The following is a 72,089-nucleotide window of genomic DNA, read 5'->3' on the forward strand; positions in this document are numbered from 1 at the left end:
TCAGTCTAATAAATCGTAGAAATAAAGCTTGTGTGCTGCTTATACACGTGTAAAGACGCTTCCCTATTTGGCCATTAGGGGGAGACAGTGCACAACATACAGGTGGTCAAACTCTTAGAAAGTCAGTAATGGGAAAGAAAAAAGGTGATTTGTACAGAATTTCACACACACACACACACACAGACACACACAGACACACACACACACAGACACACACACACAACAGACCTTTTTATTTTGTAAAAATGAAAAAAAAAAGAAAAAAAAGTCAATCAAATGAAAAATTAGTGACTGAGCTCATTTAAAGTCAGAGAGAAGAACAGAAGAGAAGAGAAGAGAAGAGAAGAGAAGAGAAGAGAAGAGAAGAGAAGAGGAAAGGAAGGTAGAGGAAAGGAGAGCAGAGAAAAGGAGAGCGCTCTACCCCTCCCACTCTGTATTATAAGTGGTCGGTAGACATGTCAATCACTTGGCCCAGCTCTCTCTCTCTCTCTCTCTCTCTCTCTCTCAGCTGACCTGGATTTGCTGTTGTTCGGCTCAGTAACACACTATACAGACTGCGAGGAAAATAAACAGTGATTTTCATCATTATTTCCGCACGCAGCACTTTATATTGAGGGAAAAACGAATGGAAACAAAGTGCGCTGCGGAATAGTGTGAAGGGGGGGAAGAAAAAAGCAACACGTATCCGGTGGGACTTGGGCTCCTGAGTGGGTGAGAGAGAGTGAGAGAGAGAGAGAGAGAGAGGGGGCGAAGGTGGAGAGAGAGAGAGAGAGAGAGAGAGAGAGGCGCACAGAGTTACTCAGTAGAAGAGATTTGTTCGCTTTGCTGCACGAAGCCTCGCGCTTGTCCGGGGAATTATGAGGAACCTTTGGATGATATTGACCCTCTGCTTGACGGTCTTTCTTTCCGGAGAAAGGGTGAGTTTACCTTCTTCTTTTTGCTGGAAAAAAATAAAATAAACTCTTCCGAAGCAACCTTGCCTTGCCTTGAACTCCACTGTAAAAACCCAGACCTTTTGCAACATTAAGGTCAGTTCGTCTAGAGTTGATTTGAAGAAAGGTGCGAGATATTCATTCATTGCAAACTACACGACCTTTGTGAACCAAACTCGGTGCGAGAGCCTCAGCCTTTTCAACACCGTTTAAAGTTCACGCGACATGAGACGCAACATGTTGCACTGCGCCTTTTCAAGCCGCGTTTAAAGGTGAGAGTGAAAAGCCGGAGGTAATGTTGAATATACTGCTGTAATGCAAAACAAATAGATGTTTCACTTTAAACTGCAGTGTGTGTTTTTACAGCTGTTCACGAGTGAGCGATTTTGATTGGGAAATGACCAACAAACACTGATTAATAATGTCCATTTGTAACTAATAAACCTTCCCCAGACTTCAGTCTAAAATGCTCATCATCTATGGCATGTTATTTCACACAATGTTATAAACGACCTCTCTTTCCTATGCTGGTTGAATGGAAACTGATCAATCTATTGTAAATGGATGGATATATATATATATATATATATATATATATATATATATATATATATATATATATATATATATATATATATATATAATCTAGATAAATAGAAGGTTTTTGTGAAGTAACAAACGATAGCAGGACTTTGTCTGAGAATAAAAATGTAGTGATCAGGGAAAATGAGAAAAAAGTTACTATAACCTGCTTGCATAAGTGTGTACCACCCTTTTATAATAGGGCATATGGCTGTCTTGAGTCTGAAAGCAATCACATTCTATCTCGTGTTTAAAATGCATTCAATTACAGCTGTCATCATTACAATGATACTGATTAACCCCGAATAAAGACCAGCTGTTTCGGTTTCTTGGCTTTTCTTTACATCTTGGTTTCATGGATGGTCTGTGGAGCTTAAAAAAAGCATGCATGGGATCTTACATGTTGAAAGGTAGATATTGAGTGGTGTAAATACATTTCCCAAACATTAGATGTCCCACGAAACACCGTAAAGGCCATAATCGAGAAAATGGAGTACCACAGTGACATCACCAAGAGCAGGTCGTCCCTCCAATATTTTAAAAGAACAAGACAAAAGCTTACCAGGGAGGCTGCCAAGAGGGTTAGAGCAGCATTAAAGGAGCTGCAGGAAGATCTGACACGTACTGATTACTCTCTGCATGTGACAACAATCTCTCATATTCTTCACATGTCTGGGTTATGGGGTAGGACGGCTAGACGGAATCTTCAGGTGTCGGCTATTAAGCTGAAGATGAAAAGGAATTTCATCTTTCAGCTTGACAATGACCTCAAGCAAACATCCAAATTAACAAAGGAATTGCTACACCTAAAGATCAGTGTTGAATGATCTAGCCAGAGCTCAGACCTGAATCCAACTCAGAATCTATTGGGTGAATTTACAATGTGATGAATCTAGAGAGTTTTGGCGAGAAAGAGTGGTGGAAAAAATTGTCAAGCGAAGATGTACCATGCTGATAGACTCTTACCCAAACTGACTGTAATAAAATGGAAAAAAAGTGTAATAAAATCAAAAGGTGCTTCAATAAAGTAAAAGTTTAGGGGTTTACATACAGTAACCAGGTTATTGTATGTTTTTATAATAATGATAATAATAACAATATTTATTTATTTATTTATTTATTTATTTATTTATTTATTTATTTATTTGTTTGTTTGTTTATTTATTTCCCTTAAATATATTTATGATTGTTTTTGACTTCTGTTATGTTATCTTTTATATTTTATAATTTTACATTGAGGGTGGATAAAGTTCTGACATGATTTATCTTTAACTTTCTTCTTTCTTTTCTTTCATCCTTCTTTTCTTTTTTTTCTTTTTCTCAAAACCTGCCACTTTAACAGGGGTGTGTAGGCTTTTTTATATCCATTATACCTGAAAGATAAGCATAAATGCACAGCTCGGTCAAACAGTGTCAAATAAACACAGCTTAAACATTCGAACCCATAGCTAGACATTAAATTAAATTCTTAAATATCCACATTACTGCCTATTCCTATCATTAATTACACTATTATGGAAATTGGTTGCAAAATCTACATCCACGTGTAATTATCTTGTTGAGTGGAAAGAAATTTCAGCATCGTTTAACATCGTCTTTTTTCTTTTAAGGTCATGCACTCATGACATTTGTTGACATGCACTCACTCATCATCCTGTCAGCTAAGATTTTATTTTGAACTTTTAGTTTGTTTAGAGATTGGTGAGAAACTCATTCAGTACACTTCTAGAAACTAGTTTAATTCTGCCGAATCGTTTTTTGTTAAATCAAAGTACTGAAACAACAAAGAGACTTTTCAATAACAGAATAATTTCACACGTCTACATTCTCACATGAGTTAGCAATCATTTCTATTATATAATACACACGACAAAAATAACAGCAGCCAAGCTGTATAAAAACATGCATGAATTGTCCTGACATGCTTTTGGCAATCTATTATAGCATGCTATTTAAGTACAGAGTGTCTTCACATGGCAAGGCATGTTCACAGTGTTCAAAAGTACAGGCCTAAAATAACTTTTAAATTTAAGCAACGTTAAAGAAGACTTTGCCTCAGCGCGGTTAAACTGTAGCCATGTTAGGCAACTTGCGGACACGTTACTAGCTAGATAATGTTTAACATTAAGTCTACGATAACTACGCTTTTAGTCAGCTAGTTCCTGTGGTTCGAAAAAAAAAAAACCTTTCCATTCCTTTCCACTTTTAGCGTTTACTGGATTGACTTTGTTGGGCGCATTCAGACCATTGATGTTGAAGTTCATACACGTTGTTGCTCAATCACAGACAGCTTTGCACTGGTTTGATGGCTTCGAGACGAAATAAGTTAAAAGGATCTGTCGGCTTTAGAAAAGTAACCAGCCCCGATGGCAAGTAGACCAGCTGCACCACAGTAATTGCACCATTCGGATTGAACGCTTAGCCTTTAGACCCTGAAGGCACGACATATGCATACGAGTTACATGGCAGACAATCCATGCACCCTTTAATACTAATTCCACCGTTTGGCTAAGTGATGTTAAATGAAATGAAATTTAAAAGATACACAGTTATTAACCAGCCTTGCAGGCACACGACAGAAGGGTAAGGGGGTAATTGCACAGTAACTCTTTTTGTGGCTGATGTTTTCAGTCCCTACACCAATGCGTCTGATTTTACTCTGTGGATTTAACATTTAACATCCAACATCATTTTATTGTATACGTAAGGAATAAAACACACCCGGGCATACAGTTATAGGAAAAATAAGCAACAGTGGTGTGGGATGATGGCACTTTTATTCCTCTTATGCCACAGTAATTTGCCAGCTATTACAATTGTTTATTAATTAAATCAAAATTTTGTTGTTTGGCGTATGTAGACACATTGAATGTTTCGGAACAGCTGCAAAATTAGCTAGTTCCCATCATCACAGCTATAAACACTCGTTCCTTCACTAGCTTTTTTTTGTGGAGTTAGACATAAAAATGCAGACCGTCAAGTCTGTTAAACCGCAAAGTCTTAAAGACTTTCCCATGTCAGAGTGCCAGCACAATCTGTGCAGGTTTTTTTTATACAGTTTGGCTGCTGTTATTTGTGTGTTTATTATAATAGAATTTATTGATAATGCACACGAGACTGGGTCCTCAATAGCACTGTTGTAGAAAGTATGGCACCAAGAGTTAACAATCAGACGTTTGGTTTCTTGGGAAGTCGTCTGCTTTTGTTTATTGCTCATGTTCATACACAGATAAACTAACTGAAGGTTGGGAGTTAATTCTAGTTGTGTTTTAGTGTCTGGATTACTGTTGGTGAGCTTGGTGTTACCAGAAACTGGCGAGACTACAGGAGAAAAGATGCGTAGCTAGCTTGGTAATAGCTATACGATTTAGGATAGAGGTTAAGACTAGCAGAAAGAAAACAGCACAGCAATTAGAGATCCTTATGCATGCTTATAAAGCCTTATAAATCGGTATAGAACTCAAGATGAGCCTGTACGAGAGAAAGAGTCATGAAGAGAAGAAAAAAAATCTAATGAGCGCCTAACACCTTCTCTGTGCAACATGGTGACATGGTTATGTACAGCTGCCAGTGGAAGTGACTCACTTATCTTTAGTGATGATGTGACTGCTGACAGCAGCGGCATGGATTCTGAGGCGTATGAAAGATTCATAACCGTTCCAACCACATGTCTCAAAATTTACTGGATGGTGCTTCACCTTGCAACAGTTTGAAATGCATTACCCAAGGCAATTTTTTCCCCCCCCATTTCCAGAGGAGTGAACTGAAAGGGCAACACCGCCCATGAAACAAACATAAACCCTGTAATAGTCATATAGGAATGACAAAAAGAAAAAATAGAGAAGATACCCAGTGTCAGGTGATGTCGGGAAGACAAATGTCATATGCTACCATGTGTTTTATCTAATGGTATCTTGATGTGCTCCATTATTTCGGTGTCTTTTGGTGGACTAGACCTGTCTAAAAGCTTTCTCCATGGGCTGTTTGTTTACACAGAAAGTTTGGGCATTATTCAGTTATTTTGTGAAAGGATTTGTCAAAAAAAAAAAAAGCTCAGTTGCTTGCAGGCTATGTAATACTAGTGCTTTTTGCAAATTGTGTGTTGCTCGGTGTCAGCGTGGCAAAACACAGCTTTTAAACTCAGGCACTAAAGACTTAAAAGTTCAGCTTTTATTGCGGATTTCTGGAATTTGCCTGCAATACTGCCATCACCTCGATGTGACACCACACATAATCACTCCAGCTGGACAGAAGAACATGCTTCTGGATTGACCTCAGGCACTTCATAAAGTTTTTAGTATAGAAGTTCAATATTCTGGTTAAAGTTTTGCAGATTACTTTATCATTTTCCTAATTAGATCTTTTTCCTGTGCTGTATGATTGTCCCCACAATCTGGTTTCAGACTCGCTTGATTCTATCGAACTGTATTCCTAGATCATTACAAACACACATGGAGAACACAATTCTTCACATGACTCACCATATATAATGTGTATATATATAATGTATATTTATTCACAGTAAGGTGTCTCACCTCTTTTGTGTTCCACATTGTTCCACTGACACTCATGCTACACATGTGTTTTTAAGAAGCCTTTATTTATCACATATACATTACTGCACAGTGAAATTCTTTCTTGGAGGGTTGGGGTTAAAGCACAGGGTCAGCCACGATACAGCTCCCCTGGAGCAGGGGACCGCCTTTGCTCAAGGACCCAACAATGGCAGCTTGGCTGTGCTGGGGCTTGAATCACCCAGAGCCTTAACTACTTGAGCCACGAACTAATCATGTCTTCATCGGCTAAACCACATACTCGGATTACTTTACTTCCAGAACAAGTGCAGACCCGAGTACACATTTACAGGAATTACTGGAATCACAGAATCTGAACTCACAACACTTACAGGTAGTCTCGGGTTCAGTATCAAGTTTACGCTCAGTGGACCACATGACTGCTTTTACATTAAATGTGAAATTCTCTTAAAATCAACTGTGTTTCAGACTAAATTGGCGGTGTGAATGCATTTTTCAAATCTGGATCTAGTAATTGTGGTTTTTTTAATAAAAGACATGTTGGGAATGATGGTGTGTAAAGATTGATGAAAAGAATAAATTAACATTTAACACATTGATTCCTCGGCACTGTGATTAATATTTGGTGGAATGTCGAGGTGCAGAGGGTAGTATGGCTCCAGGGTTCGAGTCTGAGCTCAGGTTACTGTCTGCCTGACGTTTCATATATTCTCCTCGTGTGTGTGACTTTCCTGTGGGTTCTCTGGTTTCTTCTCATCTTCCACAGTAGATGGTTTGGCTGTTAGACTGATTTCACATCAGAGTGTGTCCTCTCCTCATATCCAGAGTTCCTGGGACCACGACACTGACTGGGATAAAGGGATTACAGAAGACGATTTCTTGCCTTTACCTTTTTGGCTTGCACTAATTTAGAGAAACACTTTTAGACTTTCCTGGCTAATACACCCATTAAACGAAAGTTCACCATTCCTTTACACGGTGAATCGAACCTGTTTCTATGGCATCGTGGCACAACACAGTAATTCATTGTTGTCTGAGAAGAAAGTATTTAATACGCACCGTCAGGTAATACAATACGAGGAGCAGATGTGGGGAAAAAAGAAGACGGTAAAGTAAAGTGTGTTTATAGATTGCCATTTTATGGTCCAGTACATGTTGTTAAAAGTTCAATTATGGATCTCATTAACTTAGTGCTTCTGTATTATCAGCCGTTGTTGTGTTTTTGGCTTAGTTTGCCGGCCTCGTGGTTTTAATGGCTCATTATTTTGCATGAGATCACTAATAATGGCCGTCAGCCATTAGAAAAATCTGAGAACTGCTCCAAGTTAAAGAGCTCTACTGTTTTTGAAATAGGTATTGTCTATTGCCCGGTGGTCCGTTATGTAACGGACGAGTATGGGGTTGTGTTTCCGCCACTTACAGGCTCGAATCTTGTCCAGGTTTGGACTGGCACCAGCCACAGAGTAATTCCATGCTTCACTGGCATGCTGGTTTGTTCTGCGTCCTGCCATTGATTGGAGTCTCAGTCACCGTGCCCTGTAGCCGTGAAAAGCTGCATCAATTTCAGTGAAAGCTGGCGTAGCACATTGATTCTCTATGCTGGCACGGTGTTGACATTGCAATTAAAGTGGCCTGTCTGGAAAGCAGGCAGATCTGTGTTGATTACGGGCGATGCTTTTGTTCAAACCACTTTTTGCCTGCAGACAAAAAAGAAGGCACTAAGCAGTAAATAATAGTCGGCTTTTGTTTTATTATGGATGTTCACTCAAGCCTCAAATAAGCAAAACTGACAATCGATTAAAAACAACATTCTTTGTAAAAATTTATTAAATGCAAAATGTAACGATTCAATCTGAGATTTTTGAATTTCATTCTGATCAAATTCAGTCTTCTTCTTTTCCTTGCACAAGCCATCATGAATACATTAAAACGCCTCTAACAACCTGTTCAGCGTTGCCTTTTTATTCAAAATAGCACAAATTTCCACGATATTTAATGACCACAAAATGAATAAAAGCTGCAGTAATTGCGATTTGAGTTTCATGTTGATGCCGCTTGAGTAACATATGCCGCTAGCTATGAATACACACCTTTTTTTTTTTTTTTTATACATTACCTGATTGTTTCATCCAAGGGCATAAACAAGATGATACAGTGCTACAAAAAAGAAGCAGATTAATAAAAAAAAAATATGTTTGTGTTACTAGCCCATTGCATCTTTAATTGAATTGTTTTGCCTTGAATTTACATTTTGTTGCATCATTAATTAGCTGCTCGTTCAGCCTTGATGTTCTCTTTTGTGGCAAAAGTTTCATTTGGGGCCGTAAAGTGGAAAATGGATCTGTGTTTTAGGTGGTTTTGCACACTGGGCCTGCTTGATGAGATTCGAATCACAATGTGATAGCTCCTGTCTCAGGTTTCAGACTCATGCTACATGTATGTTGTGAAAACCAATGATGTCGTCATTATCAGCTAAAACGCACCCACAGGTTGCTTTATTTCCTAAACGAGTTCACGTTCACGTTCATTGGAATCACGGCAGCCAAACACACACCACCTTGTACAGGTGCCCTCTGTACCATGCTGCGCTTCCTGATCCACACGACAGCTTTGAAAGCCTTGTACAAGGAGATTTGTCAGGAAGTGAGGTCACTCTCGTGCTTTCAGAATGGAGATTTATGCGAGGTCATGACTACCTTGCCGTCGGAGGCAGACCTCTAATAACTGAGCATTATGCCTTTTCCTGAGGCAGCTGAGTGAACTGTTAATTGTTTTGTCTTACTCGCTCATTTCACCGTGTTGCAAATGTGTCACGGTTGAACGGAGCTCATTTTGCAGCTTAGATTAACGAGAGAGATGTGGACCTACTACAGGAAGCATCAGAATAGCAGATGAGATTGATTGTTTTGTTTACAGTGAAACACAAATTTGCTCTGTATGAGTTTTTAGTTTTTTTTTTTTTGTTTTTGTTTTATTGTTTTCTCTCGAGGACAGGTTTGCTGTATTGTGTGCTGTGTATTTGAGATGAAGAGACAAAAGTGAGGTGTTCACACTGATTTCTCACCCTTCAGAAACTCTCGACACTTCAGAAGCCCTTGGCCGTGGGCAAAAGCTTGTGCGCAGTCTAGTGCTCTCCAAAAACTAAATCCTACAAGTGAGAGTTTCTGTTCTGGCCTTTTGATTTGCTGTTGTTTGTACTGAGTGGAGTCATTGTCTGAAAGAAAGAAAAAAAGTGCTTATTTAACATTCCCAATCCTGATTGGTCAATAAATGTTGAAGCATTTTCTCTAACAGCAGCCCTGAAAAAAGTTCGCTCCTTTCTATGCACTGAATTCACACAGTGACTCGGATGTGATACAGAAACGTGTGTAAAGTGTGTGTCTCAGCTGTAGCGTGTTTTGTGTTGTGTGTTATTTTTAACAATGTAAGTGATAACAGGTACTAAGTAGTTGTGCCCAGACTTTGCAGAAACTTTACTTTGCAGTGGAACCTCGGCAATACCAAATTATTTTCGTTAATAATTAAAGGTCAAGGGTTCTCACAGGAAGTTGTGCCACCAAGCTTGGGCTACAAATAGAACAGACCACCAACGCCACCAATCTGTCAACAAAAACATGCGAAAAACCACATAACATTTGAACGCATGCCGAAGGCAATGTTGCTATCGTGGGTTGACTCTTTCAAAGCAGCTTTCCCTGACTGACAATTGTTTGTAAAAGTCCTGGACTCGTTTCGGGTTGGTTTTGTTAGCTTTCCTCTGACACAAACAAGTTTTGAACAGCTCCCATACGTACCAGCAACTTCGGTTTGTTCATATGCTGGAAATGCTTCGTATGCCGATGCAAATGTCTTGCAAAATTTCAATTCTTAAGGCGAAAATTTATAAGGGGGGGACGTTCGTATGATGAGGGTCCACTGTACTTGGTTTTGGACAATTAGTTTCCTTTAATAGCACATCATAGTGTGTTTGAATCCTTCCTTTGCAGGAAGTCATATTTCTGGCAAATGAGAACAGGATTTCTTTATTTGTAACAGATAATGATGCCTTAATTCAGTCCATTAAAACTGAGCATGTTATCTACACATGCATTACAGATTTTTTGTGTGAGAGCTTCTTCTTTTTCTTCTTCTTTTCTTCAAAAAAAGAAAAGGATCATCGCCTGATTAAAAACACAGGTGTGTGACTTCCTTGCGATCCTGGTGCAGGGATTTCTGGGAAACTGCACTTGTGATTATCAGCTAATTTAACTACAAGAAGTAATTAGTAATTAGTGCCAAGCTTCCAAGCTAACGATCATAGGTTACGAGTTCAAACACCGGAGACTTTAAACGACTCCCTTCACTCTGAGCTACTCCGTTGCTTTGAATAAAATGTGTCTGCCAAATGAGCAGATGTAAATGTAATAAGCCTGCACGGGCTATCAGGGATATCACGGGCGTCTTTGTAGAATAAACACCTGTATTTCACTCCTACAGTAATGAAGTTGGTGTGCGTTGAGCGTTGAAGCGACATGCAGCCAGTCAGATGTCACTTCAGTCACATGGCAGTGCAGAAACACAGGCATTTTAAGCTGCTCAATAGTGTCATGTGTCCATGAAAAATGGAACGGTGAAATGGCATGCATGGACTAGGATTCCAGCTCCCAGACATGCAGGTCATGCTGTCATACAAGAGAAGAGAGAAGAAGAGAGGAGAGGAAAAAGGAGGAGAGGAGAGGAGAAAAGAGGTAAAAAGAGAGCAGAGGAGATGAGGTTGTGCTGTCATACAAGAGAAGAGAGGAGAAAAGAGGAGAGGCTCAAGGAGGAGAAAAGAAGTAAAAAGAGAGGAGAGGAGTGGTGAAAAGAAGAGGACAGGAGTAAAGAGGAGAGGAGAAGAGAGGAAATAGACGAAAAGAGCGGAGAAGAGAAAAGAGGAGAGGAGAGGAAAAGAGGAGAGGAGAGGGAATAGATGAAAAGAGAGGAGAAGAGGGGAGAGGAGAAAAGAGGAGACTAGAGGAAAGGAAAGGAGGAAAGAGGAGAGGATAGAAGAGGAGAGGAGAAGAGAGCAGAGGAGAGGGAAAAGAAGAGAAGAGAAGAGAAGAGAAGAGAAGAGGGGAGAGGAGAAGAGGGGAGAGGAGAAGAGAGCAGAGGAGAGGGAAAAGAAGAGAAGAGAAGAGAAGAGAGCAGAGGAGAGGGAAAAAAAGAGAAGAGGGGAGAGGAGAAGAGAGCAGAGGAGAGGGAAAAAAAGAGAAGAGAAGAGAGGAGAGGAAAATAGAGGAGAGGAGAACAGAGGAAATGAGAGAAGAAAAATCAAGAGAGGAGCAGGGAAGAGAGGAGAAAAAAGGAGAGAAGAAAAGAGGAGAAGAGAAATGAGGAGAGGAGAAGCCTGCTTTGTTTGGAGCAGGATAGGATTTGATTAATAAAACCAAAATCATTATATTTATTTGAACCCTTGATACATAGAACAGAACTGTTGCAAAGAGCAAATATCTGCATCCATTTACGAGCATCATTACAGCTGGTGTAGTCTTTTTCCTCTCCTTTATCTCCCATTATAATTGCCTTCACGGTGCGTTCACGCCGAAATCAGTCATCTGAAGCAGTCCCATAGAGCACGGTCTCTTGGCTCACTCTACGTCTTCACGTCGTCCTTAATGGCCTCGGCAGTCCAGGCTCTCAGGACCGTGAAGGGACTCTTGCTCTTGCTCTCGCTCTTGTTTTGCCATCAGCCCACACTTCCAGCCCCGACTGATTCTCTCCCCGCAGTGCTATTATTACTCTGGCTATAGCTGCTCCCATGAACACTGACATTATTCTTTCTCCCACAGATGGAAAGAATGATGAGGTGGTGGTGGGGGAGAGTTGGGGAGGAGAAATTTGTCTAGCTCTATTCTCCTGATGTTAACCTTGTATATATCAGCAGCAGAAACATCTGCAGGACGTATGTGCATTTGTTTTCTAGCGGCTGTTTTTTTCACTGGTTTTTCCCCTGAAAGCTGGAAGCACTTGCTACATACAGATAAAGTTTTGCATACCTCTGGCAATTCACAAACACTTCAAGCAGAAAGTAGAAATAGTCCAGAAACTCTTGTTAGTTATCGTAACTCTTTTAAGGATTTTTTTTTAAATGGCTTGTTAATAGAATTTTCCTTTTTCTGAGTCAAAGCCTTGTGAAGGCCTCAACGTTTTCTTTTGTTACAAATGTGTCTCAAAAATATATGTATTTGTATATAATATAATATATAATCGTTTAGTGGATTTGTCTAGAAAAATTCCGTTCCAACTTGTCACAACTTTTCTTTCGACATATTCTAGTATAAATAAACTATAGAATTTTTCATTTTAATAGCAAAGGTTTTCAATAAAACTTTGAAAGTTGCAACTAGCAGGACTTTCTGAAGACCATAGTCACCTTTTATTGCTGTCTAAACTTAGTTATTAGGTCACGGCTATAGTTTGGCTTTGCGACCATGTTTGTTTCACTAAAACAAGACTCACAACCTCTGAACGAATCCGACGTCTAGTTTTGAGTTCTTAAAGTGGACAATAAACACACACCAGTCAACTCTAAACACTCTGTTTTTGTCATATTGCACTGTCCTTACTCTCCTTATTTCGAGAGGGTAAATAAAATGACAGGTCTATTAAGTGGCCGAGCGGCGCAGCAGAAAACAGTTCGCTTCATCGTCTGGAGACCATGAGTCTGAATCCCGATCACAGTCATCTGATGAAAAGAGCAGAACTGAGCATGCTTTCTGGATGGGAGTGATAGCGTACTCTCTGTCCTGTCAATCACACCAGCACTAACCAGGTGTCTGTGTAATCGTGTAAGCGGAAGTGGAAGGATGGTGCTTTATTGCTTTTTGCACCACAGGCTGCAGTTGTGAAAAAGATGCAGTTGGCTTCATGTGAACGAAAATAAAGTCGCTGGAATGCTGTTTCTGCTACAGTATTTTAAAAACACATGGTTCAATCCCCTCAAACTGCATCCAGACCCAGTGATACACCAGTTAACAACACCTGGGTTCGAGAGTGAGATTGCCAGATCAGATCCTAGACCCTGAACACGTAAAGGAAACATCCTGTACAAGCTCCTCTCATTTCCTTTTGCTTTTAGCTCCGGCATGCCTTAACACAACAAACGGAAATCTCCTTTAGAGGATTATGTTTGTAGAAAACAGTAGTTAAACTCAGGGAGGTGTGGAGAGTGGAAAGTAAAGCCCTTGAAAAACATTCTGATGTCAGAGATCTGATCTCCTCTCATACTGCGAGGGATCCGTGCTGAGGAAACAACAGGACAAGTCCGCGTGTTAACACAGTCAAGATGCGAAACAATTCAACCTACAGGACGGTGACGAATGCCGAGAACGTGCTTCCTGGCTGGAGCTTTTTGTTTATCTGAAATGCCATATGTGGATCAGAGAAATGCATGGTTCAGACCTTTGGAGTTTTGCCACATGGCTCTAAACGCATTAGAGCGATGAAATGACTTAAATCTGGAGCGATTACAGCGTGCGTTTAATTAGACTCTGACACCATTCTGTCTGCGTAACATCCCAAACGCAAGGCGCAGTTTCTTTGCCGGCTTTGTCATGGTCTCGCCAAAGCATTAAGCCGATACCCCGTAATTATAAATGCCCCAGCGATTTATTTAAACACGCAGTACTTTTTAAACGTCATACGCTGGCACAGACATGTCATCACGTGGTCAGCGAACTTTCCCTTTGTGCGCTTTAAATGGCTGCGGAAAGCGCCACGCTACATTTAGCACATCTGCAATCACTCATAATCATGAGCGCTCTTTATTATCTCTCAAACACGCCTTATTGAAATCTCCACTGTGCTTTGCGGAGCAGAAGAATGCACATTAATGTAATTTCCATTCGTTCCAGCCTTATGATCCAGCTCGTAGCAGTTAAAAGCCAGTTCGGACGTGCGTTCCAGTTGTTGTATACTTGCTGCGTTTTATAAGCTTCAGATTTATTTCATCCTTCGAACCTGTGATCATTAGGAAAAGAATAGGAGTTTGTTAGAAATAGTTATTGTTAGTTTGTTAGTTGATTAGAAATAATTCAGCTTAACATCTCACGTGTGTCTTAACATCCTAAATCTTAATGAAGCCGAAATCCTATAGTAAATAAATGTGACTTTAGTTTCTCAAGGAAGCATACAGATAGTGTCTGTAAATGTTTTGTAAAACATAAAGTGGGGCTCTTGTCTAGTTCCTCGAAAAACCAATTTTCTCTTTAGCGGAATTTAGAATACCGAAAAGTCCGTCTCGCCGGCCGCTGTGAAGCATCGATTTCGTGAGCGCTGGTGGCAGACACCATGTCCAATGCATTTAAACTGTGACTACCTAATCAAGCTGCGAGAGGGTACATTTCACATAAAAGAGGGTCGAGACAGCGACGGGAATTGCTCCCAGAAGATTGGACAGCAGGGGGGACTTTGTTGATCTTTAATAACTATGGGTCAAACAGCATCCAAAGCTCGGGTATATTTTTTTTATGTGTTTTTTTTTTTAACGTGCCCAGGCGCATTAATGCGACAGCTCTGAGAGCAGGAGTTAATCGGAGCTAATGCACTGTGTTAACACTCATCTCCGTGCTGTAAACTCCAGCAGGCCTGGGTTTTGCTCCGTTTAAAAGACGGTGGGGGATCGAGAAGCATTAGAGGAGCACAAATGTGTTTTCTTTTATACAGATACAAATGACAGACTCCTTTCAAAGCTGTTCTTTGAGCACCGCGTGCGGTCTGTCATCCAGAGCAGGAATTACGGAGCTCTGAACGGGCTAGTGTCATCCGCAGATGATATTTTTGTTTCCACTCTTTGCTCTCAGATGCAAATTTGACAAGGTTCCATATCCTTTGGAGACAGTAATTACTAGGAGTGTTTATTTATATATATATATATATAATACATATATATTTTCAAGATTTAATGAAATGCCTCGGAGGTTTGAAACCCAGCATAAAGTTTTCTATAATTGTTTAAAAAGCTTGAATATTGTCACGTAATCAGACCATGGAGGTTTTCTGTGTTTGTTTTTTTCCGTGATTCAGTATTATTTCAAGTTGTGCTGTTTTTCCGCATCGTGAGGTTGAGAATTGTGACAAATATTCCCAAGAGTATCTCTAAAGGGTGTAAAAACAGAATACATCATGGTGAGGAAAAACAGACTATTTTGCTTATCTCTAAAAACCAACAACAACAACAAAAAAAAAAACAAACCCTAATTAAAAGGTGAAAATTAGTGCATGGTAGTATCAAGTGGGCAATTTAGCAAATAAAAAAAATCATCTCCAAAATACACGATATGGATAAGGAATAAACACAACGGCACATGCTGTTTAAAGGAGATAAATAATCAACGACAGGGTCATGTGGTGCCATTACTACCATTAGAATCGTGTTTCAGTAACAACTCATCCTGCAGGGGTTTTATTCCTCTTATACCACAGCAATACGTGAACACTAGCGTTTATAATTAAACAGCACCGCTTTGTATTTTTGATCTCTTCTTAGCTACATTTTGTCACGTCCTGTACATACAGCCTTCTGCAAAATGTTAATAAAAAGATTAGTCTTGTCTTTCACACGACAGATGTTTACATATAGTCCACAAGGCACAATAATAACAACAGAATTTACACAAATGAACAGATCCAAAGTTTCTGTCCTGACTCTGAGTCCGAGTGAGTCCGTCCTGTGCAGTTAAACTACCCACCGTTCTTCAGAAAAATCCTCCAGCTCCTGCACATTCTTTGGGTTTTCTGCATCTTCTGAATATTTGATCCTTTTCCCTACAGCAGATATATGATGACGGGGTCCATCTTTTCACACTGAGGACAGCCGAGGGACTAATGCATTGTAAACTATTATAAAAGCTGCAAAAAGCCACTGATTCTCAAGAAAGCAACTCGGTACATTAACAGTAAACTTTTAAACAGGATGATCGGTGTAAATTGTTAATACTTTGTCTTCTGGGAAACGTGTATATCTTTATATAGCTTATATAAAATGCTGTTTCTATGATCCCATTTATTTATTTATTTATTAGCATTTTGCAGATTCTGCACGGCCGTCTGTAAACTTCCAACCTAAACTGTAGTTTTGTCACGTATTTTTATAACAGCTATAATCCATCCTTCCCTTGATCGTTTTCTCTTTCTTTCATGCAACACAAAAACTGCAGCGTTTTACAGAGAAACCACGAAACCTTCTGCCCCCGACTCTTACAGCGCTCTGGAGAGCACTCGTTTCCAATAGAAAAATTCTAAATAAAGATCAGTTCACAGAAAATTCATCAACAATTACGCTGCTTTTAATAGGTTTATGTAGACTTTCCTTTATAAAGGATCCTATTAAAGAAAGAGCACATTAATATGAACTTTTGATTTGCCTTTCAGCTGAAGCTCTGCTGTTAAATTAAATTCTGTCAACTGTTTGACCAATCAGATGGGCAGTGGTGGCTCAAGTGGTTAAGGCTCTAGGTCGTTGACCGGAAGATCAGGGGTTCAAGCCCCAGCACCGCCAAGTTGCCACTGTTGGGCCCTTGAGCAAGGCCCTTAACCCTCTCTGCCCCAGGGGCGCCGTATCATGGCTGACCCTGCGCTCTGACCCCAACCTCCAACGACGGGATATTCGAAGAAAGATTTTCACTGTGCTGTAATGTATATGTGACAAATAAAGGCTGTTTTCATTTCAGATGGCCAAGCATCAGAAAAGCAGTGTAAAGTTGTGTGGTATAAATCACGATCATTCGCCTGGGGTTTGGTGAACAGCATCAACAAGTGTCGCTATATGTGCAGAGATTTATGTCCAGCATTCACGAAAGAATTTCACGAAGAACAAACGAATCATTTGGTGTTGTCATTATATAGATATTAATCAGCATTATATCGTCATATCGCATTGCTCTAGTTGATACGAATGGGTGTTGAGTATTGTCCAGCGTGTCTTGGCTTTACCAAAAAGAATATTCGCATTTAAACAGAGGAGAGTTCCCCTGAAAGCAGATCCTGGAGTTCACCACGTTACGCTTGACAAAGTTTCAGCTAGTTCTCTTTGTTCAAACTAGGCGTTGCTTGCCAGTCGTTGTGCTTCGGCTTGCTGGTGGATTCTCGTCCTAATTAAAGTCGACTGCTTGAAGGTAGATGTCTAAAATGACAGCAAGTGTTTGACTGCCTTCAGGTTCGGTCTGATTTCTTTGAGCTGTTAAGGTGCGACGTTCAAGCGCTTACGATGTACTGCATCTCGGCTCAGTACTGCATTGCAGCTGTTTATTGCTTTGTCTTTGACTCTCGCCGCTCTGCAGTTCACCGCGTCTTATTCTTTACCGTAACGCTTATTCAGGAAGCATGCAGTATTTCTACGGTGAAAGCGCCGCTTATTATTTCAGATGTGAAGGAGGGTGGTGTAATGGTGAGAACTGCCTCACACAAACCACACTCCAATTAAAATGTTATGTAAAAATGTACGCTGTTGAGAGCTCAGTTATATTCATGAGTACTCACTCCTAAGGAACTTTATCGTGGAGGTAGGAGTTGAAATTTGTGTTAGAGGTAAAGTAAAGACATGATGAATCACCTTCAGTGTACAAGGCTTTTCTTTTTTGCAAAATGTTATTTGTAACATGTTATTAATATATACTTACTTTATATTTTTAATGTAATGATATTTTATAGTTTCTCTGTAGTGCCATGATGCTAAACCCAAGCCATATTTAATGACTCCATATAAAAGATCCTTCATGCTTGGATTGTCAGGATTATTTTATACATTCGAAAAATCATCGTCCCAACCATTTGCACTGATTTGTTAATCGCATCATGAACTGTGTTGTAATGAATACAGACACACAGTAAGATCATTTGGGACTGAAAAACACTCAAGCCAAACACAGCTCATTCTCATGACTTGAGCCTGACACACATCAAATGTCTGTATTTGTTTGCTGAACAAAAGAACATGGCTAATCATGACAGGCCATTTGTTTATCATGGAAGACTGGATTTCAGCGATTCCCAGGACAAGTCCGAATGATCCTGTACGACTTCTACACACGCTTAACCTGTTTCTCTCGAGTTTCTCAGGGTCAGGGTTCAATTAAATGACAGTTTCTGGGATGGTGGAAAGGAAACTCGTAACCCTGCAAACTGCGTACATTTGTTCATAATTACAGCAGGGAGGAAAACGAAACACCGTGTTCAGTTAGCGAGACTTTTGAAAACTGTTTTCAACACGAACATTTAATGAATGATCTTTATCTCGCATGTGATGAATGACAAAGCGGGCTGTTTTTACTACTTTAGCGAGAAGGCAGTCCATTCCGCGCAGGTGCTTTCCGTCCCGAGCCTCGGCTTCAGGGGCCTGTTAGGAAGAGGTGCATTCTCCGACATGCTTTTTCATCATGAAATATTTAAACCACAGGCGAGCTTTGGGTACGTGACCTATTTCTGTTTCCTGGAATTATTTACATGACATAAAAAATGAATTTAAGTTATGGCCGCACGCTTTGAATGCACTCCACAGGCGAGTGAAGTGAGTGACCTCCTCTTTGGTGTTACTCGGTCCCCCTGTGTACATGTCCTGATTTTGCCTGGTGAACCCCAGGAAATCCGACTAATCTCCAGCTTGTGCCACAATGCCCCTGCTCATTTCCCAAACTGCTAATCCTCAGCGTAGCCGTGCCTCTGTGTGAAAGGGTTACAGGCCTGCAGGATTCCTGCTGTGTCTGGTGCTGTGTTGCATGAGTTCCTTTCTTGACATTAGCAGTCATTTCACATTTCTAAAAGTACAACCGGTCTTTACGCTCATGGTGAAATCCTCCATTTTCAGCTCTAACCGCAGACTATTCTAAACTCCGAAGCCATGACGACTGAGATATAATGCCTTCCGTTCCTGGAAGAGATATTGCAGGCTAACGCTGTTCAATGGTGTTAGCCTGGTGCTTTTGGTGCACAAACGGAAAATCTTTCAGTAGCGCTGCAGATTGCGGATAAGCCTCACATAATGAGATCACAAATCACCACCTGGTGCTTTCGCCTGCGGCCTGCATACCTCCTTTATACTATTATTTTGCGATTCTCCTACCTGCCCCGGGAACACAAAAGTGTTCCTCCGCTTCTGACAGCAAAGCCGGTTTAGACACCCATCCCCTATGTGTTTTATTTCTCCGGTCCTGGAGGTTAATGGCTACTCTCCTGCCTCTTAAATCAGTTATGTGAAATCTCCATTGTCTTTTTTATCCTCTTATTGTCTTCACTTGCTTTTTATACTTTCTTTCATCTGCTCATCTTACTCCTTTTTTCTAGCCATCACCGTTTTTTTTTTTTTTCCTTTTTTTTCCTTTCCTTCCTGTGCGAACGACCAACCCCCACCAAATACCACAGCCTTCTGACCCCTTAGAGGCCAAATCCTCTTAATGGAAGACACGCATTTAGTTCCATGGCTGTAAGGATTGCACAGTGACTCATGGATATGGAACAGTTTAGTTTAAACTGTTATCTCTAGGCCCAATTACACCTCCAAATGAGGTACAGTCATGATATGCTCTTGTCACTGTAGCATACGTCATATGTTGGTGCAAAGTCTTTAAAAAGTAACTCTAGTTATAGTTGGAGACCTGAGGGTGGTGTCTGTTTCTGTGGTTCTCACACTACCCTGGGGGGTCCTGGGCATGTTTAAGAAACAGCCCGAAGCAGATCTAGGCTCTCTTTTAATTTTCTGAAAAGGCCATTGTGGCATTGTTGTCTGCTGGCCTTTACCCCCTTGCCCGGTTAAGACTCTTTCATGGCCTGCCCCCTCCGACCACAGAGAGGTTAATGAGCTGACACTTAAGAAGAGTTTCCTGTCACAGAGTGGGAAAAAAGGCCAGGCCTGATACTGGACAAAGCATGCCACAGGCACTTGGGCAATAGCAGAAATCTGGATTAAATTAAACTTTGAACTGGCAGCTAATTTATACATCAGCATCCCAAGAGGAGAGGACCTGAAGGGAGAGCATAAAGCCATGGCCTTATTCCGACTGAGACCTCGCCTATCTGTCTACATCAGGGCAGGCTGGAGCAAGCGAATCATTCATTTTTTTGTAAGAACATCGGTCACACCGTGGCTGAGGTTATCTTCCAGTGTACAATGTTGACACGCTGCGTCTGGACGCCGGGTCTGCTGTCAATGCTTTCCCCTGCATGCTGTTGAGGCTATCTAGTCCGAGTTGGTCGTAAACTATTTACTAACACCACTGTCTGTATCGCTGTGACATATAAAAAAAATCCCAGCTGGCACATTGGATTCAGACAAGTTTCCTTTCACGTTATAACTCTTAGGTTTACTTAATTCTGTTTGGAATGTACTCAATTATTGTCTAAGAAATGAACCGATTGTAATCTTTTAACAACTTTGGCTATAAATCCTAAAACCTCCCTCCTGTTTTTTTTTTACTTTTTTTCCCTGAAATTTCCCAGTGCCCAGGGCCTTACGTAGCATTTGCAGTGAAAATACATAACCAGCTGCGTTGCCTGCTGGTCCATGTGCTGTTCAGGGTGATTACATATGCTGTAAGGATGAGCTTCCTGCTGACTTCTTCCTCATGTGCCACCTGTGTTTAGAGAGCACTGGAGGAAATTCCAGACACGCTGCGGTCTGAAAGAGTTCATTCATCCTCATGGGCAGCACGAGCAAAGCTGGGGGTTCCTGGAGCACTTTCGGGAATGTGTCGAAGATAGGATATGTGTGCTCACATTTGCTTTTCTATGGCAGCCTGAGGGATCAATTTGCTTGAAAAAATAAAGGCTGTTGTGTACATTTCTAGCCAGATTTCATAGTTGGCGAGTATTGTTAGCGCTTGTTTGGATGTTGTAAAACATTCACACAGTAATTGGCGCAAACCTCCTGTTAAAAAGCTGCTATTCTTCAGAAAGTTGGCAGGAAATTTCAGCCGCTTTTTTTTTTTTTCTCGATCCAAGAAAGATCTGGCACGAAGACTAGAGACGAGCCTTTCACCAGTATAAACATCGACAGCATGCTGCAGTGAAAGTGTCCGAGTTGTACCTGATCCCAGCCAGCGGGACTGTCCAGCTCCGTCTGGGATCGGCTGTCTGCTTGAGTTACACTATCTCCATTTCCGAGCTCAGCACAGGCATGACAGGCTTTTGCAACATAACCTCGCTAACGGTTTTGTAATACGTACACCTCCGTGCACACATCGCCTGCTCACTGGTCTCCTGAGAAAGTACGTGCTCTCTTCAGCTTATGTTTCCAGTCCAGGCAAATGCGGTGTTGGTGTAAGCCTGAAAGGTATGCAGTAAACCTAGAACACTGCAGTGGAGCTCTGAGGTGGCCAGATGTGTGTTTGGTAAAAACTCTCTTTCCTTCCAAAGTCAGTGAATCTAAAATGGCTGTCTGATCCAGCCTTTTGTTATACTGTGTGATATTTTGCTATCATTTGGAAATGAAATTAATTTCCACTTGTTCTTGTTAACTGTGTTACAGGGTCATTTTTACACTATTAAAGATAATTTATTGCTCATGACACGCAACATTGACGCATAATTTCAATGGCCATGAAGCTGTGTCTGTACCGTATTATTACTTTCATATGCTTAGATAAGGTTTTAGGTTTAATTCTCTCAAATGTAAGCAATAGTTTTGGCACTAAAGTCTTGGCTTTTTGTGCAACAGTCATCCAAGAATAACTTAAATACTTACGTTATATAGAGTTAGGATTGTACGCTCTAAGTCTTGTCAAGTTCATAGTAGCATAACAAAATAATTGCCAGTTCGTGTGTGATTTGTTTGAATATTGTATTAGTTAAAAAGGAATACAGCTCAGATATAAATCGGATCAGAAGTTGATTATTGTCCTCAGGTGTTTCTTTCCTCTTACATTCCGGCAATATGACAACATTAACAATGAAAAATTAATTACCAAATGTTGTATGTTAAATTCTGATGCTTTTATCCAAAGCGACTTACCATTTAGGAAATATAAGCTAAGCCATATTACAAGCAGAGGATAGTATAAGCAGTGCTATATATGTGTATATATATAGCCGTCCGGGTTGAGGTTGGAAGTTCATTCCACCGCTGATGGAAGGACACTTTTGAAAGGTTTTAATATTGTGGTGCTATGAGCCACTCTTCACACAATCCTCACTCCTGTATTCCTGTATCTGGAGACTCCTGAGGTAATGAAAAACTTCATTATGCCGACAATTATATGATCCATACATAAAATTCTGTATGGAGATGCATCAGGTGATAGGAAATGAATGAACAGTTTGAATTGAATTCAACAGTGCTGTTATATACAGTATACCATATATACCGTGTACCATTGTGAAGGGTAGCCGGAAGGTTGTGAGGTCAAATGCCAGCATCTCCAAACGGTCACTTCAAGCGGTCACTGTTTATCAGTTTTTGCTTCATTTTTAGCAGATTTAGAATAATTGCTATTTCATGTCCATGTATAGACCAATATAATAAATTGTTATATGATTACTCTTTTAGGATGGTTATTTTAAGGTATAGCTACAGCCCATGTAGCTCTTTTATCATTAATGTTGCAAAACTCACTTCAGACCTGCAGACAGGTATTATATTACCAACCATTACTCTCTCGTTTATAATTACATGCCATTTATTATCTAAGTCGCCCGCTTAGATAATCATTATGAATACAATGATATATTTATAAAGTTCAGGATATCAGTTTTTCTGTTTATGAGGAGGAAAACCTATTCAGGATGAAACTGATTTCTTTTGGTCATTAATATACATTGAGTCTCCTTCCCTCTTTGACTCGAGCTCTTTCAAATCTCTGGCTTCTGAAAGCAATTTTCTGAAAGCATATCCATGCATTTCTCCAAACGTCCCACTGATTTTTTTATTTTTTTTTTTTGCATCCTGCTTCTGCTTTAACTGGAGTGGACAGACCTGCTGCGCTGCACCAAATCTTTAAGTATTTTTATTCAAATCTTGACTCAGAGGGTGAAGCCCATTTCCCAGCGTATAATGTTTCACAGCACACAAAGAATTCTTGGCTTTTCTGTGTGTATCAAAAGCTGTTTAACTGGGTCGAGAAATCACAGGGTGGCCATAATCCACTTTGGAGCCACAGGGAGCCATGGAGATACGAGAGCAAAGCCCCATCACAGCAGTCCTCTGGGTTCCATTAAAAATATCCTTGAAAGCCCTGTGAGCTAAGTTGTCCCTGTCAATGACTTTAGTAGGGCTGGTGAATGCGTGCGTCTTTATGAAGGATGTAGATTGTGAAGCTTAAGTTAATGAGCCATTGTTATGTGACACACCTATAGGATTATAGACTTGAAACATGAGTAGAATTTCATCATGTGCTCATTTGCAATTACCGCATGGAGATCATCAAACTGCTAATTAAAAAAAAAATGTAGCTAGCTACTCCACAACCCAGGCTTCATCAGATCTTGCAAACAGCTGGCCATGTTGTTTTTTAGTTCGCTATCCAGATGCCGAACTCACCATTGTTTACTTTCGTTTCACTGCTCAGCTTTTCCTATTAAAACTCCCTTGTTAAAAAATCGAAAAGCAAAACTCCTTGAAGTTCCCTTTAGACAAAAGAATATATTTTACTGTATTCACTTTAAGGTTTTTTTCTAGACTCGGAGCTATTTGCCCTGAGAGTTCAGTACTTTTGGTGAAGTGTGAAAGCTGTTTTCAAGGCCTGGAGCTCTGTAATTAAGTCACCTTTGTGTAGTATGAGTGCTTGTACTGAGATCGTCAAAAAAAAAACAACAACCCAAGAACGAACTAACAAAAAAGCTCTTACTGACCTTATACAAAGTCAGTTTCTCATTTTTAGGTTTTCCTGTGCAGTGACACAAAAAAATGTTCTTTACGACTTTACAAGTACCGAAGAAAAATAATAAGGAATATTAATAATAAAAAACCTAGTGCTTAATATTTTGCAATCCTGCCTGCTCAAAAGGGACATTGAATAACAGAATTCGCAACAATTCATGATTCAGACAGAAACCCTGCAAATATGAGCCCCTTCCCTGAGCGAGGCCAGAATCAGTCTTCAGCTAATATAATTTTAGATTATTATTTTAATCATTATAATTACAAGAGTCATCATCAAAACCTGCTCGCTGTGGATTCACTTAAAGATATTCACTCAAGTCTCCTTCAGTGAGCAGATGATAATTTCAACAGAGTAGACTTCATGTTAGAACTAGAATGATTTTCCTGATTACCTAATTGCACGTTTTCTGACCACATAGTACACAGTTACAGAAGGGAAATGATTTATAATCACACTCTCCGGTGTCCCCCAGATGAGGATGAATCCCTTTCCAGTCTTCCTCATATCGTCACCCCTGTCTAGCTCATTAGGGATAAATCTATAAATGTATAATTTCTACCCAGAAATGATATATTTCTGTAAAGCCGCCTTGTGACAATTAATAAAAGCACAGTACAAATAAAATAAAGATGAATTATTCATCAGGCAGGTTGCTTTTTCCCGAAGCAGTTCTTTGAAAACCCTAAGACGAAGATTTCTCTATAGAAAAACGGCGGCTTAGTGGGTGTGAAGTGCTCATCATCTGTCTAGAGCTACATATCAGAGGCGGGACGGTAAGGAGACGGTTAAAGCGAGCTTAAAACCCCTCGTAACCTCACGAGAATGTTGTGGATTTTAATGAATGCCGATGTAATAACGAATTTAAAGTGAATTCAGGGTAAAATACACTGAAACTGATCAGCTGTTTGCTGTACACATCAATGTTTAGAATAAGACAGATAAGACAGTGGTAATTATGATAGAGATAACAATTATTTTTAGACTTTGTTAGTGTTGATGCATTTCAGATAGCGAGGGCAAAGAAGTGCGAGAACACAAACGAAAGCACACGTGAAAACCAACAGCAAGTACAACAGAATGCAAATAGACTAACGCTTCAAACAAAATAATGCACATTAATACACAAATGATACAAATTTACAACCATCCAATTTGATTGTGTGTGTGTGTGACAGAGAGACAGGGAGAGAGAGACAGAGGGTGAGGGATATAGAAGGTGGAAGAGAGAGAGAGACACAGAAGGAGAGAGAGAGAGAGAGAGAGAGAGAGAGAAAGGGAGACAGTGGGTGAGGGATATAGAAGGTAAAAGAGAGAGAGACAGAGGGTGAGGGAAATAGAAGGTAAAAGAGAGAGAGATACAGAGAGAGAGAGAGAGAGAGAGAGAGAGAGAGAGAGAGAGAGGGTAAGGGATATAGAAGGTAAAAGAGAGGGATAAAGAGAGAGAGAGGGTAAGAGATATAGAACGTAAAAGAGAGAGATACAGAGAGAGAGAGAGAGAGGGGGTAAGGGATATAGAAGGTGAGAGAGAGAGAAAGACAGAGACAGAGGGTGAGGGATATACAATGTAAGAGAGAGAGAGAGAGAGAGAGAGAAGGTGAGAGAGAGAGAGAGAGGGTAAGGGATATAGAAGGTGAGAGAGAGACAGAGGGTGAGGGATATACAATGTAAAAGAGAGAGAGAGAGAGAGAGAGGGTGAGGGAAAGAGAAGGTGAGAGAGAGAGAGAAATGAGTGAGAGGTAACTCTGTCTCTATAGACACTGTTCTTGTGTCAGTTGTTTCCTCTATTCTTCTTTAGAAGCTGCTCTTTACATTAAATCGTCAGGGATCAACATGAATAGACATGAAATGTGAGAAAGACCAAAACTTCTCAAGCTGATTAAATAAACTTTCTTTCTGCTCCCTGTTACCATAAATAGTTTACATAGATCTAGTTAAAAAAATGTTCCTATAGCGCATAAAAAGACCCAGGATACACGAGAGAGCGTTACATTTCATAAGTGTATAGAAGAAGAAAAAAAACCCTTTTCAAAATAAAAAAAACCCCAGACATTCCATGCATGCATTAATAACTACTTAAGTACTTGTGCCTACTCGAGTATACACGTTTTTTAACATTCAGTCAGAGAAGCGTGAAATCCATTCTAGCGAGCGCAGACATTGTCAAAAAACATACAGGATTCTGACTCCAAAACCAGCGGAGCACAAAGGAACATCAGAGCAAAATGATATTCATTGTTTAAAGACAGTTAATTACCAAAAAAAAAAAAGAAAAAAGAAAAACCTTCTCCGCTTATCGTATGGGTACGGTGAATTTTAATATAGTTCATAAAAGGTGGTGTTCCTTTTAAAAGAAATTTTGCCACTTTTTATTATTCATGGTTAAAATTCTGCACTGAACCGTCTTTGCCCTTTGGGCTGAATCCACATTAAAATTCCAAAAGTGTAATATCTGTAAGTGCTGTGGATAAAAAACGGTCAGTGATCATTAAAAAAACGCTCAAAGCATAAATCATTTTGAAACAGTGGTCGTGAATCTGCGAAGCGTTCGATAAACCAGCTCCGAAAACCTCTAACTAACCCACAAATGGGTTTCATGTCGTAATTGTTTTTCACGATGAGGTCAGCGTTAAGAACAGATCCTGCTTACGGATTTGAGGAAGTAGCAGGAAGTGCAGGTAGATTGTGAACTAGACTGATACCGTGTGTCCAGATGTTTGTTTCATATCATGATTCCAATTTCCAGGCTTTATTACTGTTATTGATCGATCTGCTGGGATAGATAGATAGTTATTCTAGGGCTTGTTGGACATGTGGGGAATATTGCTGTTTGGACTGGAAACCATGAAATTGAAAGTCTTCCTCTGAGGAAGCAATACTGGAAAGAGGAAGTCATAGAGGCTGTATGTGTTGTCTGATCGGGTGCCAACAGCTGGGGTTAAAAAAAGAAACCCCCTTTTTTCCCCTGTTGCTGCCTTGAAGTAAAGTAGAGCGAAGTTGTTTGATTGGAATTTTCCAGTGGAATGATTTGGGGTTTAAGACACGCATTAGATTACTTTAAGGATTTTTTTGTTTTATCATTTTGTGAATTTAAGGAAGCAGGAGCTGTTCTGTTAAGACCACAGAGGTTTGTGGTTCTCACTTTCAGTTGCTGTGGTGTCAGAGTTCTGTTATCACAAGCCGATTGAAGTAGCTCAGAAGCTATGCTGTGCTACTGTGTTATTACAGTAATGTACCTAATAGTTTAAAGAAGAATTCAGGTTTAATATTTACTGTTAACTACTTGGTTACATAGAGAGTTACGCAGAATAACACTTCCTTCAGCTATTAAATCAACTCTCTAAAGGACGGCCTAATTTCATTAGCGTACATTTGGATAATATGGCTGACTCGTACAGTCGATTGAACAACTTTTGAAACAGTATCAGGCTTAACAGTTTGTGGACACCTGACCATCACTCCTTTTCTCTTATGGGAAGGTTTTCCATTAGATGTTGGAGCGTGACTGTGGGGATTAGTGATCATTCAGCTACAAGAGCATTAGTGAGATCAGACACTGAGTGAGGAGGTCTGGGGTTCAGTCGGTGTTCCAGTTCATTCCGAAGGTGTTCAGTGGGGTTGAGTTAGAGTCAGGGTCACTCGAGCTCTTCCACTCCAACCTTCTAAAACCCATGTCTTCATGGAGCTCTGTGGGTATTGTCATGCTGGAAGAGTGTTTTGAGATCTAGCGAAAGAAAATTGTAAAGCTACAACATATAATGACATTCTATACAATTGCGAGCTAACAGCTTTGTGGCAACAGTTTGGAGAAGAACCATTCATGGGTTTCCAGTGTCCGCAAACTTTTGCCCATAAAGTATAATATATGAATGGAAATTAATGAACATTAGTGGGGTTTTTTTTTTTTTTTTTGCAGTTGTGCTGTGGTTCTGGCATAGTCTCCAGATTAGTTTTCTAGCTTTCTTATGAGTTTTCTTCTTACTCTCAAGTCATGAACACAAGCTTGCATGTAGATTTAGCAGGTTCCCGTAACTCATCACAGGAAGGTTTTGCATGGCTTAAGCCGTGCCGCATGGCAATGGTTTACGTGTGTTTTGAAATATTATCTGCTGGATCGATGTACATTCTGGGCCTCCCTGCTCATAGCACTTTCCCAAATTCTTGGAACCATATGAGGGCCACAGAGACCTCGCGTGAAGTCCTGCCAAAGCATGATCAGAGGCTTTCACTGCACTTATACCTTCAGGCTTCACCTCACTCTATAGTATACCTCAGAACTGGATATGTCCATTGACTCAAAGATTTCAGATGAGAGATAAGAACTCGCTAACCACTTTGCAGAACGGCCGAGGCATTTAAGTAATTGCTTTGATCTGTCTAAAGGTCTAACATGCCTGACTGAGCATGCTCCCGTGCAGATTAGTCCCGTCTTGGTCCAGGAATGACATAATTCCACAAACATTTTCCCCCACCCACATGCTGGACCATATCCAGTCCTCTCTGGTTTGGTCTTGACTTTGATTTGTGTTTGCTTCCTCCAGGACCCCCCTCACCTCTCTGAAAGACTATTAATTAGTTCCTGATTATGATCCCCAGCAGGGCCATAAAATCTCAAGCCTGGAAGACTGTAGAAATCATACCACCCGTTATTCTTTTTTTTTTTTTCTCGTTTGGCTTTACTGCTGGAACCAATTTCTTAAAGTCATTTTCAAAGATTTCCATGAGCATCTTCCATTTCTTGAAAGCTACTGGTGTTTTGTGTCTATCACACAATTATGGCCTGTTTGCGCTGAACATCGCGGAGAACTAAATCACAGGGCAATCGTTAGATGCTGTGTAAAACGGATCTCGCCAGGTGCATTTGCGGTGCCTCTCTGGAGGTAGACTCCTATCCATTACACGGTATCACTCTTCCTTTTCCCATCAGCACAGTGCAGTGACAGGAAAGCTATGGTCAGCTGTTTTCCTCTTCAGAGGTGATAAAGCTGACCTAATAATTTTGCTGCTGACTTACGCAACGGAAGAAGACATACCGGTGACTGAGGGATCGGTTTTGCTTACGGTATAGATCTCTTCCTCTCTGGCTTCGTAGATCAACTCCAAAGTTTGAATATAAGCTCAGCGGCGAGTCGAGCTGTCTCCGCAGAAATCTCTTCTAACTCGGTGAGGTTTTGAAATTATATGCTGGCTGAACAAAATGGTGGCCGGTGGAATGAGAAACTGAAGACGCATCTATTGAAACATTTCCAGCAATTTAAGTTTCCTTTTGCCTTCATGTAAAGAATGTATTTAAGGGATCTCTGGCCAAAATCTAACCATTAATACACAGCTAGTCGAGTAAGCCAATTTTGTTAATAGTCTTGGCCAAGAGCATACTGCTTTCATAGAACAAGGCAGTTCTTACATGGCAGATGGCCAACCACAGACCTTTTCTTTTAGCACCATTCTTCAACTCCTTCAAACCTAATTCTTACATTTTTGAGGATGGGATTGTGTTTTATTTTTTGAGGAGTGAAAAATCTGTATGTTTCTCAGCGTTGCTGCATACAGAAGTGCATAGAGTGATGCATGTGACAGCCTTCTAGATTCAGATCTTGTTGCCAGAAAAGTGTGTAAATGATATCACACTGTTTCTAGTGCAGACTTTTAAGGCTGTCAGAATTGGACATGTGTTTTGAAGCACTACAACCTTTTGTGGTGTATGTTTGCATGGATTTTTTTTATTCCTCTCTGCTATCAAGCCTCTCTGTTTAATGCAGAAGGAGGTGAGAGATTAATGTCTAACATATTTGTATTATAAAATACAGACTGATGGAGGATGAGTCTAAGATTGAGAATTCTGCCAGAATTTCCCTTGAAGGTGAAAGGTGAGTCCTGGCGGAAAAAAAAAAATACACGCCTGTTTCCCCATCTCCTCTCCCCTCCCCTTCCCGTCCCATCTGCTGCCTGCTTGAGTAATAACATGGCTTACAGCTAACCACACACTGCACCGAGGGACCCTTTCTAGTCTTTCAAAGGTTGCTAGGCATGAACGTGCAGTTTGACAGGCTTTTAGTGAAGTAACCTGCAGGCAACAGAAGTAATCTCTCTCTCTCCTCTGCATGCTTCCTGTGTCATTCCCTCCTCTCCCTCTCTTTCTTTTTTCCATTTCCTGTCACATTGTTGTTTCTCCTTTCTCCATAATTCATCCTTTTTGCTTGTGTGTGTGCATCTATGGCAAGAGGTAAGCCTCCAGCTGGCTGGCTGTTTGCTACACACAAGTATAGTAGCAGCCTCTTTATAAGGGGCCACAGAGTCATAAGGTCTCTTGTTACAGAGGACTTGTCAGACTTTTGTCTCGTCCTGACGCTTGTTACACTGACCACCAGACTTTCGCACGGATGGACGTAGGAGGTCACCCGCAAGAAATCACAGATGCTCTCAAGGACAGCTTGAGAGAAACGTCTCACCCCTGATGATGTTTTGCTGGACGAGTGGGTGGGTGCTTGATGTTTGTTAGCCAGGCTGTTTGGGAGTTTAATGGTGTGTGTCTGGGGGAGTAGGCGCACACGTGATGGGGGATGGGAGAGTGGTTTCTGCAAAAAGAGTGCAGCTCTGTAGATCAAAGGAAACCAGCAGATAGGTTTATAAGGCTGCGCTTTGTTGCACGATAGCTTGTCAACTTCAGTACGTTCCATTTCAAAGTGAACCAGCCCAAGCGTCAGGTTTTGTGGTCAGGTCTGCACTGTACGTGTGAACCCTATTCTACAGGTTTCAGATCAGTGGTGCAGAAGTTCTTTGAAGTCACGTCAATGGTCTTGTCCTCAACAGGGCTTGGGAGGGAGTGTATTTTCAGATATTCCTCCTTCTTGCCCTTTTCCCTATTGTGAATCGCGCTCATTGCCTTGCAAACAGGCACATTTATGCGACAAAGACAAAGCTGCCCAAGAACCTTTGTATCAACACGGCACATGCTACAGCATTTGTGTGGGCTTGTGTGTGGCCTACATGATTATCTCTGAGGCTTTGTTGATTTGGATGGAATTCCTTATATGCTTCGTTGTATTGCTTCACATGTATAGTGTTGATTGCTGAGTTGCTTGGAGAAGTTGAAACGAAGCTGCTTTGAACCGTTTGCTCCTTTGATCATTCCGAGCTTGAGTGGCGTCCTTTAAGAAGCCTGCGTTGCTTTTTGGTCTTTGTATTTTGTTATTTCATCCCTGTCTTTTTGTAAATGTCTTCGAATTGTTTGCTCAAATTTAAATACAGACGTTCACGTTAAATAGTGCATGATGTGTGTGCGCGTTTTTAGCCTTGGTGCTCTCAGACGGACATTTCCACCATTATATGAGATGATTTCATTTCATGAACACACAAACGCTCGGAGCAGGAACGTAATCCTAGTCTGCCTTGCACACACAACCTCAGGGATGGCTGGATTTGTGTTCCCTGTAAAACCCCATCAGTATGGAGAGGCTGACTGAACGATCAGAGACTCGGTAAGGTTGGCAGTGACCCGAGGTTGTCATGGTGTCTGAGAAGCTATCCCACAACACACAAAGACACACCACTGATTCTTCTTTGAGCACCCCTGCATATAAACAAGTCGTGGCCTCCTCCCATAAAGCGCACATCTCTGAAGATCAAAACACATGTCCACTTTTCATAAAGTCGTGTTCAGATTCGTGTGAGCTCCTGCATTTAAAGTTATTGGCTTCGGCGTTATTCTGCAGTTGTTGTTGTGCAGGTTTATTGTCTTGTATTGTCAAAGTTCCAGCCAGTTCCTGAAATTTCAATAGGACACTTGTAACACTGGAAGACAAACAAGTCATTCCTCCCAGAGTGGTTGCCAGGGGATAAGGGGGTGGGTGGTGGGAGGGGAGTTTGTGGGGTGGGGGCGGTGGGGGGCATGACTCCTCTAATTTGAGAGCGAACATGTGGCGCTGCTGCTGCCTGTGCCATAAACCAGTGACGCGTCCCACCAGGAAGCCTCTCCAGCACAGGTGCAATCTGCACTGCAGCATGTAGTGGAGAGAACAAAGCCTTCTTATCGGCAAGCAGACTTTCACAGATAAGCAGAGAGCTCGGAGCAGTACGTGCTATGACTGAAATAGCACTTTTCAAGCTCGCGTAGCGATTAGGGAACGGACCCAGTGTCACAGATTGAATGTCAAATCAAACTGTAGGTTTTGCATATCGGTTTACTTTAATGCCTTCGGAAGCACCTTTCAGTCCACGAGTATTCAAGTAAAATTTGTAAAATTCCAGGTACATAATATTTCGTTTGTACAAATAATCCGCTAACGTGACTGAAGCGTGACAGCAGTGACCTTGTAATGCTTATCCGATGCAATGATTACTTTTTGATTACATATAATACAGTTTACTTATCCAATGCAAATAATACAGTTTAAAGTGGTTCGTTGTGCCATTTCACTTTACCACTTATGATTAGTGGCAGTACATGAGAATATGACACAGGGAGAATCGACAAATAGCTTTTCTTTTAAAAACAAGACAACGTTTGGTTCAGAGAAGGTAAATAAAATGAAAAGACTATGACCGTCTGTCTAGCGTCTGGTCTGATGAGCTGCTTTTTTAACACATAAACACACGTGATTGAATAATTCGCAAATACAAAGGATCTGCTACATTAGCAGTGCTGGTCTCAGATACTTTGCTGGATCCTAGTTCTACCAGTTTTATCTACCTAAATACTAAGACTAAATCCCAATCCCATGACAAGTTGTGTTAATTGTTATTGTTGTGGCACCATCTTTGTTTAGTGAAAGCTGGTCACTCCATGGCTGCAGTCCAATTAGCCTAGCTACCACATCAGGAACTGCTGAGCATGTCTTGTAATCATGTTGCATCGCTAAAGCTAAAATCCTTTGGTCCCGTTCTGAGACCAGATCTAAATTTCATGTTGCATCTGCTCAAACAAACTGAAGTAAGGAAGCAACCAGACCGTTTGAAATCCTTGAGCATCTGTTTAGGGAGCACTCCAGCAGGATTAATCCTCAAGCTGTGAGACTGGGTATTGTGTTTCTGGACAAATATTCATTAAACTATCTGTACTTATTTGAATTCTTTTCTTCCCGTAGATATTAGTCACGGCTGCACAGTCTCCACCCTCCACAGATGATCTTTACCTGGAGGAAACGGGGTCTGGAGGATACCCCGAAGATGACGATGACTTCAGCTCTGGATCAGGATCAGGTAAGACCTTATAGTTCAAGAGAACGACACATTCTTCAGCTTCAGCACTTGCTGTTGTCCTAGAATCCATTACGAGTCCTTAACTCTCATCTCTCAGGTTTTTGGACTGTGTGATTGATTTGGTGCTGCTTTCAGGTGCTGGTGTAGAAAAGGAGAAGGTGGTTACAGACAACGTACTATTCATAGCACCCAAAGCAAAGCCTACGCAGGACACCACCAAAGACTTCACACCCAGAGTGGAGACTTTCACAGCCCGGGAATGGGACCATACAAGAGAGCTGCCCAGACACCCTGTCAGGACAGAGGTTCGTTTTTATTTTTGATGAGTAAACATTCAATTTCAGCAAATTTTTTGTCAGCTACAAACCCTGATTTCACCGTGTGTTCTTACTGACATGCCCCTAATTTGGAGGAAGGAAGGAGGGAAGGAAAGAAAAGGGAAGGGGAGGAAAGAAAGGAAGAAAAGGAAGGGTAGGAAGGAAGTAGGGAAGGGAAGAAAAGGAAATGAAATGAAAGAGAGGAAGGGAAGGAAGCAAGGAACAAAGAAAGAAAAAGAAGGGAAAGGAAGGAAGGGAGGAAGGAAAGAAAGGGAAGGAAAGGAAATAAGGGAGAGGAAGGGAAGGAAGCAAGGAAAAAAAGTAAAAGGAAGGATGGAAGGAAGGAAAGGAGGAAAGAAAATGAAGGAGAGGAAGGGAAGGAAGCAAGGAAAAAGGGAAGGAAAAGAAAGGAAAGAAAAGGAAGGAGGAAAGAAGGAAGGAAGGAAGGAAGGGAAAGTAAGGAAAAAAGGAAGAAAGGAAGGAAGGAAGGAAAAGAGGGAAATGAAAGGAATGAAGGAAAGGAGGATAAGGAAGCAAGGAAGGAAGGAAGGAAAGAAAGGAATGAAGGGAAGGAAGGAATAAAAGAAAGAAAGGAAAGAAAGGTCAGAGACTGAGATGATCTAGCTTAATAGTCATGAGTCATTAGATTTTAGGAGAATATTGTGAATGAAAAGAAAGGAAGAAAGAAATAGATAGATCACAGAACAACACCCCTAAACATATTCAAAATAAATAAATGAATAAAACGGCATCACACAAATAAAGTTGTAAGTCTTCTTACCATAATGTGTTTTTACTAAGATACTAAAAACACGTAGCTGCTATCATCATATCTGGTAACTTGGCTTTGGGCTTCCGGTGACAACATGCTGCTGTTATGATGTCATGGTACTGATCAATCTTAGATGGATGTTTCCTCTGGAAAAAAAATCACAGAGGAATTATACAAATGAAATTATGGGTTAATCAGCTTATATATACTTTGCTTTCCATTCATTACATAACACTTACAATAAGGCAAAACATTATGCCTTACTAATATATATAAGACAATAAAATAAGTACACAGTCTAATTAAATTTAGCAATATTAATTAGGAATTAATTAATACAGTCTGTATTACAATGGAATGGAATAAATGGAAATGTGTTGTTATTGTGAGTATACACAAAGACTATAGAAATATACACCCTATATAATATAAATAATATACACCCAATAAAAATAGATTTTTTGTCTGATTTTTCTCTCATGACCTGAATCTCAATCCTGAATCCTGAAATATAGTAAACTCCAAATATTTGAACTCCCACCCTGGCTACAGGCTAAAATATGCATTTATAAGGACCTTCACTGCAAAGAAAAGCATGAAAGATAGTATTTTTTTGTAGTGTTTCTAGCTAAAAACCCTGACTGTGCCATGCATAGCGCGTGACAAATGGAAATGGGGAAACGGACTCCATGCAGTCGTCTCAATCTCGCTGAACTGTGCGCCATATAAAAGGTCACATTAACATGGGAGTGTATTGCAGCAGCATGCGTAGGTGCTTCAGCTGCACATCACACCTTTTGGAGGTATTAAATTATTACAGGATAATACCCTGGAATTGTAATCAATTGAAAAAAAAAAAAAACATCAGCCTGCTGGGCCGAATTAAACCAACCAGCAGGCTGCATGTGAATTATTCATTAGAAAAATCATTAGAAGAAGTATGCATGCACTGAAGCTTTATTGAACGATTCATAAATGCCCGTTGAATTAGAACGGGAATGCTGTAAGCCTTTTTTGTGATTTATTCTTTATTTATAATTGTCCTGCTGGGACAAATATCGGATAATATAGAAGCAAATCTACGGTTTAGAAGTACATCACGGAGCCAGAAGTGAACAGTGAAAACAGTCCATTGTGATGGTTTGATTTGGCATTGTGCTGCGTTCTAATGTCAGTTCCTCTTCTCTCTATTCAGCCCCTGGTTCCGGTCACAGAGGATATGCACAGAAATCCAGTCGCCGGCACCACCAGCTCTCCTCGCTCCCCCGTAGAGCCCTACGAAGTGCACTCAGAAAACCTCTTCCAGAGGACAGAGGTTCTGGCAGGTAGGCATGATGGCCATTTTGGTTACGAGCCTCTTTATGTTGGGCTTCTGTGTTAAATCTGAACTCTTGTGTGATCCTTGGTGAACACTAATCGCTCTCACACGTCAGGGACTGAACATCGGTGACAGGAAGAAGACAAATCCTTAATTTGTGCTTTGTCTTGCTGCTGCTTACAATCCCACACTAAAAGGGTTCACGATTTGTGACCCTTCGTCTCGTACGGTTCTGTGTGAAGATCTGTTTTAAAGTTTGTACACTCCACATAACAAAAGTCTTTGATATTGAAATCTAAATCTACAGCTTTACAAAGCCTACACTATATTAAAATAACCATATTATAATACATACAGCATGCGGTACAAAACTATTTGCTAGCTGACACTGTAAAGGTTTATTAAGCATGTTGCAGGTAAATCTGTAATGTTGTTTAATGCTAAATGGCCCATTAGTTATAATATTAGCTTTAATATTAATTAATGTTAGCACATGAACTGTCACTTATTATTAATTCTCTGATGGAGAATATGCCGAACAGCTCTGTGTTTAAAAAAAAAAAAAAAATCCCCGGTGGATTCATCCAGGATGATGACTGGCCACCAGATAGATGACGTTTCTGCAGTTAAATCATTTTCGAACAAAATACCAGCTTGAACCTTACAGCCCAGACTCTTCTATAGTGCCTCCTATGCCTCTCTAGGACCTCCACCCCAGACTCTAGACTAGAAGGAAAAAAACGTACAGCACCACCTTCAAATAACTGAACAATTTCATCACGTTTACATCCAGAGGGGAAATATTAAAAGCCAGTTAACTCTGCTCTGTCTGGGTAATATGTTGCACCAGAGAGGTTTTGCCGTGTGGGTGGACAGACGGCTTCCTACATCCTGCCACCTTTCTTTTGCTCTTTCCCCTCAAAAGCAGCCGAAGAGCTCTTTTTATTTAATTAGGCAATTAAGTGAGGCTTAACTGAGGCAGAGTGGTGCCTGCTTTTGATGAACTTTAGAATTTAGAAAGCCAGAGCCCAGATGTACAAGCCGTAGGCAGATGATTGTCACCGTCATTAACATTGGCGATGACACACACACACATACACACACACACACACACCCCGAGCTGCCGTTAACCTCTCGTTTATTTCTTGCCTCGCAGCCGTCATTGCAGGTGGAGTTATTGGATTTCTCTTCGCCATCTTCCTCATCCTCCTCTTGGTGTACCGCATGAGGAAGAAGGACGAAGGCAGCTATGATCTTGGTGAGAGGAAATCCTCTGGAGCAGTGTATCAGAAAGCTCCTACCAAGGAGTTTTATGCATAGACTCCCTTTCCACAGCTGTCTCGTAAAGCTAAACTTCATCACTGACGACAGCGACGGCCCCATATCGTTGACGACGACAAACACGTTCAAGTAAAGATCAAAAATGAAGACAGCAACCGAGGAACATAAGTAACATAAAGAAAGCTTTTTTTTTTTTTGTGTAGAGTATCGTAATTCAGACCTTTCTTTTCTTTTTTAATGAAAAAAAACAAAAAACAAAACCCAAGCAATTATGGTAAATCTCAGTGTATTTAAACTTTTATTGTGTATTATTTGAAAAGTCAAAAAACACAAAAAAACAAAACACACACAACACACAATGTGTAAAGGTGAGGAATTTTCATCTGTCTTCTGTCAAAGGAGGTGTTTTTAGTCGCTGACTACTTTTTAACTGTAGCAGTATGTATTTGTAAAGAAAAAAACAATCTGAGTGAAAACAATTTGAATAGAATTGTTCTGTATCAGTCCTGCTTTCTTTCTTTCTTTCTTTTTTTTTTCCAGCAGCATAATTTTGTCCTAGCATGTCTAATGTTGATGTTAAAGGTGTATTTCATTAACTTATCTTTTTCTCTGGTGTTTAAAAATGCATTTCTTTACTTTTCATGGAGCTCTGGATTAACAGTTATCCTTCAGTGTAAATGTTCTCCCTGGTTTTGGTTTTGTTTGTTTCCATGTCCATCTGATTCATTTTCAGTGTTTTTTTATTTTTGATGTAGCTCTAGCTTCGTCTGTAATATGGCTCGTGGTTCGGTCGGTAATTGGACGTTAAAGCTGATAGGTGACAGGACATGTGTACAGCAAAATCTACCCACATATAGCTTTATTATTTAATTTCATATGATCCCATTTGGTACGTGTACATGCTTGTCAGAGTTTGACTCCCCCTCATCTGGATGGACGTTAATGTCAGTTTAGTTTGTTATGACTCCCACCTGTAATGCCTGGATCCTCTATAAATTTGCCTTGGAATCCGTTCCAGTGGGAACCGATTGTTTTTGGCATTGACATCAGTCATCACTGAGATTTTCTTCGTGATTAGAAGGAAGTGACATACTGGTGGTTCAGAAAATCCTGTTTAAACACGGCGCGTTCATGCATACGCTGATGTTCTTTGGCTTTCCTTTAGGCTGAATGGTTGAGTCTGCTGCCCCTGATTAGTTTGTTCCTCTCTCTCTCTTGGGTGGGATGCGTTTAGCTTATGACCTCGCTCAGCTGTCCTTCAGACACACGGGTAACTTTTTCTTTCGCCAGTGATTCGATGCATCCGATAAAGGCATGCATTTTAGCTCTGGAAAAATCCACGCCAAAAATGTTCTGATCTAATCAGGTCCCTTTTGTGCAAGAAGCTATACATAACTGCTCATATTAACGGTCCGGTGCTCATCTAAAATGATGATGAGTCCCGGAAGTTCCTTCTCAGTGGTCCCCCCCCCCTCCTCCACCGCCCGTCCCTCTGGAAGCCTGTATGAATTCGGGCAGGTCATGAAGTCGTACTGAGAAGGAGAGCAGAATGAAGAGGCCCCTGTTTCCGAACACATCACACACTCTCACTGCATACTGAACTCACACACACATTCATGGGGTCTCGCTTCCTGTTGCCAGCCCCGTGTAATGACAACCCCTCTGACTGAGTGAGCCACCTCAGCTGGACATAAACACAGAAAGTTACTGCAAAATAAAGGATTCTTATATTGTGGTATCATATTCCCTTGGCCACCTTTGAGTTTTCACATTTTATTTGTGACTTTTTCATCATTTTTTTTTATGCTTTCGACTTTTTAAAGACAAGTCCAAATGCTTATTCACATATTAAAAAGTATATAGAATAAAAATATATAAATGTATATTCACAAAATGTTTTAAACCTTCAAAGTGCCTATTCATTTGGAAATGTGCTTGTGTGTGTATCGGCTGAAGGCAGTGTGTACATCAGAGTGGCCAGAGCAACTGGTAGCGTGTAAGCACAGCTGACTGTAACGGTAACCTTTTTTAGTCTTACAAAATGCAGACAGTATTGTAAGTTGAAACAACACTACTGAATAAACATTGTGGCCTAATGTTGATCATTTCCTGACTGTTTATTGAGGTGTTTCCTCAATCTGAGGAAATTATCTAGCGGCCTGGGAAAACCCCTCACGTGGTCAAATGCTGACATTTTTTTACTATATATAGTTATGAAAACTTTTCCGAACTGAAATTGAAATACAGTGAAAGCATTTGAAAAATTCCCCCAAAAGTGCAAAAGGAAATTGTTTCAGGAAATCACACTTATCTAGACTTATCTTGTTTATACCACCAGTTTTGTTAAACTGGCTTCTTACCTGATGATATTTCCAGGAATCCAAGGCAAGATTTCAAATAAATAAAACATTTACAAATCATTTTAGTGAAATATTTTTGAAAAGTATATGATGGTCAGGAAGATCTGTTCACATTGACATCTGACAGGTTTTTTCCAGACTGACAAAAATACCAAGTGTACTGTGTGGGTGTAGAAATGTAGATCTGAATCTTTTAGAGCCAGTTTCATCAGGATTCCATGATTTTGCCGATGCTGAAATTAATGCAAAATAAACCATTAGTGCCGAGAAGTGTTGTGTGCTGTCATGGCCCCACACAACATGAGTACAGCCATCACAGAAAGTCATTACATATGTGTCTTCACATCTATGTGTAGATGTTTAAAAGAAAACTTCTGTGCTTGCAACTTCACCAATTCAATCAATTTATTATTTTCTTGGCCAAAATTTTGTGGAAACCTGACCATCACATTCATCTGCAGTTCTTCCACAAATTGTTCCCACAAAGTTTAAGCAAGCACTTTGTATGCTGTAGCTTTACAATTTCCCATCACTAGAACTCAACCCCTGTTCCAGCATGACAATGCCCCTGTACACAAAGCACAGAGCTCCATGAAGACATGGTGTGAGAAGGTTGGAGTGGAAGAACTGGAGTGTCCTGCACTGAGCCCTGTCTCTGACTCAACCCCACTGGGATGAACTGGAACACCGACTGAACCCCAGACCTCCTCACTCTTACAACATCGGTGTCTGATCTCACTAATGCTCTTGTAGCTGAATGATCATAAATCCACACAACCACGCTCTAGTGAAAAACCTTCACAGAAGAGAAGAGTGGAGAGCATTATAACAGGAAAAAGGGGAATAAATCTGGAATGAGATCTTCAGCCAGCACATACGGGTCAAGTGTCCACCAATATTTGGCTCTATAGAGTAATTGCACTAAAGTTCATTACAGTTAATCTCACACAGCATAGCATGAAATGTATGTGATATCTGAAAGCCAGTCAAATGATTTAGATACACAGGAAGCTCATTATTAAACATTAAAAGGTGAAGTTTTGCATTAATAAGAAAGTGATTATGGTCAACTGGAAATCACTGATGATGGATCTGTATGCGAACATTTCCATTGTAGTTGTGTTTTTTGATGTTAGACCTTGTGTTTGTGGTTGCCTACACAACCAAATTTCTCCTCTTTATGTTTTATTCACTTGTCTTTTTGTTTTCAGTTTTTTGGTCAAGGGGTCAGGCCAGGCTTTAACCATGGCAGATGCACAGACATGCTTTTCTCTATAGTTTAAGATGCGTGTCATCTGCAGCATCTGCCCCTCTCTCTTTCAAACACCACCACGAGCCAGCCACAGCGAGTGTCCTCCATATGCACATCCATCCATTCACATTGTCATACGCTCGTCACGTCCTACCATTTGTGTTTGTGTGCTGGTGTGTCAAACTGCACCCTGGATTTATAACCCACTGAATAGGTTCCCAGTTTGTGTTTGGGCTGGGGTTGGGGTCTGTGTCAGAGTGTGCCTTTAATTTATAGCCCTCTCAATAGGGCGTATGAGGAGGGAGGGAGGGCATGGATGGCTGCATATGGGGGACAAAAGGGAATTGGGTCTCCTCTTTCAGGTGACAGAGCTAATTCAGTAATAAGGCCAGCGGTTGTTGCTAAACCATGCAGAAATTCCTAACATGTAGTGTCCAAAGTAAATATACTGTCAGGTTTCCTAAGAAGCACTCAGAGGCGTGACTTGCACACACTCGTTATTGTCTTTGCGAAACCATATATACTGTATGTCAAAAAAATAAATACTGTAATGTTATAAAATACATTCTTAAAGCTCATCTATCCTTCATAAAGTTAAACAAACTACAAAATGTCCAACAATTTCAGAAACATCACAAACACCATAAGATCACAGATTTTTGGTATATATGCAAACTTTATACAATATATTTTATAGATATTATTCTTCTGGACAACGTTTAAGCCAGGGGTGTCCAATCTTATCCGCAAAGGGCCGGTGTGGGTGCAGGTTTTCATTCCAACTGAGCAGAAGCCACACCTGAGTCCACCGAAAGCCAAGATCAGTTGATTAGCCAGTTGGAATCAGGTGTAGTTTCTGCTTGGTTGGAATGAAAGCCTGCACCCACACCGGCCCTTTCTGGATAAGATTGGACACCCCTGGTTTAAGCTCACCGGCCACATTAATAGGCACTTATTCAGGCAGTTTGACCAGGTGAAATTTTTTCCGTGTCTTCAGCTGTCCAGTTTTTGCTGAGCTTGTGCCCACCCAAGATGCCTTTCAGCTCAGCACAGATGTAAAGAGTGTTTTTAGAGTTGTTGTGGCGTTCCTTTCAGCTCTGAGTATTCTCCTCTAACCTCTCTTATGTAATTCTGCCCACATTACTGCGGGTCACTGGATTATTTATTGATTTAATACCAGGCGATTTTTGATAAACTCACACCAGCTCGTCTGCCGGTAACAAAAATGCCTGAGATTCACCAAAATGACATTTTTCACTCTGATCTTTGATGTGAACATTTACTGAAGCTCTTGACCTGTGTTTTTTATGAATTGTGCTGCCTCCACATGGTTGGCTGACCGGGTAATTGTACGGAAGTGCAGTGGTACAGGTGTTTTTTTTGTTTTTTACAGTGGCTGGTGAGCATAAATCCAATTTACTTTTCAATCCATTTGAACTGAACTTGGCTGTGAACAGCCAGACACAGATCTTGTCCATAACATGGCCCACCATGTTGTTGACAGCAGTCATCATCATCATCATCATCAGTTTAAATCATAACATATGCCACTTTGAGAAACAGAATTGTTCTGGAGGTTTTTTTTAGTTGTTTTCACAGGATGCAGAATAACCAGCTGCTTCCCAAGATTACTGTTAAAAATCTAACAAACATCTCAATGTGATTTGATTTCATCTTCACAATTTGTAACACACACATTAGAAGTAGGCTATTTTGATTCATCTTGCATGTGATCTGTCAGAGTTTATAACAGAGCTGCTTGGTGATTTACTCGGATGATTTTTTAATATGCTGTTTTTTGATGCGAGTCATTATTTATAGAGTGTAGCCCTAGGACAGTTTATGTTACTGCTCCGGAAGAGGCGCTGACACATGGCCTGGCTTCAAAGCCATATAATATTGCTTGATTTTCTCCCCACAATAATTTATGACACGCATATAAAGCAAGTGCTTTGTGTGATTTAAAGGACATGACTTGAAGCATTCAAGCATTGGAAATCGAAGGTAATGAAGAAGGAGTGGCTCGTATAAATCCCAGACATCACCAAGAGCATCTCTGGATTAGGTGTACACTACACCACATAGAGCTCCTACACAGGACGGATAAATGAAAGTCTGGAAGGGGAAATCAGACATGACTTCATATAAAACAGACTGGGTGCACTGCTTCCTGTCCACTTCACTAAATACTAACTCTAACAGCACTTACCTGCCATATTATATCCACCGGCTCTGTGTTATTTACTGTAACCAGATGTTTTTACGCATCCTAAACCTATATGACTGAACAACAATCTTTATTATGTACAATATTTGCAATTTCCACAACGACTGGAAACCTGTTCCTATTCAAACTATCCCACAATTTACAAAGTTTTGCATTGGATCAGCTTAAGGGTAAGCATTTGCATTGAAAAGGTTACTTGTAATGGAAGACATGTTTAGAGCACTCTGACCTTAAAGCATATGACCCTTATTCGACTCTTAATCTAACTGTATGGGTTTCTTTTATTTTGCATGGCCTCGGTCCTTGAAGTAGTGCATCGCTACTGTCAGTGCTGTACAACTCAGAACTGTTGTATAATAATATGTATAAACAGAGACAGCCTTGTTACAGCTTGAAGCCATAGCCATGCTGTGTGTGTTGTGGTTTGAGATTATGTTCTTTATCTTTAAATACACATACATTTTTTTTTTGTAGAAAGCTAACAGCAGCTTAATCTTTGAAACTTCTAGAAAAACCTTTATGGAGTTTTATTTATAGCCGCAGATATTTTTTTAAGCATGTTTCTCTATACATTTTAAGCTCTGCAGAAATACTAGTGACATCTTTTAAGGGACCAATTATTACAATTTTTGTTTATTAGTACTATTTGATTTGGTTTGCTAACCTTCGTAGATATTGTGCATTTGTAGGGCAGCACAATTACACCCTGTTTGGCTTACATTGAGTTAGTATCAGGGAAAATGAGACAAAATTGGTATTTTATATATAATGGTATAATAGTATTCAAAAATGGGAATTGCAACAAACTCTAGAGAATTGCTTGCTTTGGGGAGAAGCTGAAGACAAGACAGAGTTGCTCATATTGCTTGCAACACTCAGAGCCTGCTCAGTGAGAAAAATAAGGAAGAAAAGTGTAAACTTTTCCCAATACCTGAATTTCACATTATGGGCTTTCAAAATTTCAACCTAAATTCAGGTCTTTTTTTTTTTTTTTTAGATATAATTGGGCTGTAGGTTTTGATGAAATCTGGCAACCGTATTTAATAATAATAATAATAATAATAGCTATGCACCTTGTTGGCGATGGAAAACACATCTACTGTATCAAACACAGTCAAACAATTCAACAAACACTCTAGATAGTAGCCTATGTATTTGGTCATAAGTCACTGGATTGATGACTTGTGAATCAAGATGAAACCAAATTCCCTACAAGAAAATAAATAAATCATGCATAAAACTATTTAAAAAAAATAAAACCACAAGCACGTGAAATATCATCATCATCATTGTCTGTACCGTTTATCCGATCTATACTCGGGTCACGGGGCATCATCGGGCATCCAGGCAGGATACACCCTGGACAGAGTGCCAACCCATCGCAGGGCACACAAACACACACACACAATCCCAATCACACACTAAAGGCAATCTAGAGACTCCAATCAGCCTAGAAGCATGTCTTATGACTGTGGGATGAAACCTGTGCACCCAGAGAAAACCCACCAAGCACGGGGAGAACATGCTAATCTACACACACAGTGAGCGGGAGGGAGACTCGAACCCAGGACGCTGGCGGTGTGAGGCGAACGTGCTACATGTGAAATATACACTATGTTAATTGTGTGATGATTTTTCTTCTAGATTTTTCTTGCAAACCACTCTTGCAAACCACAAGGCAACATGGTACACCAACGCAGGTATTCTCAAACATTTCTGTATTCTCAATATCTTAAAGAAGTGACAGGGATAAAAAAAAGCTCCATGTGACTTGCAAGCTGATTGTGTTTGCAGAGAAGAGGAATTATCCTAATCATGTTTTGTAAAAAACAGAAACACAAAAACACAAACTTGACACGAGACGTTACAGTCAATATGTTAAAAAAGGGCTGCGAATTGATCTTATTCACAGTGCACAGAGGTAGAGGTTAGATTGGTTAAAATATGTTGGTGCTGAATGTAATATACTGAGTATTCAGGTTAAAGTTTGTGTTGCTATGCAACAAATATTTATGTCAGGATGTTATTATTCATCATACTGATGGTGCAACATGGAAGGGTTTTTATTTTTCTGTGAGACTAGCCAGCTCTTTCCACTTTCCGCACTTAATGTCTGGGAGGTATTCTGGAGTTTAATGATTTACATGAATTTCCTACAAGCTTAAAACAATAACATATATATATATATTTTTTTATAAACGATCCACCTGTAAAAGCCATACAGACATTCAGTAGTTACCAGTGAACAACAAGGTAAAAGCGGACGCACTGAAGGAAATAACCGCTGCTAAAAATGTCTTTTCTCCCCAGAGACTCTGCATACTCATTGCATTCACTGGGCCAACCAATTCAGCAGGTTCACGTTCTCAGTCTACCCTGAGGGAGGTTTTCAGATCAAAACCCTGCTACATGTACACTGTACTTTCAGGTGGTTGGACTGTTCACACAGGACTCTTGATTGCACACTCCAGACTTTAGATAATTCCGAACGTCGTTCACGTGAACGTTCACTCACATGAATGAAAGTTCTGACAGGTGATAGAAAAAAAAACAAAACATGCTCCTTGCACAAAATGGCTTGATGCCAGAGTAATTGGTCCCAGTGGGTAAGAAGGTGTAGGTCTATGTGGTAATCTCAGTCTCTCTCCCATAGAAGACAAAGACGTGCTTGAATGCTTAAGGCTGACACAGGAAAAGGACGTTGTAATTACACATGAATCATGCACTGCCATTTTATCAGTGAGGTGTTGTTCTTTATGTTTCACTGAATGTGCTCTGAGAAAATGATTAATATCAACGCCTTCAAAAAGTAACCTGCTGGGGTTTTTGCTGAAGTTCAGGCTCTTGCTCTTAAATCATTAGATTTCCTTTGAGTCTGAAAAAAAGCATACACATGAGAGGAAGTCTGTGCATCGCGTTAAAGTGACACTATTTGGCCAAAGTTTTGTGTTTTTGTGGTGCTTGTTGAATGTCCAATTCCAGATATAGTACTCCTTTGCTGTTATAATAACCTCTAGTCTTCTGGGAGAACTTTCTATTAGATTTTGGTTGTTGGCATTCTAGCTCATCCCAAAGGTGTTCATTGGGGTGGAAGTCAGGGCTCTGTGCAGGACAAATCCATGTTGCTTCTCAAACCATGTCTTCATGGAGCTTGCTTCATACCCGGGACATCGTCATGCTGGAACTGGTTCAAAATAAATAGTTTAGATCTTGCAATGATATACTATACAATTCTTCTATTCAACATTCTTTGTGGCAACAGTTCTGGGAAGATGTTTGGGTTAGAGGGTCCAAACTATTTTCCAATATTGTGTACAATATAATTGCTAAGAAGTGGAAGGTGTATGTGGCTTAATGGTACTCAAAGCTTTTGAGAGGCTTTTAGTTATGGCATTTCATCTTTTAGAGAGTGGCACAGTGCTACAGTAGGTATTGTTGTTGCCTCACAGCTCCTGGGGTCCCAGTTCAATCCTGAGAGGTTTCCTCCAACCTCCGAAATTGCCAGTAGGTGGGTTGGCTATTTAAACTGCCCCAAAAGGGCTTTTCACACTTGAAGCAGTTCCCCCTGGTCATTATAAACTCTGGGTAAACAGAATCCTGGCTTATTTTGCTTCACTTTTCAGGGTTTGCAATTAATCCTGTTAATCCTGTACATTCCTAAACCCTGTCTTAGCATTCTTATTTACATATTTGCTGTGTCAACAATGATGACTGGATAAATACAGCAAGCAACGGCTTTAAATAACGGTTTGTCTGTTTTCTTTGTTTTCTAAGCGTCTAGCTGTAACATTCTAACACTGCGTCGTTTTACACTGTACATGTTTGACACTGCAGAAGTGGTGCTAACTCTGCTTCAGAGCAGGGTTTCATAACCCAGGGTAAAAAAAAGAGAGCTAACCCTGTTTTTAAACTAAATGCTGTGTGAAACGTGCCTCTACCTGGGGTTAAAAGTGGGGTTTAGAATGATGATAACCCTGGGCTAAACGCAGCATGAAAGCGAAGCCCTTCAGTGTGAATGTGTCTCTGTGATGGCCCAATGCACCATTCTGGGTATGTTCCGGTCTCACCTGCAGTATTCCCCTTTATTGGCTCCAGAGGCACCATGACCCTGACAAATTGCTTAGTGAAGATGAATAAATGAATTTCACCACTGATTTCAATGAAAAGAAAGTTGAAAGAGTACACGATGAGCAAAAGTCATATACCCTTTAATATTTGCTCTGTTTAACTGAGACTAGGTGCGATGGGACGTCTTCCTCTCTCCGAAGCAGAATTAAAAAGCTCTTATTGCTGTGTGAGTATCCTGCTGCAGCTTTCCAAACTTCAAGGCTTAAATTACTTGGAGGAAAAGATGAATAATACTCCTCTTTCTGATGACAACCTCAATGTATAGAAACGACCAGTCTCAGTTTGTTACTAAATTACTTTATTTATAATTTCTCTGTGTATTACAATTCAAACATTTACAGAACACAGGTCTAAATTTTCATATTGAACTAAACAGGAAAAAAGGGGCATCAGAAGATAGATATACCCAAGAGAGAGGGTACAATCATTAACTGCAGGTGATAGAGTACAGTTATCCCCGATAAAGTAATCATTATTTACTGATTAATAAAGTAATTTTTGATTTTGATTAAAAGCACCCTAATGAATGCCAATATGTCAGTTTGGTTACACTTAATAAGTTAAAGGAAAATACATTTCATCTGACCTGAAAGCTGCGGTGGAATTCAGAGCCATATCTGTGCCACGACATGACGGTAAAGTCTTCGTTTTAATACAGCTTGTCTGCTGTGGCCTCTCTGGAAATTAAAATTTGTAGTGATTAAGATCCTAGGAACCCGTCATGTGTACTGATTCATTTTAATTAAATTGCAAAGCTCCTGAGTGAAATTATATGAAACTCTATGTGGCTTCAGTTGAACTTGAATTGAGATATGAATCATGCTGGAACTTCAGAGTCTAAAGTTGGGCTGTTCATGGGGAAACAATATACCATTATCTTCATTCCATGATATTATTGCACTGAAAATGGAGATACTCTATTTATGCTGTCGTATTGCATAGGTAATAAAACACAATGTCTTTGAGCTTAGCTAATATTTAACCTTCTGCTTACCGATATACTGATCTTTTTCATTCATTTTCATTAATTGTTATCTTCTGGACAGGGTTGTGATGGATCTGGAAGAATACTGAATGAGACACCGGACTGTCACAGTCCATTGCACACACACACATTTACACTTAGGGGCAATTTAGAGTGACCAGTCACTATACTGACTTGTTTTGGAAGGTGGGAGGCAACTGGAGAACCCAGAGGAAACCCACACAGACACAAGGAGAACATTTAAGCCTCCAAACAGACAGTAACCAAAGATCTTGAAGCTGTGAGGCAGCAGCGTGAGGCTACCACCATATTACCCACTTTATACTATTCAGTGAAAAGTGTTTGTTGACAGAGGAGAATGAACCGGACTAATTAGCAGGCTTAGCATTCAAAGGGACTTGCTCTGGTTCATCTAACCACCATGCCACTCAACAGCACAAGCCCTAATTTCACAGCAAGGGGAACTACGGCTGATTTGGTTTCTACTCATTACAAGTTTACAGAGCTTGTATGTTCCAATTAACCAATCAGCTGTAAAAAACAAACAAACAAAAAAAAACAAAAAACAAAACCCTAGTGTTTATTTGAATGCTGAATCCTCTTTATCATTATGTTAAAGGGTGTGTATATATAACTATGATCTTGTCCCTGCTGTCAGATAAAGCAGTTGTCCTGAAAATTAATTTACAGGAGGCTCAAGCTACATTAAGGACTGTTTTAGTTGTAATTAGGATAAATATGTGCAGTGGGACTTTTCATTCAGATATTTAAATAGTGGTGGCCATATCGAAGAGGAAGTCTTTATTATCACCACACATACATTGCAGCACAGTGGAATTCTTCTCATATCACAGCTGAGGAAGCTGGGGTCAGAGCACAGGGGCAACTATGATGCAGCACCCCTGGAGCAGAGAGGGTTAAAGGGCTCGCTCAATTACCCAGCAGTGAAACTTGGCAGTGCTGGGGCTTTAACCCCAATACCTTTAACTGATCAACAACCCATAGGCTTAACGACTTGAGCTATCACTGCTATTATTAGCAGTAAATAAATAAACTAAAGACTAAATATCTTAAGAGGAAATACTAGAAACATTTTCACTGGAACTCAAACCTTTGCCAGCATGACAATGCTCTGTGCACAAAGCACAGAGCTCCATGAAGACATGGTGTGAGAAGGTTGGAGTGGAAGAACTGGAGTGTCCTGCACTGAGCCCTGACTCAACCCCACTGAACACCTTTGGGATGAACTGGAACACTGACTGAACCCCAGACCTCCTCACTCTTACAATCAGTGTCTGAGCTCACTAATCACTAATTGATTGCGGCATGATCCGTGTTTTCAGCCGTGGTGAGCAGAAGAGCATCATGCAAAAAACAAAACAAACAAACAAAGAAACATCAGACCTTGAGATTCAGTACAGGCACTCTGCATATGTCTTTGGGTCAGCTAGAACCTGTACTTTACTGGAGGGATGGTTTTCTGTTGTTTAGGTGTTGATGAAGGAGAGTAGTGTCCATACTCTTCAGCCCAAAATGTAACTGTACAACTTGATTGAGATCTGATGATTACGAAGGTCAAACCATATGTTTCATGCATATGCAAGTAGAAATGATCAGGGTGAAGCCAGAGCAAGGACGTCTGTCTGTACCCCTTACTAAGAGCACACAGGCACTACAGTAAGACAATAAAAATTCAGGATGCTGCAGCTGTAGCATAGTGCCTGAGTAGCAGGGAGGGAAAATGGAAGGGAAGAAAAGACATTATCCACTCCGGAGCTCTCTAGTGTTCACCTGCCGTCACCACGCTGAGCTGGGCTGGGAGGGGAGGAACCTTTGAGGTCTCCAAGTGTGGTTTTAATGAATGCTGTTTGAAGTATACCATGGTTGCACAACACTAGTGCTCTCTTCAAAGGCAATGCATCTCCAGTGATGCATTACAGGGCATGCATTGAGTATTTAACCAAGCATGCTGGTACCATCATATTACTCTGGGGATTTAATACATGGGCTGCAGGAGATCACAAGAAAGAGGAAGCCATCAAAAAATGGCATCTTACACACACACACACACACACACACAGTGGTTTGGAAAAATGGCCCAAGGCTGCAGTAGTGGGTGGCAACATCAGCCAATGTAGCAGCACTTTGTTATCTCAACAAAGTGGGTCTGGGGGCAATTTTTAGAGACTATTCACAGTATGACCCTCTTTTTATGACTTTCTCGCTGGTAATTAATGTCTCTCATTCATGAAAATATTTAAAGATCTGCATAGTTGCAAACAAAGGTGATGTTTAAGATACATTTGCTGGACACATTACTGCACTTATGTGTGTTCACATATGTATGTAAAAGGACTTAAGAGCAAAATGTACTTAATGAATCTTGTTTTTTTTGGAGTGAAATGAATTTGTCCTCTTCAGGCTGCATGCTCGTCTCTGATAACCTGTATTCAGTGCTGTACACAGTGTTTTTCCTGTTCATGTTGTACTGATGGTCATGCGGAGGTGAAGGGGAAGCTGGTTTGCTGGAATGTGCAGATTTAACACAGGACTGATGTGAAGGTGGAGGAAGGGGACGTGGAGGGTCAGGAGGGGTCAGAACCAGGGTTGATAGCAGTTCTGTAGTTGTTGATGTTCCTCTAGGCTATATAGGATTTTGCTGGTTTACAGATTAGTTGATGGAAATTACAAGACTTCCTGGGTGATTCTGCTTTTTCACCTTTTCTAACCTCATGTTCTGCCTCCAACTTGTTTTCGTTCTATTATCTTGTGATAACCTTAGTGAGAACATTGCTATTTAACTCAATTTAATTCACATGTTCTTGGAGTAAACATTTATATAAGTGCAGAACAGGAATGGACAAAGAACCTGGGGCTTGTGACCAAGCTGGAGCAACACTTTCAGTCCTGAACAGCATCAGTGTGGGATTAATATCTGTTAATAACTTGTACAGGTATGTTCAAATATAACTGTTTTACTAGGACGCTGGTGACGTGAGAGGAATTCAGGGAGAATTCTCATTAAATACTTTTCAATATTAACATCATTTTCATTTGAGGCCTCCTGGTGGTCCAGTGGCGGGATCCTGCACTCTCGTTGCTGTGGCCTGGGTACGATTTTCGGGCAGGGTGCTAACCTAGCCACTGAATAGTTAACTCTCAGTGCCGGTCCCAAGCCCGGATAAAATGTGAGGGTTGTGTCAGGAAGGGCATCGAGTTTAAACCTGTGCCAAATCGAAACGTGTGGACCAAATGATCCGCTGTGGCGACCCTGAACTGGGGGCAGCCCGAAGAACAACTTCATTTACATTTACGTTTGCACTTACTTGTACTTTTGGGAAGCGGTATTATACAAATACCCAAAGTTTCAAAGTACGTATCCAATCAATAATGATTCATAACCTGGAATGCTCAAGACTACGGATGTTTTAAAAGTTCAAGTGCTATTCAGATCTGGTCTGTAAATAAAAGCACAATTTACAAACTAAGTAAGTGCATGAACAATAAGTACAAAAAAGTTCAGAAAACCAAGAAGTAATCCAAAGTCAGTGACAACAGGATATTAGCTGTTTTTATTTCAGACCTGATAAATCTATAAGTGACACAATATCAGTTTAACAGTTTGGAATGTGACAGCTATTAGATTGTAATATCAGAATTTTAGAGATTTTGGAGATTAAATAGTTAGCTAATGTTTTATAATGTTCCTTGGTAAAGGAAGGCACTAAATAACCACCAGTAACTAGTGTGTCGTTTGATGCAAAAGTCTTTCCTTTGTGATTTTACTTCCATGCTTTAAATTTTAAATGTAAGAGTTTATACTGTTCTACTTATTTAATTCAGTAATTCCATTTTGCTTGAGTAAGGAATTTGAGTATTTGTTCTACCCCTGGCTATAAGGGTGCCAATGTTAAGTTAAAGGTCTAGCATAAAAGAATGATTAAAAACAGTTCAGTTGAGATGGTAAGTGTTTGATATACAGAAAGGTACTTGCTGTGAATTTTGTGATGTGGATCATGGGAGAAGTGAAGTATGTAATCAGTTTAGCAGGGCCCGGAGAAGTCATGTGATCTGATCTTTAGTCTCATTGATTTAGTGATATTGACAGAAATAAAAGTGGACCAAAAATCGACCCCTGGAGGATCTCCGCCAAGGTCTGAGCAGCTTGAATGTGCATACAGTTGTGAAATTGTGGGTTTATTCCACCTTAGCTGACATATGACCATGGCAGAGAGCCATAAAGCAAAAACAAAAACATCATCTTAATCATAAAATTGAGAAGCTGTCCATACTTTAGTAGTTCAGTTTCAGAAAGTTTGAAGATCTGAAATGCTCAGATAGAGACCCATAACCACTTATTGACAGGATTCATTTTTCATGAAGTGTTGAATTATTTACATGCAGACGAGCAAGTAATACAACTTTCAGTGAGATCTCATGTGGGGGAGAAGCTAGTGCAAAATCTTTTCAGATGAAATGAAGTCCAAATCCAACGCTTTTCACTGTTTCTGAGACAACCGTTCTCTAGAGATTGTGAGGTTTAAATCTTGCAGTGCAGACTTGTGTCTTGTGAAAATGCAGACAGTTCCTCTCTAAATGATTTATTAGGGGATATTTTTAGGTCAGGCCATTTCCAGTTATGTGTTCAACAGGAACGAATTCAGGACGTTCATACCTACAGATTTAATACCTGAAATATGTAGTCTTTTTAGAAGAAACATCTCTTCGAGTTCATATTTAAAGGACAGATTCATTCTCTCTGTGTCTCCCTCTCTTATACTGTATCTATGGGAAAAGAAATTTTCATCATTTTGTGTGAGGGTGTGTGTCTGAGTGAGTGCGAGTGTGTGTGTGTGTGAGAGAGAGTGTGTGTGTGGTAACACCTACTCCTGAATTTTAGTTAAGAATTTATTCAAATAACCATTAGATATCTGAAATGACTCATTTGAATTACAAAATGCCGTTCCTCCTCTGAATTTCCAAAATAGCTCCTACTGTAGTGTGCAGCACATCTTATCCTAAAAGACATGGAAGAAATCAGTGTTGGCATTGTACAGTTATGACTCAAATCCATGCTAAAACTATCTGAATATATTTATGTGGTCCATGTGTTTCACAGCAAGCAATTGTGCACAATTCGATTAGCTTTTCTTTTCTTTTTTTTTTTTGGTATTTTTTGTACCTTCATATCCCTCAGTCCCACTGAACAATATTATTTGTTGTTCCACAGGGAAATTCTCAGAGCCGAAAAAGCATGCTAGTCAAACAATTCATAAGAAATAAGGAAAATAAATGTAATAATACATTCTCCTTCACAGGGTTCCTACTCTTCTTCATTAATCTGCTCTGTTACAAAAAAAAAAAGGATGGTGGAAAGGGGCATTTAGCCAATCAGAATGAAATTAATTAGTCTGTAGTCTAATTGAACAGGAATATATAATAAAATCATCATACTTAGTAGACAGGTTGTTTTAGCTATATGGGCATTTTGGGGGTCATCATTGCATTGGAGCTGATGTACAGCTAGCCAAAAAAATGGTGAGGTTCAGAAAACAGGTCACTGTTATTACCTAGCAATGTTAGCATGTCTATATGTCAAATACAACAGTCCTGCAGAAGGAAAAGAGCTGCATGTGCTAACAGATTTACTGTTTTATGGAGTGATTTACTGTTTTATGAAACCTATTCCAGCATGACAAAGTGAGCTCCTTGAAGACAGGGTTTCAGAAGGTCAGAGTGGAAAAACTCAACTTAAACCCCACTGAACATCCTTGGGATGAATGGCTGACTGTGTGCCAGACCTCCTCATCCAACATCAATGTCTGATCTCACGGATGCTGTTGTAGCTGAATGAACACAAATCCCCACAGCCATGCTCCCAACATCTAGTGGAAAACCTTTACAGAAGAGAAGAGTGGAGAGCATTATAACAGCAAAACACAGAGGGAATAAATCTGGAACGGGATGTTCACCAAGAACATGTGAGTGTTCATATCCACCCACACACACACATACACACACACATATCTATCTATCTATCTATCTATCTATCTATCTATCTATCTATCTATCTATCTATCTATCTATCTATCTATCTATCTAGACCATATAGTCCATATAATGTACATAATATAGCCTTCAATAATAAAATAAATTAAATTAAAACCACTGCTACGTGGATTTTATTTCAGGTTCGCCACTTTTCTTCCAACTTTCAAAAAACAAGCTGATTAGTAGATCAGTGATTTCGAATTGGTGTGAGTATGTGAGCCTGGTGCCCTGTGCTGGCCTGGTGTCCCATATTTATTCCTACATCACAGCCAGTGTTCCCTTGACTGTGACCCAGATCAGGATAAAGTGCTTACTGAAGATGAATGAAAATAGAACCACACTGGCTGCTCTCTTTCTTTCTTTCTTTCTTTCTTTCTTTCTTTCTTTCTTTCTTTCTTTCTTTCTTTCTTTCTTTCTTTCTTTCTTTCTTTCTTTCTCTCTTTCTATCTATCACTAAAACGTTCTATTATGATTCAAATGAATTTCGAACTAACAACTACAGCCTTATGATGAAAAGATATTCAGTTCAGCCAGCTTCCTGGATGATGGCTGGTCCATAACTGTAGCTCAAAGATGTCCCAAATGTCTTGTTATGAACTTTCCTTTCCTGTGAAAGGTTGGAGGGCCAATTTTCACTGCGTTAGTGTTTTATGATGGTAAAATTATAAAGACTAGTCGTGTCTATGAGGAAATGAGAACACTGGTTTAATAAGCACTTGAGTTTAAAGCAGGATACATGTGTAGTGGCTGCCGTGGAGTGGAATTATAGCAAGGTGACAGATAACAGAGGGACAATGCATTTTGAAAGCATTTCTCCAACTTTCTTCAATCTTCAATCCCACTGACAGAGGTATTATCACAGCAAGCAGCTTTCTCTTTTGTATGCTGTTGTTTCTACCAGGTTTGTGCACCTTAGTGTGAAATCAAAAAGACATTACGTGAGGTTTGGGCAGATACGTTTTTGTGTGCATCAGTTGAAAAGGATTAAAGCCACCATGTTCCATGGCCAACAAGTTCATGGTATCCCGTGAGATTGTGCCTTGCTTTAATGGTATTGATTTTTCTTGGCTTTGGGTATTATATACTGCAATTGATTTTAAAATAAATTGTACATCAGCCTCACGGTTGCACGTTGACGTGACTTGTACTGTATATTAGAGAAATCAATTAAAGTCATTTTTAATTTAACTTTCCCACGGAAATCAATATTAGATGATTAACATGAGTTTAAATGGTCAGATTTCATTAGCAAAGGTATTTCAACTAAAGTAATTACTAAAATGTTTCTAAAACATATTCAGTATAAATGCTTATTTATGAATTAAATATTTCACTCTATATTCATGAACACTGGGAATCTAAACATCTGAGAAGACTATTAAAAAAAATACGTCTATTTTTTTTAGCCTTTTCTGATTTAATCTAACAAACTTCATTACAAATTATATTGCTGACAACAGCTTGAGTGAAAAGTAGAACCTGTGGAATATTCACATGGATTTCAGATTTTTTCAGAGGTTCATCCTCTATTCTGCCTTAATGTCAGTGTGACTCGAACTGCCATGTAGTCCACAAATTTGTGCAAAACCTCATGATCCATTTCAGATCAAATCCATCAGCATGTCGTCTGAACACGTGCTTCAATAAAGAGATTAGACAAGAGGTGAGGAAATTCTGACCGTTTTCACAAATTCAGTTAACATCAGCAATATCAAACATTTGCTTATATTTAAATAGAGGACTAGAAATAGTGCAGAATCTTGAATATTAAATATTCAACCTAATAAAGATGTACTGTCTTTATTTTAAATAGTAATAAAACTCTTAAACCTTTTGATTATAAAAAATATAGAAGCCTGTGAACACATCTTATCCAGGGGTGCCAATAATTGTGGAGGGCGCTGTATATATAACTTAAAATTATATGTATTTTGTTTTTAAAAAATTGCCACTTCCGGCCATGCCTCACTCACGCATTGACACAGTCACGGTTTTTCCATACATCAGTAAATCCCCAAGCTAACCCACGCTAAAATAACCTCAAAGCTAACCCACGCTAAAATGTCACTAGAGACCCCGGCCTGCGGAAAAATTGTCCGGTATCAAACCGATCTATGGTACAAAAAAGGTTGGGGAACCCTGTGGTAATATATTAATTGCCCCTGAACAAGTATGTTCATTTAGTACAGACTCTAAGAACCTTGGTTTGTGTTACACAGCCAGACCCCAAACTATAGACTTTTAGGTAGGAGTTGTTGAAAAGAAGTGAGCAGACTGGGAGGTGGTGGGTGTGGAAAGTTTGTCAGTAGTTAAGGAGAGACAGATGGAAACTTAGAAGAAGGCGGAGCTTCAGGTGTTTTTCAGTTATTCGATAACACCGTTTACAACCTGAACAAGAGCTCGGGATATGTGGAACATCATTGGACTGTTTGTAGAAACTGAACTGGAGAAATCTATCCTTTACTTAATCATTTCAAATATCAAAGTTGATTTTAATTTTTTATCGCATAACCCTTTGTCATTCTCTGTTCCTGTAATTTTGACATCCTTATCATGATTGTACAGACCTTTGCCTTAAGAAAAAATGTTATTTGAGCAGTTTACTGTTTAAAGAATAGTTTTAAAAATCAATTTTTATATAATTCCCCTGACATATTTTTCAGCCTATATTATAAACATCACAGATTCCACAGTCCTCATCCAAAAATCCTTTTTTTTTTTAGTCACGTTGTGCCACTGGAACTGCCCCTTTTCTAACGTTCAATTATTCATCTTCAAAAATCATTTTATCCTGGTCAAGGACACAGTGGATCTAAGTCCAGGAACTCTGTGTGCAACGCAACATGGGACACCAGTCCATCACAGGACACCACACACACACACACATTTACACATGAATTAGCCAATCCACCTACAGGCATGTTTTTTTGGGAGGTGTGAACTAACACAGGAAGAATATGCAATACTCCACACAGACAGTAACACAAGCTCAGGATGGAACCCAAGACCCTGGAGCTGTGAGGAAATAACCGTCCACTGCACCACTGTGCCTCTCATTTAGTAAATCCACTTAAGAATGATTTGTATTTCCTGAGTAAAGGTATAAACCACTGAACATAAGTAAATGCATTAAAAAGGGCTTTTGCTTAATGCATCAGCTCAGAAGTGTTGCATAATCTCGGCTTTGATAAGATTTTGATATTCTGGAGTGCTGCTTTGACGTGATTACACAACACTAAACAAAGTGTTTGATTAGACTCTCTACCAAACACAAGCTGTCAGGCTGTGTATTTTAAGCTGTGCATTACCTCAACACCACATTTATCTTGTGGAAACTCACCTTCAAAGAGTAACACAGCTATTTCAGTCTGCTTGAATGGAAAATAAGTACTAATGGACCATCAGGAAACTTCCCACTGCTGTTTCTCTCACTATCTTTTTCCATCCTTTCAATATAGGATACTCTATATAGATGGCACATATAGACTATCTATCTATCTATCTATCTATCTATCTATCTATCTATCTATCTATCTATCTATCTATCTATCTATCTATCTATCTATCTATCTATCTATCTATCTATCTATCTATCTATCTATCTATCTGTCTGTCTGTCTGTACAGTCTATCTATCTATCTATCTATCTATCTATCTATCTATCTATCTATCTATCTATCTATCTATCTGTCTGTCTGTCTGTCTGTCTGTACAGTCTGTCTGTCTATCTATCTGTCTGTCTGTCTGTACAGTCTGTCTGTCTGTCTGTACAGTCTGTCCGTCTATCTATCTATCTATCTATCTATCTATCTATCTATCTATCTATCTATCTATCTATCTATCTATCTATCTATCTATCTATCTATCTATCTATCGAACTGTCTATCTATCTATCTCCAATTTTAAAAAGGGCATGTATCTCATTATATTGAACAGATCCTGCATTAGCTGAAACACATAATGACACACTTTCACAGCTCACTATTGCTCTTCCTAACATCCCTTTATACTATAATAATAATTTCCCTTTATACCTTTGCCTCTCTCCAGTACTACCTGCTGTTGCTGTTGCTCTCTCTTCCTCTCTCTCACGTTCCTTTTTCTCACTAGGACTCCAGGTGATGAACATTCATACTCCAGCAAGGCACTTTTTAATGAACGCACAACTCTGTAACCCCTTTCAGCAAGGGACTGAGAGAGAGAGAGAGAGAGAGAGACACTGTCAAGTCATAGCAACAACCCAAAAAAGAAAGAAAAAAAGAGCGAAACACTAAATGATGAATGAATTTGCTTTAAAAGAATCTGGTCTGAATAGATGATTGGTTTGTCGTCTTTGTAAGAGAGAATTACTCTGATTGTTTGGAGGTTGATGGAAATTGTAAAATGGAGTTCAATCCTGTCATACAGGAGAGGAGAGAGAAAGAGAGAGAGAGAAAGAGAGAGAGAGAGTGAGAGAGAGAGAGTGAGAGAGAGAGAGAGAGAGAGAGAGAGCGAGAGAACAAGAGAGAGTGTGTGAATAAGAGAGAGAGACAGAGAGAGTATGTGTGTGTGTGTGTGTGTGTGTGTGTGTGTGTGTGTGTGTGTGTGTGTTGGCATGTGATAGCAAGAGAGAGACAGAGTGAGAGAGAGAGAGAGAGAGAGAGAGAGAGAAAGAGAGACTGCACAATACATAATGCATATAGTAGTCTACTTCCATTTTCCAAATTGTCTGTAGCTCAATTACAGAGCTGAGTGAAGCAACTGTTTCGTAGTGTGCCAAAGTTGTCAGTCTGATTTCCAGCTGTGACGGTGCTGTCCAGTCATCGATCCAGAGGGCTTCTGTATGGCTTCCAATAAATCAGTGGCCTTCACGCAGTCTTACAAATGTCATATGGCCTGTAGAAACTGTGGAAATGATTTTCTTAACAGCACGCTTTATATGCTTGACATTCCACATTGTCTTTACACACACAAGTTACATACTGTGATTTCTCACCTACATAAATATAAACTACACACTCACAGCTAACCTACCTTCTGTATAATATATCTCAGTGAACCCACTGATTTAGCATTTGTTTAAATCCATAAGAAGCTAAATATAATACTCTACATTCTATTACTGAAGTCATAATCCTCTATAAACCTTTCAGCCATATAAGATACGAAAAGATTACGGCACTACTGAGTGAAATGTAGCTCACTGGTGACATAAGCAGCACAAAACCTGAAAATATCACTTTTTATATATGTTGTGGGGATTAGTGACCATTCAGCTACGAGAGCATTAGTGAGATCAGACACTGATGTTGTAAGAGTGAGGAGGTCTGGGGTTCAGTCGGTATTCCAGTTCATCCCAAAGGTGTTCAGTGGGGTTGAGCTCAGTGCAGGACACTCCAGTTCTTCCACTCCAACCTTCTCAAACCATGTCTTCATGGAGCTCTGTGCTTTGTGTACAGGGGCATTGGCATAATGGAAGGGGTTTGAGCTCCAACGAAGGGAAATTGTAAAGCTACAGCAAGCAAAGACATTCTATCAAATTGTGTGCTTCTAACTTGTTGGCCGGAGATTTGGGAAGAGCCACATTTAGGTGTTATGATCATGTGTCCACAAACTTTGGGCCATATAGAGTTATTATTATTACTTTTTTCTTTTGTGCAGATGAGATTTTTGCAGTGTTTTGGATTTTTGCCACCAAAAATGTGTGACAATAGTAGAGAAAGAAATCTCTCTCTCTCTCTCTCTTTTTCTCTCTCTCACTCACTTTCTTAGACTCACATGCTTACTCTATCTGCCAAGTCACAAATGTAAGTGAAACCATGTGCCACATGCTTAAACGTCTGCTTTGTCTTTGCCAGAGAGAGAGAGAGAGAGAGAGAGAGAGAGAAGGAGAAATGTTGAAATAAAAACCATTATGTAAGGATACAGTCCAGTAAGATCTACTGCCATGACACACTCCGACTTTCCCTCACGTCTATGTTCATGTACTAAATGTCCAGACTCCAATAACAGTGTATCCCAAAGTGGTTTATTCCTATTATACCACAATCTTTAATTTTTAATAACTAGTGATTGTTGTATTTATTGTTTTGTAACATTAGAAAATTAGTTCAAATTAGTTCCTGCACATTTACATTATAGCAGCTAGAAACACTTATATCAATAGTCTATTTCATAGCTTTTATCTTGGTTGCGCTGCTCCTAGTAGTGTATATTTATGAAAATAGTGCAGGCGCCTGTAGCTTAAAATAAGTGGCAATGAAATTGTTACATTAAACAATCAGATTTCGGCATACGATTACGTCAACAATTTCCTGTCCTTTGATTGGATAATTGGAGGAGTCAGAGGTAGCAAACCGCACAAACTAAATAAAATATATATATTTTAACTCACAATGGCTGACAGAAATCGATTTGGACGCAGACATCCTTACAAATGCGTTTTCAAGGTGGACTATAATAAAAATGACTATTCCTTGCGAGGTGTGAAATACTGTAGCCTAATTTCTTTTTTACTTTGCTATTTAACGGGTGATTAGCATCTACAGCCGTGGTGTCATAATGATGGTATAGAGGTGGATTAATTCAGGAAGGGCACCAGGGAAGGCCTAGGTGTGAAATGCATGGCCCGCCACTGCATTCACCATATCAATAATTACACATATTATAAAAAGCCGTTTATGAACATCCTTCATATTCCATGTGTAAAAATGTTAGTTTGAAAACCACAAGGCGTTAGAATGAGTGCAAATATAAACCCTAAACTACTGTCAGAGCTGCTGATCAACTCTTGACCAAACAACAGCAAAAGCAAAGCTCCAACAGACACGAAAACTCAGATATTACTATAAAGAACGTTTATTTCAGTAGATACCTACATAATACAAATGATCATAATATAAACATCTTCATTGTAATACCTCTTACTAAATAGTACACATTGATTTTCAGTTATTTGAGAAATCTTGTTTTGCGAATTTACACGTTTCGGTCCTGTTTACTTCATTCGCTTACATTAAAATGATTTATTTCTTTAATTGTGAAACATATTGTATTCAGACAGTAACACATTTACGATCACAGATGGTAATTGTTATGATTTTAACATTTCTCAATGATCTAATACCTGATCTTGGTTTATTTTTTGAAGTATTTTTTTGCCATTACAAACCATGACTGCTTTCAGTAAATAAAACGATAAAAAATAACAAGTATGATTTATATATTAGTGAAGTAATAAAACAAATAACATAAACACAGTGACTTTAAGCAGAGCCAAGCATTTGCTACGTACAACACTACTGCAATCCTATTCTTGTGCCCGTGTCATGCTGTCACGCTGGAACACATACTGAAACAGGTGCTGAAGGTAAAGAGAAGTGACTGATCAGCAGTGGCTTATTTAAAGACATTGTATTCATGCAAACGGTTAAATGAAAAAGAAGAAGATAAAATCAGATAAATAGATCAAAATATGAATAAAATCTACATCTAATAGAGTATACTACAGCATTTTCCCTCTCTCACTCCACTCCACTTGAAATATACTATATAATGGGAACACTAGTACACCTACTCAGTCATGCAATTATCTAATCAGCTAATCGTATGGCAGCAGTGCAATCTATAAAATCATGCAGATGCCGGCCAGAAGCTTTGGCTAATGTTCACATCAACCATCAGAATGGAGAAAAATCTCAGTGATTTTGTACATGGAATGAATTTTGGTGCCAGACAGGCTGGTTTGAGTATTTGTATAACTGCTGATCTCTCTGGAGTTTACTCTGAACGGTGCAATAAAGAAAAACATCCAGTGTTGATTCAAGAGATCAATGGAGAACGGCCAGACTGGTCAGAGCTGGCATAAAGGCTACAATAACTCAGATAAAAACTCTGTGAAATTGTGGTGAGCAGAAAACAACACGTTGAACCTTGAGGTCTACAACAGCAGAATACCACATGGAGTTACACTTCTGTCAGCCAAGAAAGCTGAGGCTGCAGTGGACACAGGTTCACCCAAACTGGACAGGTGAAGACTGGAAAAGTGCAGCCGGGTCTGATGTATCTGGATTTGTGCTGAGACTTGCAGATGGTTGAATTTGAACCATCAGCATGAAACCATAGACCCAACCAGCATTGTGTGAAGAGTCTGGTGGAGGGGGTGTAATAATGTTGGGAATGTTTTCTGGGTGCACATTGGTCCTGTTAATGCTCATCAATCACCACTTGAATGTCACAGACTATTAGATTAGTGCTGCTGATCATGTGTATCCCTTCACGTCCGCTATTTACCATCTTCTAATGGCTACTTCCAGCATGTTACTACACCATGATATGTCACACAGCAAAAGTCGTTTCAAACTGGTTTCATGTGCATTATAATTAGTTCAGTGTTCTTCAGTGGCTTTTCCAGTCACCGGATCTGAATCCAGTAGAAGATGCTATGAAGAATGGATGCAGTTTTAGAGCAAAGGGAGGGAGACCCTATTCTGTATGAATATAGAGTTCCAAATGAAGTGTTTAGATAGTGCATATATATCCATTTAATGGCTTAATTAATAGCTAGTCATCCATTATCATTTTGGAAACATCGCACAATATTCACTCCACACACATGAAAACATTCATCCTTGTATAAAGAGGTTCAGGCATTGCTCTACTTATTAGAAGGTCATGAGTTCAAATCCCTGGACCAACAAGTTGCCACTAGTGGGCCCCTGAGCCAGGCCCTCAACCCTCAATAGCTCAGTTGTATAAATGAGATGGATGTAATTGGCTCTGGATAAGGGGTGTCATAAATATCCAATATCCTGAAATACACACACGTTTAAATGTTAAAGCTCAGAGTGGCCTCATCAGTCAATATCACATTGTCATCAGTGTATCACAATATCTTCAATATAACTTAAAAAACAGGATTCAGTAAACATTTTTTTTCTAACCTATCGTAGATGCCTCACGGAAACAAATCTTTTAAGCATGAGACCGCATTAAATGAACATACATTTTTTCTCAGATTCATTGTTGGAAAAAGATTTCAAGTAAGTTACATGGGCTAAATGTCATTCCAACTGTAAAGTCATCCTAGTAATAAATGCAGATGGGAATCATGTGTTTTCGAATTCAGTATTCCAGCACTCCAACTACACCCTTCTTCTCTTTTTACTGTGTAATTATATTATCCATCAAGTTCCCAGCCAATATTTACCTTTACATCCTGTTCAGTACACTGAACATCACAAGAAATATAACATGGAACTGAAGTAACACAGTCGTGCAGAAAACCCATATATACAAACTTGTTCTGATGCCGTGGGATGAATACAAATCTCTCCGGTTAACCAAATCTACGAACCGAGTGTGTATTGCTGTAGCTGTTACTGCTAAAGAGTATGTCAAGATTTCTTCCTTTGGGTTTTAGTTCAATTCTTTCTGTCGCCTTTGACACATGACGGATGAATCAACGTTCTCTTTAAGAGTGGAGCAGCTGCACCAGAGTGGAGATGTGGAGATAGTGATTTAGACCATGAAATCTCTCCCGCCCCTGTATGTGTGTACCTCAGAGTGACAATAGGGGACTTTCATAGATGCTCACTCAAAATGGCAGCTCTATGAGGGCTTCCCAACAGGCGATGTGTCTTGATCTGTTCCTCCAGATTTGCCGTGTGACTTTCTCCCCCAAACACCCTTCTCATTCCCACTATCTCACCATCTCTCTCTCTCTCTCTCTCTCTCTCTCTCTCTCTCATACTTTTATCTTCCTCCTTCCATTTTCTCTGGTCTGCTGAGCCTGTTTGTCTGTTGAACAATTCCTTCAAACCACCAACAGCGTGCTCTAGCGAGAAAAGGCTTCTGATTTATGTAACACGAACTTGCGAAACTTCAGACGAAGTTTGCGACCACCTTTCCGTCCGGGCTTCTCAAACTAATTAAAAAACAAGCAAAATAGAAATAAAATGACTTAATTAAGAGCGTCTAATTAATCAGCGTCAAATCTCTAATAAACCAAAATCAGTGCTTAATGACAGCATTAATCTCCTCGTTTTCAATCCACAATTAAACATGACCGCAGGCCGCATATCATTTACGGTGACTTAACTATATCCCTAAATCAGACCACTCTGAAAAGATCTAGAATATAGTTACCCTGGTTCCAGAGACAGGGGTTTATTACTTGGGTTATTTCACTTAGGTAATAAAGCCAGTGCTTTGAGACACATGACAGCGAAACAGCATGTGACTACTCTGCCACGGCTTTATCTATAAGGTCTGTGACCTTGATGCTAAATTTGTCCGTCGAGTGAATAACTGTTTGCTGTGAAGATAAGAATAATTAGTGCTTATCAAAGGACAAGCTGGTTGTTCCTAATTAAAAAAGATTAATGTGAAACTGCAGCATACTTTTGAACTGACTCACAATAAGACAAGCAATAACTTATGATGAATTCTGTGTTTATTTATGTTCAGGTAATAGACTATGCAGCACATACAAATACACATAACTGGCTGTCATCTCTTTTTAGTGACTGACGTTGATGAATGGGATACGAAATGAACACACAACACAATAATGAAATAAGTATGGAAGACTTCTCCTCAGTCTTGTAACTGCATGCTTTTCCTAGTCACTTCCTATATGCTTCACGATGAATAAATGAGCAATAAGTCTGGATTTATGACACTTTCATCAGATACTTCCTGTAGTTTCTGAACCGAATCACTTATAATACTTGTGTTACTGAATCAGTTCTTGGTGAATGATCCAAATTTATTCCAGGAATAAATTCTTGCTAAATGACCCAACTTTATTTCAACTTTATATTCAGAAGCATTACATTCTCTTAATGGAATTCAGACTGTGTTTGATGATCACACCAAACCCCCGCACTTTCACTACAGCACCTTATTTCTGGTTAAATGATTTTTATGAATGTCAAGGTGACGGGTTGTCAACTGTGGTTTGGATGTGAATCCAGGAAAGTATTTCAGTGGACTGATATAAATTATGAAATTTAGAAAATTGTGACTGTTGAGCAATTTCAGGTTTCTAAACATGAACCTGTGAAGTTTCTGGAACAGATCGTCTGTTGCTTCTCATCTAATCTCATATTTTTATGTTAAGATTTAGCTGAATGCAGCTCATCAGACCAGGGACTAGTTACAGGGCTGAAGACATTTAATCAGTTGCCTCTGAGTTGCATTTTTTCCATTTACCCTCCTACGTCTGATTAGTGAAGTAACAACATGTCAAAAAATTGATCACAAAAACAATGTCTAAAGATGAACTGACAGAAATATGGAGTTCTTCTCCAAGTGTCACGTTCCTTAATGTGGCATCACTATGAAATGAAACAGTTCCTTCGAATTGTCTTATTCATTGCCATGAAATTTATTAACAGTTCAGCATTAAAAAATATGAAACAAGAACAGGTCCTGTTTTGTCAGATTTAACTACGAAATCCGATCTTTTCCAAGATTTACATACATTAGCATTATGACATTTTTAGTAGAATTTTATTGCTTAAAAAATAAATATCAAAGCTAAATCTTAATGTTTTATCTAAATATAAATATTCAATAAATGTTAAATCTATATGTAAATGTTATACATAAATCTCAAATAACAATGTTAAATATAAAAGTAAAAAATGTAAATATAAAAGTAGGATTTAAATGCTCATTTTAAAAGCGTATTATACTTATATGGATCTTCGTATGCAAGGAATTTTATGAGACCTGAGTTTTATTAATCTTAGTTGAAGACCCTGAATCTATGCAAACTAAACCAGATCTTTGTCAGATCTCAGTCCACAATCTGTAAAACGCCCTTCTCTTTGAAAAGCCACCAGGAAAAAATGAAGGTTTGTTTACTGTGGAAGCAATCAGCCAGGTCACTAAGTTCAGGTGGACTTATTTTCAGGGGCTGCCTGAAATAATTTCCAAATGCAGACTGCTGCCAATCAGCCGCGGCTGCTATTGACCTTCTCTTTGATATTGTGGTCACCTGTCTGTTTGGATCATGGGATTATAGGTTTGACCTTAAGCTTTCACGCTTGACTTTTCTAAAGATTCCATCTCTGAAACACGCATCCAGCACCAGATCTCTGATACAGATACTCTAGATTGGGTGAAGACTACACAATATGCTGCAGTTAGATGTATGCACTAAGACCTGCCTTGCTTTACCCAAACTTCCAGTGAAGGCAAACATACATAGAATAAAGACTCCAGTGCTGTTGCATCATAAATACATCATACATCATCATCTGTAAATGCTTGAAGCATTACAATAAATCAGAATGACCTTTTATTAGTTTTTCAACTGTAATATGCGTCCTCTGTCGCATGAGCACTTCATTTGAGTATTGAATTTAATTTCTAAATTTTTTTAGGTTTCACATGTAGTCCATCCTCGCACTGATTGGATAAAATTGTCTATCTGATTGCTGAATAATAGAGAATACTGTGGGATAAAATCCCTGAAGTAACAAGCAATCAGGTGTATACTATTTTCCGTAATGAAAACTGCATGAAATTAAACTCGTCTTCCTGTTTTAAAAGACGGAAATCAGCACTCGATGTTTTTTGATTATCCATGAGTTGGACAGAAAGACGTGATTTTTGTCCCTGATACTGGTCTTGTCAAGAGAAGGAGCTCAGTATTGATAACTAAATGTGTATTTTGCCTGCTGTGCTTAACTTGTGTTAGATTGTATAATACCAAGCAATATCCAGGTCAATCAATGAAAAAATGTGTCTCGGCCAGGGAAAAAACTTTCGGATGATGTAATTTTTTCATTTCCTGAAGTCAAATATATTTCTATTGTGCATGCATCACAACTACTGTTACCGATGGTTATAATAAATATTGATTAGATATTGATAGACGCTTGTCTAACAAGGTTTTCGACATTTTAAGGCAGACTATCTATTTTTCTTTTACGGCTCTTTGTTAACACTCAGCCACAGCGCCATCCTAGTAGTTTTCCCAGACTCTCACACATGCAGGCTAAATACGTACAATGTGAAAATGTCCACATGTGCCTGTAATTTCTGACTCTGCCACCCAGTTTGTCCTGAACACTTTTCTAGACTTTTCTAAACATAAGACTTTTCTAAACATAAAAATAAAACTCCTCTTTGCACCACTTGAAGAATTTTCCAAATTTATCATTTGACATTTTTTTCCCCCCTCTCAACAGCTGCAACTAGCGTTTACTCAACATGTGGGCTTCCTGTCACTGTACAAAGCACCTGATATGAAGGCACACGCTGTTCACTTTCTGATTGATCTGACGTCTTTTCACATTGTACACGTTTTCAACTGCAATGTAATTCAGTGTCAAAGTGGCGCTAACTCTGCTTCTAAATAAAAACCTTTCTCTACCCAGGGTAAAGTGCGAGAAGCCCCATAGGGTGAAAGTTTCACATTTTTAATTTGAAGTGGGGTTAGGACTGTTTTTTTTACCCGGGGTTATGAAACTTTGTTCTGAAGCAGAGTTAGCATGTTCGATGTGAAAAGATGTCAGATCACTTAGACACTGAACGCCGTGTGCCACATACCAGCGCAGTATGAAAAGCCCTTTTGAGGAAATGAACAGTTCCTGAATGAGATCTTGTCTGTGAACTCAGAATACACTTTGGCCTACACTTATGGCTGCCTTGGACTACCCTACCCAGAATGTTCAGAATGTACCTATCCACCATGTTTGCAATTGCCAGACTATTGAACATACTCACCTGTTTCCAATCACACACTTATACTTTACCTCTTTCATGTGAATGGAGGTTAATAGAGATACGATTTCAGGTCAAACTGCTTTGCTGAGACATGGTCAACAATTCCAAAATATATGCAAGATCAAAGTTAATCCCACAAGTGATCAGGATTAAACAGATTAAACTAGGTAATGGTAAACATGAATCAAATCTTGGTGAAGTTGGGGAAAGCGTCAGAGTGAATGGAAGTGTGAATGAACCTGATAAACCTGCACAGTTCTTTCATTAAACACAAAAGCAGAAGTGATGCAAACAATTCAGCTCATTTCCTTTTCAGCACAATGATCTAAGCCACAGAACACAGTAGATGTGGAACTTTGTGGAAGTTTTCTGTTTACAAACGGCTCAAACGGTGCAAAGAGACAAAGGTGATAGATTTTGCTTTACCGCATGAATAGATTATTGCACATTTTCCATCCAGCTGTGCACATCATGCAGAATAGTAATGGTCATGCATGCACAATGACCACTTTCATGCTTTTAAGCTATATTTGCCCCTTAGTGTGAGCAGCCATGCAGGTATAGGAGCTAATTACTAAATACGCTTGTACGTGTTTGACTCGCCAAACAAAATTGTTGAAGAAACATTTCGCTTTACTGGTTGTGCTGAGCTGCTGCTCATACACTACACGCCTTATTACTGGCTTGCAAGCTAAATATAGATTTTGTTTTTCTATGAACTTTGTGTTTAATCATTTGGTAATATCCGTTATGGGAAACTCCGCCCTAAAAGTTTAGACTTTTACAAAAAACATGAAAACTGAAATAGAAACTCCAGCCCAGGAGCAGCCCTTGTTCCTCCACTGGATCCACCTAAAGTTCCTGTAAAAAGCCCTTATGTTCATGGAAACGTTCCCTAGCGGATACAGGATGTGTGTTCTTCTAGAAATCTTTCTTGTCCTAGAGATAAGGAGCCGAAGAAAGTAAAATAAGCCTGGAGGAACAATCATAATTCATAATTTTTGAGCAACTTGTTATACATCTACATATATTGTATTGTGAGAACAGTCACTTCATCCCCATATGTTACAAACACTATTGCGGCACTGCTGTCTCACTTCATTTACATTTATAACCTGTCTCAAACTCTGTATATTGTGCTCCTTTTCTGTATAGCATTGTTTGTAAATTAAATGTACAGTGTAGTTATTTTGTATCTGTACATCTGAAGGTCACCAAACAGATGGTACCAAATTCCTTACTTGGCCAATAAACCTGATATTTATTCTGATTACTTCAAGAAATTTGACAAAAGTGCACTTAATGCTATTACTCTGAGGATACCTTTTAAAGGAAATATTTTACATCCATGTATAGACAGGCGGACGATCCGGAGAGACATAGTGAGGAAAGAAATACAGAGCAAAACCCAGAAAACCCTGTACTTAATGAGAACTTTTTACAATTAATTTTTCCTCTTCCTCTCTTCTTGTTTGCTTCTTTTTTTATTACATTATATATTTTAAGCCTATTAAATCTTCACCAGGCCTAATATTTTTCTAGTATTTTCCTCTATTTTATTCTGGCTTTGCTACTGATTTATTCATAGCTGCTGGTCTTTCACCGAGTGATTTCTTTTTCCCAGTTGTTAAGTTGCTGAACCATTTTTTCCTAACTGGGAAAATGGATATTATGGTTACAGCAGTGCTTTTTACTCGAAACGTCACTTTCTGCTTTTTCCTACATTTATAATTTTGGCTTTGTCTCAATATCCATCAAGATCAGAAGGGAAGGTCCACTAAACCCTGGCTTTAATTCACTGGTTCTGTAATAATATGTTTGTATTTATTAATGACTTAAATAAAAAGAATATTTACAGCAATAATATTTATAATCTGCCATTGGTGACGGTGTTGTGTATACTGACGTTAATAGGGATGAAGAATCTAATTCGTGTAAAAAAACCTGACAGATTCTCAGGGTCAAGTCATCCAGGTGGATTTCACTGTGGATCTCTGGATTGTTTTTTTTCTTCCCTGAGCTCATCACCTGATTAGTGTCTCTATTTTTCTTTTCTTTTCTTTTCTTTCTTCTTATAAAAAAGGACATTTTCCCGGCTTCAGATCTGTACGAGTGCTGATGCTATCAAAGCGCCTCAAATAAATTGTTCTGGTATTGTTCTGGGCTTGAAGGGACTTCTGTCCAATTCAATTCACAAGACCGACTGAAACAACAAGCAATGACAATCATTGTGCTGCCTTTCTTTTTTTGTGTCCTCCCTCTTTTTTGCGTCTCATTGTTGTTATACTGTTCGGAGTTGTTGTATAGGCCAAAGACAAACCCCTATGATGGTTTGACAGAGGCAATTTTTGATAAAAAAACAAAAACAAAACACTGCCCAAAAGCTCTGCCCTTACAATATGCTCATATTCCATATTTACACATGTGTCTTATAGGAGCTCTATGTGTACGCTTAGTGCATAAGAATTTTTCCTGAAAATTCATGTGGAGCTTTGTTCTTGTCTTACTTTGAATATAAAATTGACAAAGAACTAGTGATTCATCCTTCATCTGAGTTTCTTTACATAAACCATATTCTTGGAAAATGTATGTGTACTGTTTACGTAATCATTTTCAGTCTCGGTTTGAAATGCAGTCCTTGACGTTGTTCTGTGTCCACATTTCAGGGTTTCATCTGCATTTCTATTTTAAAGAAATTGCCATGCCAGAGGAAAATAAAAGTTGATATTTCATACATAGTTTTTTTCTTTTTAATATTGATGCCATTCAGCTTTTTGCCTCTGCTGTAATCTTGCACCTACTTGGTGTGTTGTTACTATCTGTCCCCATCTGCTTTTCTAAAACCTCTGTGTTTGCCAAGCGTGCCCGACAAATTGCACTACGGTGGCAGACTGAACACATAGGCGCAAAAGACGAAAGGGGCTTGGCGCGAGCTGAAGTGACAAGGAAGTGCAAGACTGTGTTTTGCTGTTCCTCTGTGTGTGTGTGTGTGTGGTGTTTTGAGAGTTTATGGGCTACACTATCTATACATATTTGTATACATTGGTGTACTCTATTTGTATACGCATGTCTGTTTGTGTGCTAATGTTTCATTTGAATGGTCCAGTGACATTCCAACATTCAATATAACCTCACTGTGTATATCACGTCGCCTGTCTTTGTCTGGCACATAAAAGTCCACTTAGCTATGAAACTTTTACTACAGTACATTTAGTGCCCATATCATGGTGGTCATGGTGAACAAAACATTTTTCATGATTGTAATTTTTGACTTGAATATGAAAGCTCTTTAGATGAAAATGAAGAAGGGAAGCCAATATATCACTATCACTATATATCACTATTCACTATAAGCACCTTTAATGGGAATGTACTAATCGGCGTGAGTCAGCAAGCTAACCAACATGCTACTGTATAAACTGAGTGCAGCTTGTTCAGGATCTGTTTCCGCTTGAGGAGCAAAAAAAAATTTGACCATATCACATGCAAAAATTGCAGTAACTGGATATTAATTTACTTTTTATAGATTTGTTATATAAGAACAGTTTTACACTCACAATTATGCAGTTAACCTGGGGTGTTTGGTCCCATCCACAAAAGATCACTCAGGAGCCACACCTGATTCGAGGCAGTGGAAGCTCAGTGGTTAAGATTCTTGGCCCTTATCTTGGATAAGAATGTACTTCACTGATATATTCTGAATTTCTGCACTGCTGTTATTTGTGCCTACGCTGAATCACAGCTTTGCCTGTATTCATTATTACTGCACTCTTACTTGTGTGATATTGCTTAAAAATCATTTGCAAAAACCAGTTAAATGTGGATGAGGCTGGATTTTGGCTAAATTTAAATCATTTCCAAAAAGAAAAACAAATATATGATTTCATCTAAAACTGAATTATTCTGTTCATACATTAAAACATAAATATATTTCACTTACTTGAAAATGTTGCTTTTGCTTTTTAATCTTCCTCCAAATATCACTCGGGTAAGGAGCCAATATAGCAGTTCTGCTTAATGATCTCTATCGTTACACTAGCCAAGCGCAAAAGTTACACTTCAGCCAAGTGAAGGTCACACTTTGATCAGGATTTTTGGATTGCCATGTGCTGTAGTGAAATAGACATCAAGAAAACCCACCAAAGACAAACAAAATCTCAGGATGGAGAGCAAACTATTGAATAAACATGATTACTGTATACACGCTTTCACACACACACTCTCAGCTCTAGCCGCTAACGGATGAACGAGTCCATCTGAATTGATTTTAGTGCTTGTCTATGACCATAGATGAATATAAATTAACATGAATAATGTACATACAAGGGCACGCACCTTGTGTACAGAACTCTGAATAAACTTTTGGCTGTTCCTCAAAGTCACATTCTCTTCCTGAGATTTGATTGGCTCTCAGTTACCTCACCTATTGCTCTCTCTCTCTCTCTCTCTCTCTCTCTCTCTCTCTCTCTCTCTCTCTGTAAGATGTATGTAGATTTGTGTAACAACTCTAAAACGTTTCATTTATTCCATGTGCATGAATAGGCCACAAATCTGTAATACGTAAATGTTGTATGTGATGCGCACTAATTTAAGGTCCCTATTTCACCTCA

General features: G+C 39.5%; 1 protein-coding gene across 1 annotated transcript; it reads left to right on the forward strand.

Moving 5' to 3' along the window:
• Positions 1 to 521: 521 nt before the first annotated feature.
• On the forward strand, positions 522 to 38,857 carry sdc2 (syndecan 2). The gene is made up of 5 exons (XM_058377678.1): positions 522 to 917; positions 32,955 to 33,069; positions 33,205 to 33,374; positions 35,354 to 35,483; positions 36,633 to 38,857. Exons 1-5 carry the CDS (start codon positions 858 to 860, stop codon positions 36,794 to 36,796), a joined length of 639 nt encoding a protein of 212 aa, XP_058233661.1. The 5' UTR covers positions 522 to 857; the 3' UTR covers positions 36,797 to 38,857.
• Positions 38,858 to 72,089: the final 33,232 nt, after the last annotated feature.

The sequence above is a fragment of the Hemibagrus wyckioides genome, linkage group LG24 (genome assembly GCF_019097595.1).
Source record: "Hemibagrus wyckioides isolate EC202008001 linkage group LG24, SWU_Hwy_1.0, whole genome shotgun sequence".
Classification (NCBI taxonomy): Eukaryota; Metazoa; Chordata; class Actinopteri; order Siluriformes; family Bagridae; genus Hemibagrus; species Hemibagrus wyckioides.

What these genes read in the sequence shown, in the direction of transcription:
- sdc2 (XM_058377678.1), top strand. Translation starts at nt 858, where the DNA reads ATGAGGAACCTTTGGATGATATTGACCCTCTGCTTGACGGTCTTTCTT. An exon ending in TCTTTCTTTCCGGAGAAAGG is followed by an intron (nt 918 to 32,954) that starts GTGAGTTTACCT and finishes TTCTTCCCGTAG; the next exon opens with ATATTAGTCACGGCTGCACA. An exon ending in CAGCTCTGGATCAGGATCAG is followed by an intron (nt 33,070 to 33,204) that starts GTAAGACCTTAT and finishes TGCTGCTTTCAG; the next exon opens with GTGCTGGTGTAGAAAAGGAG.